Source organism: Engystomops pustulosus, chromosome 1, assembly GCF_040894005.1.
Source record: "Engystomops pustulosus chromosome 1, aEngPut4.maternal, whole genome shotgun sequence".
Lineage (NCBI taxonomy): Eukaryota > Metazoa > Chordata > Amphibia > Anura > Leptodactylidae > Engystomops > Engystomops pustulosus.
The window spans coordinates 52,287,367-52,359,455 of NC_092411.1; the positions used below are offsets into that span (position 1 = coordinate 52,287,367).

General features: G+C 43.0%; 1 protein-coding gene across 3 annotated transcripts; it reads right to left on the reverse strand.

Moving 5' to 3' along the window:
- Window positions 1-30,772: 30,772 nt before the first annotated feature.
- PJA2 (praja ring finger ubiquitin ligase 2) lies at window positions 30,773-58,557 on the reverse strand. 3 transcript variants are annotated; one of them, XM_072140466.1, is made up of 9 exons: window positions 58,399-58,557; window positions 50,425-50,622; window positions 43,750-44,767; window positions 43,005-43,181; window positions 37,562-37,747; window positions 37,062-37,173; window positions 36,243-36,357; window positions 33,342-33,463; window positions 30,773-31,436 (listed from the first exon to the last, which is right to left on the reverse strand). In XM_072140466.1, exons 2-9 carry the CDS (start codon window positions 50,618-50,620, stop codon window positions 31,320-31,322), a joined length of 2,043 nt encoding a protein of 680 aa, XP_071996567.1. In that variant the 5' UTR covers window positions 50,621-50,622; window positions 58,399-58,557; the 3' UTR covers window positions 30,773-31,319. The 3 variants fall into 3 exon arrangements, with proteins under 3 accessions (XP_071996567.1, XP_071996576.1, XP_071996586.1); XM_072140475.1 differs by lacking the exon at window positions 58,399-58,557 and adding an exon at window positions 58,281-58,383; XM_072140485.1 differs by lacking the exon at window positions 50,425-50,622 and having other exon boundaries at window positions 58,399-58,526.
- Between the last annotated feature and the right edge of the window lie 13,532 nt (window positions 58,558-72,089).

The following is a 72,089-nucleotide window of genomic DNA, read 5'->3' on the forward strand; positions in this document are numbered from 1 at the left end:
AAGCAGCCAGCACTGCAGTAAATGTAAATACATTCTAAATCATTGAGCTTACATTCTCGCCTTTTTCCTTCTCTTTCATCATTCAAGCAGTTGTTTGTTTCTTTTTCTGAAGCCAAGAACTGCAGTATAAGAAGGGGGAGTACCTAGCTTAGCTATTTCTACTAAACTCCTTAAGGAAAATATAATAGTGTTTTATTATCCCATCCCTCCCACAGCCAGAACTATGCATAATCCTCGGAAACCTTTCTCTTGCTGAGAAAGCTATAAGACAGAGGCATTAAAGAATTGCTGATATAAAGCAGAACTACAGAGAAGTGGGGAAAAAGAAATCTAAAATGTAAAATAGATACCAAAACTGCAGCTAGAAATAGTTAGAAATGAACTTTCAGTTTTATATAACACATTTGTAGGACAAATACAAGTGAACCTATAACAAACTAGTACGGAATTATCTGGCACTAGATAAAGGAAACAACTAACTATCAGGTAGTATAAGTAATGGGTTTAAATAAGCAGTAAATGAGCAGCACCTCTGGATGTGCTTGGAAGGGGGAAGGCGGGGGGGGGGCTTATTGGTCGCTGTCACGTGACCCGCTACTGCTAATCCATGGTCGCCTTGGACATTGACTGAGTTCAGGTTTCGTAGACCAGAATTACTGGCACAAACTGAGAACCAAAAGCTCTCAGCATTCTTTTCCATGCCTGCCACTCATTAGTTGAACAAACCTAGGGGGAGTCTCACAGCTCAAGCTACAATTACACATTTGTTGGACATTTACCATTTTGGCACCAAAAATCGTGCAATAATAGAATTTGACTTTTTGGGTACAGAAACATACTTTACAGTTTTAACAGACTTGCCATAATAATTCCTTTATTTTATATAGCACAAACATATTTTACAGCGCCACACAGAACTTGCCAAATCATTTGTATAAAAGGTATAACACCAGCATAAACTGTACAATCTAGTGTGAGGATTTAATGGCAAAATCAAAATCAAGCATGATAGATCCAGGTTCTGTGACTGTGGAAATCTTCTTATTTTTGTTATCCATGGCCTCATTCCTCCTAAAATCAACTTTTAAAAGTATAATAAAGAGACAGATGGACTCCGGAGGTGTTACTAGAGCCCTTCTATTCTGCAGCTTCCCAGGCTGTTACACTGTACAGAAGCACTACTCCCTCCCACTGTGCTAAAACTTCCTCTGCTGCAGTGATATTACTTACATCAAGCAGAAGGAGGGGGATAGGAGATAGCAGGGCCGCATCTGCCATGAGGCGAGATGAAAATCTCGCCTCAGGTGGCAGATTGCGGGTCCCTGTAAAGGGCGGCGAAATTCGCCGCTCTAAAGTGCGCGATTCGGGCGCCCGTTAACGCCCGAATCGCTCACCAGCTAAAGCTAAAGCTTTATATGTGGAGCGACGCAGCACCTTTCCGGCTGCTGCGTCGCTCCGTTCTAAGCAGTGACACAGGCGTCATGACGTCACGGCGCCTGTGTCACTGTGCGGAGCTGCGGCTCACAGGAATGCCGCATGAAGACAGGAGCTTCGTGCCGAGGGAGCAGCCGCCTGCAGGTGAGTACCTTATATACTCGAGTATAAGCCTAGTTTTTCAGCACAAAAAATGTGCTGAAAAACCCAAACTCGGCTTATACTCGAGTCAAAAAAATAAATAAATCAAAATTCGCCTTTCTGGCGGCACCTGTATATCTTCTGTGCGATCCATCCGGTATTGTTGTGCTGCACGACGGGGAAGGGGGGGGCTATATACACTGGGGCAGGGGCTGGCAGGCTATATACTCTGGGGCAGGGGCTGGCAGGCTATATACTCTGGGGCAGGGGCTGGCAGGCTATATACACTGGGGCAGGGGCTGGCTGGCTACATACTGGAGAGGCTGTGACCAATGCATTTCCCACCCTCGGCTTATACTCGAGTCAAATAGGTTTTCCCAATTTTTTGTGGTAAAATTAGGGGCCTCGGCTTATACTCGGGTCGGCTTATACTCGAGTATATACGTCGGCTTATACTCGAGTATATATATTATTTTTAATTCACTTTCATTAATTCTATGTGGCTGATAAGGGGGAGTGGGGGCCATAATTGTCATATACTGTGTGTGTGGGGGGATGTATACATTATACGTGGACATACTTGTTTTATACTGTGGGGGGGGGGGTGTATACATTATATGGGGCCATAATTGTCATATACTGGGGGGGTGCTGTATGCATTATATGTGGCCATAATTGTTTTATACTGTGGGGGGGGGGGGTTGATATATTATATGGGGCCATAATTGTTTTATACTGTGGGGGTGTATATATTATATGGGACCATAATTGTTCTATACTGGGGGGGGGGTGTATATATTATATGGGGTCATAATGGTTTTATACTGTGGGGGGTGTATATATTATATGGGACCATAATTGTTCTATACTGGGGAGGGGGTGTATATATTATATGGGGGTATCATTGTTTTATACTGTGGGGGGTGTATATATTATATGGGTCCAGAATTGTTTTATACTGGGGGGTACTGTATATATTATATGGGGCCATAATTGTTTTATACTGTGGGGGGTGTATATATTATATGGGGCCAGAATTGTTTTATGCTAGGGTGGATGCAGTATATACTATATGGGGCCAGAGTCCTTTATACTGGGGTGGGGGGTGCTCTATATATTATATGGGCCAGAATAATTTTATACTGGGGGGGCTGCATATATTATACGAGGCCAGATTCTTCTTTTCCTTGGGGTGTTATATATTTATATGGGGCCAGTTTTCAGCTGGTGGGTAAACAGTATATTACTAAGCTGAGGCTGTATATGATATACAGTATATTACTAAGCTGAGGCTGTATATGGGATACAGTATATTACTAAGCTGGGGGCTGTATATGGGATATAGTATATTACTAAGCTGGGGGCTGTATATGGGATATAGTATATTACTAAGCTGGGGGGCTGTATATGGGGTACAGTATATTACTATGCTGGGGGGCTGTATATGGGGTAAGGTATATTACTAAGCTGGGGGCTGTATATGGGATACAGTATATTACTAAGCTGGGGGGCAGTATATGGGATACATTATATTACTTAGCGGGGGAACTGTATATGGGATACAGTATATTACTAAGCTGGGGGGCTGTATATGGGGTAAGGTATATTACTAAGCTGGGGGGCTGTATATGGGATACAGTATATTACTTAGCGGGGGAACTGTATATGGGATACAGTATATTACTAAGCTGGGGGGCTGTATGTGGGATACAGTATATTACTAAGCTGGGGGGGATGTATATGGGATACAGTATATTACTAAGCTGGGGGGCTGTATATGGGATACAGTATATTACTAAGCTGAGGGTCTGTATATGGGGTAAGGTATATTACTAAGCTGGGGGCGCTGTATATGGGATACAGTATATTACTTAGCTGCAGGGGCTGTATGTGGGATACAGTATATTACTAAGCTGGGGGGGATGTATATGGGGTACAGTATATTACTTAGCGGGGGAACTGTATATGGGATACAGTATATTACTTAGCGGGGGAACTGTATATGGGATACAGTATATTACTTAGCTGCAGGGGCTGTATGTGGGATACAGTATATTACTAAGCTGGGGGGGATGTATATGGGATACAGTATATTACTTAGCGGGAGAACTGTATATGGGATACAGTATATTACTAAGCTGGGAGGCTGTATATGGGATACAGTATATTACTAAGCTGGGGGGCTGAAAATGGGTAAGGTATATTACTAAGCTGGGGGGCTGTATATGGGATACAGTATATTACTAATCTGGGGGCTGTATATGGGATACAGTATATTACTTAGCTGGAGGGGCTGTATATGGGGTACAGTATATTACTAAGCTGGGGGCTATATATGGGATACAGTATATTACTAAGCTGGGAGGCTGTATATGGGATACAGTATATTACTAAGCTGGGGGGCTGTATATGGGATACAGTATATTACTAAGCTGGGAGGGGGCTGTATATGGGGTACAGTATATTACTAAGCTGGGGGGCTGTATATGGGGTACAGTATATTACTAAGCTGGGGGCTGTATATGGGATACAGTATATTACTAAGCTGGGGGGCTGTATATGGGATACAGTATATTACTAAGCTGGGGGGATGTATATGGGGTACAGTATATTACTAAGCTGGGGGCTGTATATGGGATACAGTATATTACTAAGATGGGGGGCTGTATATGGGATACAGTATAGCACTAAGCTGGGGGGATGTATATGGGGTACAGTATATTACTAAGCCTGGAGGCTGTATATGGGGTACAGTATATTACTAAGCTGGAGGGCAGTATATGGGATACAGTATATTACTAAGCTGGGGGGCTGTATATGGGATACAGTATATTACTTAGCGGGGGAACTGTATATGGGATACAGTATATTACTAAGCTGGGGGGCTGTATATTAGGGGGTGCTATATACTTACATTAATCAGGGAAGCACTGAATATAAAATCATATGTAACATAATAACAGGGTGGGATATATTAGTTATAGGATACAATAGATTACTTTGCATCATTTAAACCAAATGTTGGGGCGTCTGTATTAATAAATTCGGGGTGTTGTATATTGATTGGTGCTGTACACGCTATAATTCCAGTAAATATATATATATATATATATATATATATATATATATATATATATAATGAAGGGATGTTTTATATGTGGGGAGAGTGCGGTCAGTTGTGTTGTGAGGGGTATATACTTCATACTGTAAGTGACTGTGGTATTTTTAGGGACGCCGGGTGGAGATGCTGCACGGAGCTGAAGATATCTGGACGTGAATTCAGCCGTGATGCGTCATGGATTGGAGAACCCGGAATAAAGTCCTACTGATGGAAGAGATTGTCATCTATAAGGTACTAGATGCCACTAATGCCTCTCAGATCCTGTAGTCAGTCACACAGTGTCAGGGAGCTGCCTGTGGGGATGTTACTTGTTAGTAAAGTTTTCAGCATTTACTTGACAGGGAGCGGGTCGGGGGGCAGCATTTTAATATCCGCCTCAGGCAGCAAATATGCTAGAATTGGCCCTGGGAGACAGACTAATAGCCTGTTAAGCTGCAGCATGTATGGGCTCATGTAACACCCCCAGAGCCCTTCAAGCTCATAAGTATAATAATAATATCCAATTAATTAATTTACCGTATGTAAATGCAGGGTTGTAACTGGATGAGATGTAAAGGTTGTTGACCCACCTTGGCGTAGCACATATAGAATGTCCATAAGATGTCTAGATTCCCTCATAAGGAGAATAGCACTATAAATAATACATCATAGACAGCGGACCTGGTAGATATTTTGTACTGGGGCCCAGCAGCTTCAAGAAATACATCTGTACATTTTTGTATATGCAACTGTACATAAGTTTATGAATACGTTGGTATCCAGCCAAATGTCAGAAGTTTTGATAATTTAGTCTTAATGGATCCAGTAGCCCATGTAGAATCCGGTTTCAGAATAAAATCATCACATACTGAATATAGAGAGTATGGCTAAAAATACCATACTTCATATAGAAAACTACTGTGAGTGCTGTATGGATCCTGAAACTGTCATCTTCACATTTAATTTTTTAAGAAAAACATTTAAAACCAGTGCGGCAGCTAATAGCGTTAATAAAAAGTATAGTAGAATCTTCACTTGAAAGACATGTATCTGAATCTGTCAGTAATCCTGTACACTACTGACAGCATTTGGTTGCAAAAATGTTACATGTGAATAGGGAATTTATATTGCGCTTTTATGTTAAGGTAATTGGTGCAGATTCTAAAAAATCTACCACAAGTGGAATGGATTTCCTAATGTAGAATTAGGATGTGATCTGAACACATAAACATGTTTATTGGTTTGCACTACTATTATATGTTTGACACTTTTTACATGTAGTGTAGTAATGGGGTGCCATTTAGCCAAAAGTCAGAATGACATATTGAAAAATCTGGCTTAAGATGTTACTTCAAGTCACAAAGTGTGTTAACTTTTTGAAGGGTACAAACATCCAGCATCTGTCTCTGTAAAGCATCACACAAAGACCCAATGGAGCTTAAAGAGGACCTGTCACCCATAAATTTGGCAAAAGGAGCTGCTTACTAACACTGCGGCGGAGTACAATGTAAACGCCGGACCGCTCCCAAAGCTGTCCGGAAGTATTCATGAGGGGGCGTTCCGAGGTGCTGCCTCTTTCCCGGACCGCCCGCTCGCTCCATAGGCAGGCGGTGACTATTGCGCGTCATGCGGCAGTCACCGCCCCCTCATGAATACGTTGGACCGCTTTGAGAGCAGTCCGGCATTTACATTGTACTCCGCCGCAGTGTTAGATAGCTTTAACGGAGGATTCCGATAACGCTATCATTCTAACACTGCAGCGTTATTTCAAGGAGCTGCTTACTTAAGTAAGCTCCTAGTGCCGAATTTATGGGTGACAGGTCCTCTTTTAGGTTCTCTGTAGCCACCTTAACCCCTAGCTGCTGAAGCCACTTTGCACCTTCCTGCCTTCCTGACACCGCCCATTTTTTCAAATGTATTTTTTGGGGAAAATTTTGACATATGCAGCTCCCAGGTGCACATTGCGGAGCCCCAGGGCACTCGATAAGCGTTGCAGGGAGTGGCAGATCCACTTTAGAATCCCCTTACACACCACGGTCATGTGTCACCACAGCGTGTAGGGGGCTAACAACCTTGATTGGAGGAATCTCCGATCACAGGTGTTACAGGAGGGTGTCAGCTGTAATATTTTACCCACAGCTTCTACCATCAGCTTTGTTGCTGGAAGTCCCTGCGACTGTGATATTCTGGTACGTCAACAGTCAGAAAAGGGGTTAAAGGGAACCTACAACCACAATTCTACCTAAATAGGTAGAACGGGTGGTAGGTAGATGTATGGGACATGAGGATAGCCCTTTTTAGAGTTAATCCTCACGTCCCCGCTATAATTTTAAAACTTTAATACCCTAATATGTAAATTTGCTTAAGCGGCTACTGGGGCGTGGAGTAGCCAGGCATGAGGCTACACGTCGCGACTACTCCATGCGGCAGTAGCCTCTTTTCTCCTCCTACCCTGAAATCTTCGGCACACAGATCCTCTGCACACCTTCGTTCTGTGCATTCGAAGATGTAAGGGTAGGAGGAGAAAAGATATACTTTTAAATAACTAGATAAACCTAACCTACTGCTCGAGAAATTTCACAAACTACCATAAAATTACAATAAAAACATACAACAAAGTTGTAAGGACGGCACTGGCAAAAAAGGAGGAGAAAGTCCAAAAACACCACAGTCCAAATACAAAACAAAAAGTTTTCTCGCCGCATCAAAGTCTTTTCCAACTAAATTTTAGAACGTCACAAAGTATGGCAAAAGGTTCTGCCAAAACATTCAAATACCTCTCTCCTTGGCTGTTTCTCTGTTCGTCTTCCCAGGGCTATGTTCTGCTATCCCACAATTGTAAATGGAGCTCTCAGAGCGCAGACGGATTCCGAGTGCACGGGTCCGGTCTTTCGACTGGAACCTCGTGCTTTCCTGCTTTTGGTTCCGTCACACTTTTGGTAGTGCTCACTCCGCTCCCATAGAAGATAAGAAGACGCAATGGTGCAGCAAGTTTTTAAGGTTAAAATTCAATAAAAGTTTAATCGATCTACTCACAAAACATATGGTTAAAAAAGGCCTTCAATACAAAATCGCACGTTCGGTACAGCTTGCCTGACTCCGAGTTTCGCCTCTTCGGCTTCTTCCGGGGAGGAGAAAAGAGGCTAATGGGGCGTGGAGTAGCCATGACGTGTAGCCTCATGTCCGGCTACTCCACGCCCCAGTAGCTGCTTAAGCAAATTTACATATTAGGGTATTAAAGTTTTAAAATTATAGTGGGGATGTGAGTATTAGCTCTAAAAAGGCCTATCCTCACGTCCCATACATCCACCTAACACCTCTTCTACCTTTATAGGAAATCTACCTTCTAAATTGAGCCTGATAAACCAGAGACACTTACTCAAAGATCAAGTTATTCCTTTCCTCCTTCCTTCTCAAACCACCTTTAAAAATTATGCTGAACCAGAAGGTTGCTGCAGATTCACAGATTGTTTCACTGTCTCCCCCTTCCCCTTCACTCCCTCAGTACCTGATGTAATCTCCCCTTTCCCTTTGCCTGATGTAATCTCACTGCAGCAGAAGTTGCTTCAGCACATAGCCCTTCTAGCTAATTTGTATACTTTTAAAAGTTGATTTTAGAAGGAAGGAGGCCATGGATAACAAATATCCAAGACCACAAGAACACTGTGCAAATGCGTTTCTTTCACCAGTTTCACTGCATTTGGAATTTTTCCCCCCCACTTCCTCCCACCCTCATACAGCTCTTTACATGGAAATATAAAAAAGTTATGGATTTTTTAAGATAGGAAGTACTAAAATGGAAACGCAAAAATGAAAAAGGGCCTCAACGTTAAACCACTCCTCACAGAAACAAGCTCTCAACTGAAGCTGAGGGGGTAGCTAACTGTAAGTTTCTGACTAAAACCAGTCAAACCACATTTTGTTACTCCAGGTTGTGAACTCACACCTGTTCAAAGCATATATAACTGGTTTGAATCACCTGACTGGTAACCAGCTTACGATTTTGCTTAAAAATGCTTTGTCACAATTAATTTGCATATATTGTGGGGAATTGTTCTGGTAGATGCCTTGTAGCAGTGGCTGAGGTCAGTTGTACCCAAGTCTCACAGTGTGGACAGTGAAGTTACTTGTGTGCTGGAGAATTGTGCCTGTCTACCCCAGGAGAAGACGATCCCGGACCTAATCCATTACTAATATAATATTTATATATATATATATATATATATATATATATATATATATATATATACTACTCATGTATCATTTTGTGTAATTTAGCAATTGCAGAGAAATACAAATGACTTTGATGCAGTGGGGCACATTTGCTTACCCGGGCCCTGTGCGATCCGGAATGTCCGACGAGGATGAACTCTGCCGTGATTCACAAAGATATCCTGCATGTGTCGTTTCCCCACTCAGGTCTGGCGGAGTTCGCCATCTTCTTCCCATTGCATGTAAGTGCTTGGCTTGCAACACAATTTTAAAGTTAAATCCTGCGGTTTGCCCTAAGCCCCGATTTGTGTCACAAGAAAGTCGGCGCAATTGCGCCAAAATCTGATCGTGTGCGACACAATGCCCTTCTAAATCCCTGTCTCGGCAGCGCGATCCCCAAAAAGTCGGAAAACCCTATGGAAATGGCCCTTAGTAAATAAGCCCCATTATGTTTATGCAGCTGCCTAGTAATGTTATTTACTTCTACATAGGTAAAGATAAGTGGATTTTATTAAAGTGCACTTCCAGGCATACTCTCTTGTACGATGTGACGTTGGACATGGAGAGATGCAATTACATGCAATATGCCCATAGGTACTGTATCTCGCAGACATCCTCTTCTAATTAGTATGATGTGTGAAAGAGATTTCTCAGTTGTTGTATGGTTGTGTTGGCATCTGTAACACCCAGCATGCTTATCAAGCAGAAAATGATGTCCAGAGGAATAAATGACAGATGACAATTCACTGACTACATCATGACTACTAGTTAAAGAGGTATTCCAGGAATATGAACGTCTGATACAAAAATCCATGATGCTAAAATAAATTCATACAACAAAACTCATTGTCGTTAATCTAAATGGAACTTAAATAGTTTGCTTTTATGGTTCACAAAATTTCTAAAGTAGGCGGGGTTATCTCCAAGATGGTTGCCGCAGGATACAAGTCCCATGATCCTGCATTTCTCAGTAACCGCTCTATCCTCTTATGCTCTGCTCCCAGTGATGATGTAACAGACTGTCCTGCTCTGTTACCATAGTAATTATGTTTGTAACTGCCATAGTTGCACATTGCCCCACTGAGAAGGCTTCTCACCACAACACTGGATGTACTGCAACCAACCAACTACAGCCAAACATAATGATGATCACATGACCTGCCCAGGCCACTGCAGGACACGTGATGTGGACATGTGAACAGCAACCATCTTCTGTCCTGTAACTCCTCCACCGGGGCAAAATCAATGGGCCAGTAGCATTTTAATTCTCCATCATAGTGTATATCCACAACATTTTCCCACTAAAAAAAACTAATAACATATTAGCTTATATTTTAATGACCCATTTGAATATGAAATATGCTTATTCCTGGGATACCCCTTTAAGGCTCTTTAGATCTGGCGCTGTTTTTCTAATATGTAATTCTATGATTTTCACTGATACCTTACTGAACCATTTTTTGCCTGTTGCCAGTAAAATAAAATTATGGAACCTGCCCTATTGCTTTCACAGATGCAGATCATGGTAAGGATTAGAATTTTTGCGTCTGCAAAAAAATTAAAAATGCCAAATCCATTTTTTTTCACTGATGAGGCTGGGGAACCAGGTGTTTTATTTTCTAACCAATGTTAAACCTTCAGAGAAAAAAATGAAACAATGAAAGCATAACAGGCATGAAAATAAACAGATGCAGAGACAAAACAGAGAAAAAATTAACAAGCAACGGATGCACAACAGACGCTCAACATTCGCACCAGTAGGAATCCTTAGCCAACAATGGGATACAACATTAGATGATGGGAAAAGTGGGCTTCAGTAATTCAAACTAGTGACCAATCTAACCAATACTTGCTAATTTCTCATACTTCCTCTGTAAGGCTTCCAAAAGTGTCCCAGTATGCTGATAAATTGTAGAAATACCGTGTTTGCTAGGAAAAAATGTAATTGCATTCTTACCTGATGAAGGGGCTGGAGCAAATGCAAATGAGCCTGAGCGTCTCCGGGCTCCATTAAAAACTATGGAGCCTGGAGCCCCTCAGGTTAATTTGCATAATTCCAAAATCCTTCGGAAATTATTATTCCCTGTAAAAACCAGAGCATAAAAAGCTAAAAGAAGAGTAGATACTGACTGAGGGGAACACACCAGGATGTCAGTGTGCTTGGTGTACAATCCTTGACCCGGGTAGTAGATGTTCTTTAAATGCTGCTTAAACCAGGCCTTACAAGGTATGGTAAACAGTGTAAAGATGTGTTGGGTCCACCAAAGAGAGAAGTATCTTTATGGCCACTCACCATGTTGGTTATTAGAAGATGGTTTTGAAAATGGAAACAAAGAATACTTTCATATTCTGAGGCAAAACATGAATATTCTGTTCATTGCTATTATACTTCACTAGCCTGATGCTCCCTCAGTACATAGAACACTGGCCCTAATAATAAAGCTGATGTGTATCATATGTCATCATTATTTTGGAACAAAAGGCTAGTAGGAAATGTATTGAGTGAACATAAAAGGCAACTCATATTGGAAATAAGCTCCTGCCCCCTCAATGACAAGCCAGGGTTGAATATAGGAAAGGTCAGCACGGGAACAGATTGAAGATCAATGCAAGGAGAGTAAGAAATAATTATTCACACTAATCATTTTCATTTCACCTTCTCATGTCTGCAGAATACAAAAACATCTGATACTGTATTATAAGTGTAAATGGAAATATGTTTTGCCTTTAAAGGACACCTGTCATCAGGTCTCTGTCACTAGATCTGTCACTACTACCTGTTGGAGCAGCTCACAAGGATCCCATCCCAGCCTTTATCTAGTCAATTCATACATTAATCATTGCAAAATCATCTTTTCTTTATTATGTAAATGAGGCTGGTCACATGGTCAGAGGCAGTGATGTCACCCCTGTTACCCCTCCCCTCTCCTCCCCCTGCTTATGTCTGTGTGTAATGTATAGTAAAGCATTGCTAGTGTCTATGCTGCATCTGCATCCTCCTAATACACAGAGACACAGGCATCAGCTACACAAGTACCTGACATGTTCTGCTATAACATGGCTGCCTGGAGCTGTTGTATCTCTCCTATACACACAGGCTTCAGGGGGCGTGGCCATCAGCACCAGGAAGCACATGGAGGAGCCATTACACCATTATACCTCACATCATAATACAGGCTGTCAGTCAAGCACTGGGGTGTGTGGCTGTGCCTCCCACTCATGAATAAGCTGGACAGCTTGAATATGCTAATGACTAATTGGACATTTCACAGGTCATTTGCATACAGCTTTGGGAATTCATTGCTTAGGTTTACAGGCATGTAGAGGGACAATGAAGGGATAGAGGCAATGCTTTCTAATGGCAGTTTATGAAAATATATTTAGTTTAGGTGTTATTTTGCCTGACGGGTTCTCTTTAACAGAAGTCACAGTAATATGATTTTAGGCACAAAGCAAAGAAAAGTTTTGGAAAGGATTGGAAAGATATGGCTACTTTCTTCCAGAAACAATAATGCACTGCTCTATAACTTGGATCAGGTACTGTAACTTAGCTCCATTGATGTGAATATGAAAGAGCTGCAATATCACAATAAACCCTGAACACTACATTATAGGTGACTGTAATTGCAGTGTAATGGTGTCCTCTGTGTTGCTTCTTCGGCACAAAAAAGAGTTTTAGTCCCCATCATTATCTTTTTAGAGATCCAGTCAAAGAGATGGTAGAGCTCTTGGATCCAGTCAAGTTCCTCCACCTTAAACAGAAAAATAAAACAAGATTTTGGAAACTAAAGATCAGGCTAGTTGTTCAGAAATGATGGCGCAATGAGAGAAGGGAAGGAATGGGAGTCCAGTATTCCTTATAGTCACAAATTGTCTAAGAAGCTTTTCCCTCTGCATCAACGTCTTTCAGGTATTCAATGTAGATGTGGGACAGTACCTTAAATATACCTTGTTATTACATCGCTTACCAGATTTAAGGTACTGTCCCACATCTACATTGAATACCTGAAAGACGTTGATGCAGAGGGAAAAGCTTCTTAGACAAGTTCCTCCACCTCCTTACAACCAAAATGGTATGGGTGTATAGACTAGCCGCTGCCCGCGCTGCTCGGATCATTCTGTGTCTGGATGCCGCTAGGGAGAGAGCTTCTGCTGGTCAGGGAAAGCGTTAGGGTGTTCTATTAGAATAGTGTTAGGCAGGAGTGATTCAACAAGAACCCAACAGCCCTTCTTAGGGCTACAATAACGTTATACTTTTTTTTTTTTTGTTTGCTTGTGGCTGGGCTTGCTGGCACTAGTAGTGCAGCTAGTACCATATTGTGAGGAATTTGCAGGGGGACTTGCTACCGTTGTGTTTAGCTCTTAGTGACACACATATCCACCTCAAACACCAAAGTGGGAAAATTTATTAGGGGTTTGATTTCAATTAGGCACAGTCTGGCAGTTTCTTTTTATTTTACGTTTATTTTTTCATAACTCAGCGTCATCTCATCAGTGTGCTTTCATACTTGGCTAGAAAATAGCCAAAGGAGAATCCAAACGGCTTACTTACGCCTACAATAGCGTTATATATATTTTATTTCTGGTTGATCTGCTGGTGGCTGTCCTTGCTGCGGTGCATATACTAGCCAATTGTGAGGAATTTGGAGTGAGACTTGCGACCGCTGTGTTTAGCGCTTAGTGACGCACATATCCATCGCAAAGACCGAAGTGGGAAAATTTATTAGGGGTTGGATTTCAATTAGGCACAGTCTGGCAGTTTCTTTTTATTTTACGTTTATTTTTTCATAACTCAGCGTCATCTTATCAGTGTGCTTTCATACTTGGCTAGAAAATAGCCAAACGGCTTACTTACGCCTACAATAGCGTTATATATATTTTATTTCTGGTTGATCTGCTGGTGGCTGTCCTTGCTGCAGTGCATATACTAGCCAATTGTGAGGAATTTGGAGTGAGACTTGCGACCGCTGTGTTTAGCGCATAGTGAAGCACATATCCATCGCAAAGACCGAAGTGGGAAAATTTATTAGGGGTTTGATTTCAATTAGGCACAGTCTGGCAGTTTCTTTTTATTTTACGTTTATTTTTTCATAACTCAGCGTCATCTCATCAGTGTGCTTTCATACTTGGCTAGAAAATAGCCAAAGGAGAATCCAAACGGCTTACTTACGCCTACAATAGCGTTATATATATTTTATTTCTGGTTGATCTGCTGGTGGCTGTCCTTGCTGCAGTGCATATACTAGCCAATTGTGAGGAATTTGGAGTGAGACTTGCGACCGCTGTGTTTAGCGCTTAGTGACGCACATATCCATCGCAAAGACCGAAGTGGGAAAATTTATTAGGGGTTGGATTTCAATTAGGCACAGTCTGGCAGTTTCTTTTTATTTTACGTTTATTTTTTCATAACTCAGCGTCATCTCATCAGTGTGCTTTCATACTTGGCTAGAAAATAGCCAAAGGAGAATCCAAACGGCTTACTTACGCCTACAATAGCGTTATATATATTTTATTTCTGATTGATCTGCTGGTGGCTGTCCTTGCTGCAGTGCATATACTAGCCAATTGTGAGGAATTTGGAGTGAGACTTGCGACCGCTGTGTTTAGCGCTTAGTGACGCACATATCCATCGCAAAGACCGAAGTGGGAAAATTTATTAGGGGTTGGATTTCAATTAGGCACAGTCTGGCAGTTTCTTTTTATTTTACGTTTATTTTTTCATAACTCAGCGTCATCTCATCAGTGTGCTTTCATACTTGGCTAGGAAATAGCCAAAGGAGAATCCAAACGGCTTACTTACGCCTACAATAGCGTTATAAATATTTTATTTCTGGTTGATCTGCTGGTGGCTGTCCTTGCTGCAGTGCATATACTAGCCAATTGTGAGGAATTTGGAGTGAGACTTGCGACCGCTGTGTTTAGCGCTTAGTGACGCACATATCCATCGCAAAGACCGAAGTGGGAAAATTTATTAGGGGTTTGATTTCAATTAGGCACAGTCTGGCAGTTTCTTTTTATTTTACGTTTATTTTTTCATAACTCAGCATCATCTCATCAGTGTGCATTCATACTTGGCTAGAAAATAGCCAAAGGAGAATCCAAACGGCTTACTTACGCCTACAATAGCGTTATATATATTTTATTTCTGGTTGATCTGCTGGTGGCTGTCCATGCTGCAGTGCATATACTAGCCAATTGTGAGGAATTTGGAGTGAGACTTGCGACCGCTGTGTTTAGCGCTTAGTGACGCACATATCCATCGCAAAGACCGAAGTGGGAAAATTTATTAGGGGTTAGATTTCAATTAGGCACAGTCTGCCATTTCCTTTTTATTTTACGTTTATTTTTTCATAACTCAGCGTCATCTCATCTGGCATAGCAGTGTGCTTTCATACTTGGCTAGAAAATAGCCATAGCAATAGGATAGCATTGTTTGGTTTTAAAAACTAAAAAACACAAAAAAACCTAAAAAACACAAAAAAACACAAAAAAAAGTTAAAAAAAAAAATTAAAGTTATATAACTTTCATTTTCAAAATGTTTAACCCAAGGGCTAGGGGTAGAGGACGAGGACGAGGGCGGGGACGTGGGCGTCCAACTACTGCAGGGGTCAGAGGCCGTGGTCCTGGGTGGGGTGAGACACCACCTGCTGATGAGGGAGCAGGGGAACGCCGCAGAGCTACACTCCCTAGGTTCATGTCTGAAGTTACAGGGACTCGTGGTAGAGCACTGTTGAGGCCAGAACAGTGCGAACAGGTGATGTCGTAGATTGCCGACAATGCTTCGAGCAATTTGTCCACCAGTCAGTCTTCCACGCAGTCCACCCATGTCACCGAAATCGGCACTCCTCCAGCTCCTGCACCTCAGCCTCCTCCCCCCCAGTCTGCCCCCTCCCATGAAAATTTGGCATTTGAACCGGCATACTCTGAGGAACTTTTTTCTGGACCCTTCCCACAGTCACAAACCACTTGTCCGGTTGCTGATGAGCAATTTTCCGATGCCCAGGTTTTCCACCAGTCGCAGTCTGTGGGTGATGATGACCTTCTTGACGTAGTGGAAGAAGTGTGTAAAGAGGTGTCCGACGATGAGGAGACACGGTTGTCAGACAGTGGTGAAGTTGTTGTCAGGGCAGGAAGTCCGAGGGGGGAGCAGACTGAGGGATCGGAGGATGATGAGGTGACAGACCCAAGCTGGGTTGAGAGGCCGGGTGAACACAGTGCTTCTGAGACGGAGGAGAGTCCTCGACCAGAACAGGTTGGAAGAGGCAGTGGTGGGGCCAGAAGGAGAGGCAGGGCCAGAGCAGGTGCATCAGCGCCAAATGTGTCACGTAGTGAAGCTCCCGTGGCGAGGGCTCCCGCGGCGAGGGCTAGATTTTCAGAAGTCTGGAGGTTCTTTAAGGAAACACCGGATGACCGACGGACTGTGGTGTGCAACCTTTGCCAAACCAGGATCAGCAGGGGTTCCACCACTACTAGCTTAACTACCACCAGTATGCGCAGGCATATGAATGCTAAACACCCCACTCAGTGGCACCAAGCCCGTTCACCTCCGGCCGTGCACACCACTGCTCCTTCCCCTGTGTCAGCTGATAGTCAGCCCCCTGCCCAGGACCCTGGCACAAAAACCCCATCGTCGCCTCCACGATCCTCCACAGCATCCACCAGCGTTCAGCTCTCCATACCCCAGACGCTGGAGCGGAAACGGAAATATAGTGCAACCCACCCGCACGCCCAAGCCCTTAATGTCCACATCTTCAGATTGCTTAGCCTGGAGATGCTGCCCTATAGGCTAGTAGAGACCGAGGCCTTTCGCAACCTCATGGCGGCGGCCGCCCCTCGGTATTCGGTCCCCAGCTGCCACTACTTTTCCCGATGTGCCGTCCCAGCCCTGCACCAGCACGTGTCAGACAACATCATCCGTGCCCTGACCAACACCGTTTCTGACAAGGTCCACCTGACCACGGACACGTGGACGAGTGCTGCCGGGCAGGGCCACTATATATCGCTGACGGCACATTGGGTAAACTTGGTGGAGGCTGGGACCGAGTCTGACCCTGCGGCTGGTCATATACTGCCGACGCCGAGGATTGCGGGGCCTACCTCGGTCCAGGTCTTTCAGGCCTACTATGCCTCCTCCTCCTCCCACCCCTCCTCCACCTCCTCCTCCGAACTACCATCCGTGGGCATGGCGCCATCAGTCGCTAGCTCTAGGCACAGCAGCAGTGCCGTCGCTAAGCGACAGCAGGCGGTGCTCAAACTGCTGAGCCTAGGTGATAAAAGGCACACCGCCCAAGAGCTATTACAGGGCATCACGGCGCAGACTGATCTGTGGCTGGCACCGCTGAACCTGAAGCCAGGCATGGTTGTGTGTGACAACGGCCGTAACCTGGTGGCGGCTCTGCAACTCGGCAGACTGACACATGTGCCATGCCTGGCCCATGTGTTAAATCTCATAGTTCAGCGTTTCCTCAAGACATACCCCAATCTGTCTGATTTGCTCACGAAGGTGCGCCGCATCTGTACGCATTTCAGGAAGTCCAGCACAGATGCTGCCACTCTCAGGGCAGCGCAGCGCCGCCTCCAACTGCCCGCTCACCGACTGTCGTGCGACGTGCCCACGAGGTGGAATTCAACATTAACCATGTTATCCAGAGTTTACCAGCAGCGTAGAGCGATTGTAGACTGCCAGATGTCAACTTCCACCAGAACTGGTAGTCAGGTCAGTCAGCTTCCTCAAGTCTACAATGAGGAGTGGACGTGGATGTCTGATATCTGTCAGGTGCTGAGTAACTTTGAGGAGTCAACACAGATGGTCAGTGGCGATGCCGCCATCATCAGCCTCACCATTCCGCTGCTTGGCCTGTTGAAAAACTCTCTGATCAGCATGAAGTCGGAAGCTTTGCGCTCGTCACAAGAGACGGGGGAAGAAGATTCCCTTGTTGATAGCCAAAGCACCCTTAGGTCTGTTTCTCAGCGCATATCGGAGGAGGTGGAGGAGGATGAGGAGGAAGAGGAGGAGAATGTTGGCGAGACACAAGAGGGGACCATTGTTGAGTCCTTCACTGTTGAGCGTGTATGGGCAGAAGAAGAGGAGTTGGAGGAGTTGGAGGAGGAGGAAATGGACAGTCAGGCCAGTGAGGGGAGTGAATTCTTACGCGTTGGTACTCTGGCGCATATGGCAGATTTCATGCTAGGCTGCCTATCCCGTGGCCCTCGCGTTCAAAGAATTTATTCCAGCACCGATTACTGGGTATTCACTCTCCTGGACCCACGGTACAAGCAAAATCTTTCCACTCTCATCCCTGGAGAGGAAAGGAGTGTGAGAATGCATGAATACCAGCAGGCCCTGGTGCACAAGCTGAAACACTATTTCCCTTGTGACAGCGCTAGCGGCAGAGTGCGTAGTTCTGCGGGACAAGTAGCGAGGGAGAGTAGGCGAGCAGGCAGCTTGTCCAGCACTGGCAAGGGTACGCTTTACAAGGCTTTTGCCAGCTTTATGTCACCCCAGCAAGACACTGTCACCTGTCCCCAGTCTCGGCAGAGTAGGGCTGATCTTTACAGAAAGATGGTGAGGGAGTACGTAGCTGACCATACCATCGTCCTAAATGATCACACAGCTTCCTACAACTACTGGGTTTCAAAGCTGGACATGTGGCACGAACTGGCGCTGTACGCCTTGGAGGTTCTTGCCTGCCCTGCCGCTAGCGTGTTGTCCGAGCGGGTTTTCAGTGCAGCTGGTGGCATCATCACCGATAAGCGTACACGCCTGTCGACTGACAGCGCTGACAGGCTGACGCTTATTAAGATGAATAAAGCCTGGATTTCTCATAATTTCCGATCTCCACCAGGTGAAGGAAGCTCAACCTGAATAATTTATCCACTCCTCCTCCTCCTCATTTTCTTCCTTCTCCTCCTCTTTGTACACTAAAGCAGAGGAAACTGGCTATTTTTTGACAGGGCCCACTGGCTCTAGCTATAGTACTTTATGCATTTAATTTTTCTGGAGGGCCACCTACCCGGTCCTCTGTTTTAAACAATTTTTGGGAGTGCCACATACAGGCACTCAATCTATTCAATTTTTCTGGAGGGCCACCTACCTGCTCCTCTGGTTTGAAAACTTTTTTGGACTGCCACATACAGGCACTCAATCTATTTCATTTTTCTGGAGGGCCACCTACCTGCTCCTCTGGTTTGAAAACTTTTTTGGACTGCCACATACAGGCACTCAATCTATTCAATTTTTCTGGAGGGCCACCTACCTGCTCCTCTGGTTTGAAAACTTTTTTGGACTGCCACATACAGGCACTATCCAAATTAAATTGTCTCCATAGCAGCCTCCACACGTTGTCTCCATTGCTACCTCCAAAAGTCGTCCATATAGCTGCCTCCCTACATCGTCCCCTTATCAAACGAGGTATGTCAGGCAGAAATTTGGGTTGTTTTCATGGATTCCACATCAAAGTTGTTAACTTTGCCGCCACCCTGCTGTGTTATCCACAAAATATACTGGCAAACTTTTACCATTTACGGATATTATTTCAGCGCTTCTTGCGCATCTGTTTACATTCCCCTCACCCGCCATATCCCAAACTTATAAGAAAGCTACTACACTTAACTTGGTGCAGGCTGGGACCGAGTCTGACCCTGGGGCTGGTCATATACTGCCGACGCAGAGGATTGCGGGGCCTACCTCGGTCCAGGTCTCAAAGGCCTACTATACCTCCTCCTCCTCCCACCCCTCCTCCACCTCCTCCTCCTCCGAATTACCATCCGTGGCCATGGCGCCATCAGTCGGTAGCTCTAGGCACAGCAGCAGTGCCGTCGCTAAGCGACAGCAGGCGGTGCTCAAACTGCTGAGCCTAGGCGATAAAAGGCACACCGCCCAAGAGCTATTACAGGCCATTCCACATCAAACTTGTTAACTTTGTGGCCACCCTGCTGTGTAATCCACAAAATATACTGGCAAACTTTGATCATTTACCGATATTATTTCAGCGCTTCTTGCGCATCTGTTTACATTCCCCTCACCCGCCATATCCCAAACTTATAAGAACGCTACTACACTTGATCTTATACAAAAGGTTCTGAGAAGTGCTGTTTGGGGAGTAGCCTAGAGACAGGGGCTTGGATTGGCGAAAGCTCGCCTGGAAGCGGAGCGCCAGCTCCATGCCAAGATCCAACTAACATAGTTTTAACTGCAGCACCTTTAATCTATTACTAGTTCACTGCCTCCATACATGGTCCCCTTATCAAACGAGCTGTGTCAGGCAGAATTTTGGGTTGTTTTCATGGCTTCCACAACAAACTTGTTAACTTTGTCGCCACCCTGCTGTGTAATCCACAAAATATACTGGCAAACTTTTATCATGTACCGATATTATTTGAGCGCTTCTTGCTCACCTCCTTTGGTTCCTCTCTGCCACCCATTGGTTTGAAGCCTGAGTCCATTTAGGGTATGTCGCCATGCCACTCTCTAGCCTGCCGCTGCTGCCTCTGCATGCCGTCCCCTATAGTGTCAGGGTCAATTATTGGATGTTTTAGATGCTATCTAGCTTCATTCTGTCACTCTGTCATGGCCATGCTGTTGCCCATAATTTTGGCATAATGGTGCGATTAAGCAGCCTCAGAGGCATCCATGCATGCTGCCCCTGCTGTTTCCTGTCCATTTCCGTGGTGTTTCCATCCTTTTCTGAGGTTCCCAGGTGTTTGGCCAAGCTTCCCTGTGCAGAGCCTTGGTCCCCTTGAAAAATGCTCGAGTCTCCCATTGACTTCAATGGGGCTCGTTATTCGAGACGAGCACTCGAGCATAGGGAAAAGTTCGTCTCGAATAACGAGTACCCGAGCATTTTAGTGCTCGCTCATCTCTAGTGTATATGCATAAGAAGAAAGTTTTTAATATGAAGAAGTTTTTATCTACATAATGTGTTTAGACAGAAGTAGAAAGTTTCATGATTAAAGTAATGAAAAGAATTGGTGGAATGCTCAAATAAAACCCTACGTATGAAAGATAACTCCCAAAGGTGTAAGAGGTAATTCCCAAATTTAGCAAACTGTCAAACTATTACCAAAACTTGAGGTAGCTGTTCTAAATCTCTTGTCCTGAAACAAAGCACACTGAGTTTAGTTATGTCCAACAGGTGGCCTTAGCAAGTCATCTAATATATACAGGCGGTCCCCTACTTAAGAACAATCGACTTACATACGACCCCTAGTTACCACTGTTCACTGTAATGAAGCTTTATTGTTAATCCTGGTTCTTATGACAACCAAACATTTTTAAAATCCAATTGTCACAGAGACCAAAAAAATTCTGTCTGGGATTACAATGATAAAATATACAGTTCCGACTTACATACAAATTCAACTTAAGAACAAACCTACAGACCCTATCTTGTATGTAACCCGGGGACTGCCTGTATACCTTTTGACATGGGGTATTACCAATATGACTCTGAACACAGCTAGAATATTTTAATGTGAATCACTACCCCCCAACTACCTTCCCCAGAAGATTTGTCTAAACCTGTAACTGTACATGAGGTTTTATATTCACTACTATATGCTTAAATATGTTGCATTAGTAATTCATGTGTTTCATGAATTGAAAAAAGACATTCCCCCTAAATTATTAGAAATGTGGGACCTTGTTGGTAGGTGTAATGGGAGTGGTTTCAGTGTTTAAGTCTTCTGTATAATATGTATTATGAGGATGAGTAAATACCACAAATTACTTAGAAATAAAATATAAGCATTTATTGAGAAATCAAACATGAGATAATTTCTTTAAATCAAGATATTCAAGATGTTTGTTAGTTTTTTCCCAAATGTTGGTGATAACGCTGCAGGGACACTGCCTGCCTTCCCCTATTAGACTTTGTTGCATCTGCCTTCTTTTGTATAGAAGTAATATGCATTTGGGATTGTGGTATTATTCTTGCCTCCTGGAAGTTTAATGCTCATAGCCTGAGGCTAAAGGAAAAGAAGTTGAAAGATTATGTACTGCATAAAACGGCTTTGGAAGTAACTCGTTTTTGTTGATATTGGCAGATTTTGTCATAGGAATCACAATCAATTGAGTGAATAATAATAAAGATCTTTATAGTCAGCATTTGACACATTCATATTTTGCTAACAGACATTTTAGAAGGTTTTTTAGTAAATAGATCTTGATTTTACAACAAAATTTGAAAGGTGAAGACCATTTCTCAAATTCACATTCTGTAATATTAACAAAAACACATAGACATTGCTTCCAATTATTGAGTTTGGGTATTTCAGTAATATCCAAAGGCAGCTAATGAAACATATAGCCATCCTCATGGATACAAAATTGGTTGCCACCAATATGTTTGTGAATTTCTTATCTTCTATTGAATATATGTGAACAGTGGGAATTAGAAGGGAGCATCTAGAAGTAAGAGTTACTTAGCCGTAAAGCCATCGTAGAGTGTGAATAGCTAAAGCAATTTGCATGTAGTAATGTCTGTCCTTTTACATCACTCACTACAAAGTTCCATGTTGCTTATGAAAGTAACATAAGAAACAACAACTCTGCAGATCATTCAAAATGACAAGAGCCAGTGAAGTACTGTAAAGTACCACATCCACTGAACTATGGAGCAATGTACAAAAGCATTTTATTCATTTGTGGTCTTTTCTTGTAAAATCCATAAAAACATGGATCGATGAGCTTTAAGTGCATAGGCCTTGACTTCAACCCTATTGATCAAGTGTAGGATAAATTGGAATTCCAATCGTAAGCCATGATATTTTGATCATCAGTGTTAGACTTTACAGGTGCTTTATTGAATTTGAACAAATTCTTGTAGAACGACTTCACAGAAAAAATTATATCAAAGCCACAAAAAATCTAACGTCCTTTAAGCTTCCATAAGAGATGTCCAACAAGATGATGAAGATATTCCAACATTTAGAGAATAACAGTGGCTAAATTAATAAGTACAAACTTGAGGTTCATAGTTAAATTTTGATCAAATTGCAAAAGCCCACCTCACATTACCTATAAGTGAGGTGGCTACATACTGTGTATATATCTCATGTAGGATATAGGGTATTATACATATTTTTTCAAACTCTGGAAAAAACTGTTACGGAAGAAAATGTGGAGCTTCTAGCATTGGCTCAATATATTGCTTGTAGATGTTGGTGAATAAAGTTCTAAATTCTTTATTTCATCATATTAAAATCTTCAATAAACAATATACTCCATCATGATGGAAAAAGATTGCAGGTTACACGTTACTAACTTAAATATGAGGATGTGAGGTGTTTCAGTGGGTGTGTCTAAAGGGCACTCCTTTGGCGCCGGGCTGTATTAATGTGTTCGTAGTGTTCACCTGGGCAAAAACAACATTACGGTAAATAATATGCAGAAAGCGGGAGTAGTATGGATGTATATGCAAAATACGTTATATGTTAAAATAAGGTATGATTTATGCAGAAAAAAGCTTGGCAAAATATGAAAAAGGAGGGCAATGTTATTAGGTAAATGTAGCCGATGTTACAACACCCTTCCACATTTTGGGTAAAAAAAAGTAATTTAGCACCTTTTATAAACTCTGTTTTGTTATTCTGTTATTCATCCTAGATATTTCTGAATAAAACATAATTACCCTTTTGTGTGTCAATGTAGTGTTCCCTTCCTTCCACACAATTAACAAGGTAATAATAATAATGATAATTCCATTATTTATATAGAGCCAACATATTCTGCGGCGCTACGCAGAGCTTGCCAAATAAGTCCCTGTCCCCATGGGGCTCACAATCTAATCAACCTACCTACCAGTATGTGGGAGGAAACAATGGAAAACCATGCAAACAGGGAGAGAAAATACAAACTCTTTGCAGATGTTGACATGAACCCAAGACCCCAGCGCTGCAAGGCTGTAGTTCTAACCACTGTGCTACATCAGCACATATTAGGTCATGGCTGATTGAGGGGCATCATACTCCTCACTGATAACAACCCCTTGTCAACAGAAATGGTACAACAAAGTTATAAGAAAAGATATTCCAAAATTGTTATTTTCATGGAAAATACAATTGTTTACTAAAACTGATATGTCGGGTACGGAAACCCATTCACGCTTAAGTACAATCGAGACTTTCTTTAAAGAATCCATTCAAAGTCATTTATTATATGTATTTTTTCATGGAGTGGTTTACATAGATGCAGTAATCATGACATTTTATAAATAAAAGGGCGGCACGGTGGCTGAGTGAGTAGCACTTCTGCCTTGCAGCGCTGGGGTCCTGGGTTCGATTCCCACCCGGGTCAACATCTGCAAAGAGTTTGTATGTTCTCTCCGTGTTTGCATGGGTTTCCTCTGGGTCCTCCAGTTTCTTCCCACACTCCAAAACATACTGTTAGGTTGATTAGATTGTGAGCCCCATGGGGACAGGGACCAATTTCACAAGCTTTGTGCAGCGCTGCGTAATCTGTGTGCGCTATATATATAAAGAATTATTATTATCTGTGTATATGTGGAGTTTCCCTCTCCTCATTTGGGCAGGCCTTCCATTCCTTCAAGCTTGTTATTAGTTAGTGAGAAGGAAGCAATACATCGAAGAAAAGTTAGAAGATCAGTCATTTGGAAATGATCACTAGAAAAAAATAGTATCACATAAAACACCTAGTTCTCAGATAGCACAGCTTTGCTTGTCATTCTCCATTGAGCTGTGAAGGCTAAAACACCACTCCTATAGACAGCTGGGAGTTGTAGGAGACTGCCTAAGCCCTGGAACAAATAAAATTTGACACATCCAATGTATTTGCATTTTCTTACATGTTAGAATTAGTTGAGTGAAGATGGTAATCTTCAGACAAGAAGTGATTGGCAGGCAGGTAATAAATATCTGCTTACATTTCTAAAACTTCATTACATTTCGCCGCTTATTAATCTTCAGAAAGTAGAACATTAATGTGTGTTGTATTTAGATTTAGTTTTAGAATGGAAGATTTTACCTCCGCTCCATAAAACTTATCTGTGTTTTTGTAAAGGTCATCTTCCAGATTAGCTGGTCACCGCAGAATGCTGTTAACCAATTTACAAGACAAAATACTCCATTTATTGTCATTTTTTCTACTCTGCAGGTTTCCCGTTTCATAGACGCTAAGCAATCATATGCTCCTTGTGGTTATTAATCAGACTTGGCATCTGTTTCCAGCTAACAATTTCATAGGTACCTGTGTTTTCATAAGATCCACAATATCCATTATGAGGAAAAACCAATTCAAAAGGCTTTTATTTCATCTGTAATACCCAGACCTTAATCTACTTGAAGGAACATGAAATTACAAAATGCATTAATATTAGCTATAGCATTAATTCTAAGACTTTTATAAAAAGGAAATCCCGCTAACTGTAATTTGCATCTAAGGAAAATAAGATTTACAAGATGCGCTGAGCAAGTGGGGGCTGCAATGTTCTAACCAGGTACAGGATGTGATTAATGGGAAACACAATACATGATTTACCACTATATATTTGTCTATACTGAATACAGATAAAGATTCCTGGAACTTTCCTATTACAGGCAGTCCCCGGGTTACATACAAGATAGGGTCTTTAGGTTTGTTCTTAAGTTGAGTTTGTATGTAAGTCGGAACTGTATATTTTATAATTGTAACCCCAGCCAGAACTATTTTGGTCTCTGTGACAATTGGATTTTAAAAATGTTGGGTTGTCATAAGAATCAATATTAACACTAAAGCTTCATTACAGACACATTTGATAACTGTTACAGCTGTTTATTGTAGCCTAGGACTAAAGTACAATAAATTACCAATATCCAGTGGTCCGTTTGTAACTAGGGGTTGTATGTAAGTCGAGTGTTCTTAAGTAGGGGACCACCTGTATTTATGACCACATTACAACGTTACTAAAATTCTATGCTAAGTAGTCAAATTGTAGCGGAGATAAAAATACACTGGGTGAGATTTATCAGAAGTGTCTGAGGTAAAACTGTTCTAGTTGTCCATGCAAACCAATCAAAGTTTAGCTTTAATTGTTCATTCAGCTGTGGGAAAATGATAGCTGAGCTCTGATTGGTTGCCATGGGCAACTAGAACAGTTCTGCTCTCAGGCACTTCTGCTAAATCTCCCCCACTGACTTAATGCAAAAACACCAGAGAACTGGTTAATGTGAGTTCATATAAGAACCAAAAAACCAGTATGTTGTTTATATTCAGATTTTGTTGTGAATATTGTTATGACTATTGATTTCAATAAAATTTGGGTGAAGGCCCAGGACCTAACCCATGCCTGTTTTGGTGAAAATTATAGTGCAATTCTTTGTCAGCACAAGTGGCTGGGGGATATATCAGATGGCCGGAGCCTCCTTTAATATTCGCCACAGCAAGAGGCGTGGGGTTTACATAATACACTGGGTTTTCTTATTATCAGCTAATATCCTCGTAGGTACACACAAGAACCCAGTTTTCCAAGCCCAACCATTGCTACATTCACTTCAGTGAGACTGAAGGAGATGTCAATTACAGGGCATCTCCACAGAAGTCATTGAAATGTTATGGATGCATACTTAGATTGATCGGGCATTTTCTGATGCGGCGATACCTAACACCTAATTCTAGGGAAAGGGGCGTGATTAGAATTTTTAGGATTTTTTATTATCATTTTTTTTCTTTAAACTTTTTTTGATTTTTATTTTTAATATTTTTTTACTATTTTCCAGATGCCCATCATTTTTAAGCTGCCAGCAACGATGCGATCGACAACATAGCAACCACACATAGAAAGCACCGATATGCAGCAAAGACTTACCGGCTATGGAGAGGGCCCAGACGTGAGCACTCTCCATGCCCCGACCCCCCAGTAAGGGGTTAAAGAGATATATACAATTTTTTTAATATGCATCCACCAGTTGGGTGAAACTTGTGCGGGCATTAGAATTGTATGTTGGGAAAGATATGTATAATATTAGGTAAAGCTGCCTTAGCATTTATATATAAATGTCTATTTTTCCTTTTACAGAATATCTTTATGAATCACGGCATCTTTTCAAATAACGTAGTGAACAAAGAAAGTGCGGTAACAGGGATCGGTATCAATGATTAAAAAGCCTCCACATTTCGAGTAGGCGACTGTCTAACAGAGAGCTGGACGGTATCGCTGCCCCAATCTTCTGAAGCTGTTCTTGCAGAATACTTGAAAGCATCAGGTTGTTATTACGGTCTATGTGTTGCTTTCACAATGGTGTTTGTCAGCACGTATTCAAAGTGATTCAATGTGCAGCTGGGTTATACAAGACGGAATAATTTACCTAAGCAGAAAAAGCAATATTTTATTCTTTGTCTCGTGTTCCCAGTAGTTTTCTTATCATCATGTTCTTTCATGTGATACTTTAGAAAATATCCCTTCCATACTCAGATTCCATTGAGTGGAGCGATAATTACTACTAAAAGAAAGCGGAGCGAATTAAAAAGGTCCCATAAACGTGTATTTGTTCTACATGACACCATCAAGTAAAACAGCGGCTGACAAGTTCTTTAAAAAAAAAAAAAAAAAAAATGCATTTAATGAAGATTTCTATTATGTTAGAAGTACAGGTATATGAATCGTAGAAATTTCAAAGGCAAAGTCATTGAATGCTGCAAGATCGCTCTCCAAGTTTCTCCATACTCTGTCAGTCATGTCTGTCACTTATGCTCAGTGTGACCCTGCTTTCATCTGTGAACAGCACAGGGCGCCATCGGTGGACGCTGGGCCCTCATTTCCTTATGAAGTCGGTTTCTAACCGTTTGTGCAGACACATGCACATTTGTGGCTGCTCGAGGTCACTTTGCAGGACTCTGGCACTGCTCCTCCTGTTCCACTTTGCACAGAGATGGAGGTAGCGGTCCTACTGCTGGGTTGTTGCCCACCAACGAATCCCTTCACGTCTCCTGGTGTACTTGCCTGCATCCTGGTAGTGTCTCCAGCCTCTGGACACTTCCAGCCAGGAAGCATATGTACTGAGATGAGGTCTGTGGTCCCCACTTTTATAACCACTCCTTTATTGTGTTATATTGTGTTGTTTGAGTGTTGCCTTTATTTTATTGAGCAGTGCATAAAGAGCATAGGGGGCGGTGACAAAAGCCTCTTTTGGCAACCCCCTCAATGTGACCACACAGGAGGCTTAACAAGAGACTACCAGGTTTACCCAATGATTGTCTTACGACCAGTTACAGTGCCTTGCAAAAGTATTCGGCCCTCTTGAAGTTTTCTTTCTTTTGCCACATCTCAGGCTTCAAACAAAGAAATAAAATTGAATTTTTTTGGTGAAGAATCGAAGTGGGACACAATTGTGAAGTGGAACTAAATTTATTGGATATTTTAAACTTTTGTAAAAAATAATAAACTGAAAAGTGGGCCAATATTATTTGGCCCCCTTAAGTTAATACTTTGTAGAGCCACCTTTTGCTGCGATTACAGCTGGAAGTCACTTGAGGTGCCAGGTCTCTATCAGATTTGCACATCAAGAGACTGAAATTCTTTCCCATTCTTCCTTGGAAAACAACCCGAGCTCAGTGAGGTTGGATGGAGAGCACTTGTGAACATCAGTTTTTAGCTCTTTCCACAGATTCGAGCACAAAAAACCTGGATACATTTATTTGTGAACCATTCTATTGTAGATTTTGCTTTATGTTTGGGATAAATGTCTTGTTGGAAGCTAAATCTCCATCCCAGTCTCCGGTCCTTTGCAGACTCCAACAGGACCATTCTTGAAGAAAACCTATCAAATTTAACCATTGTCCGGGCCATGCTGATGAAAAGCAGGCCCAAACCATGATGCTGTCACCACGTTGGACGGTGGGGATGGTGTGTTCAGGGTGATGAGCTGTGTTGCTTTTACACCCAACATATCGTTTAGCATTGCGGCCAAAAAGTTTGATTTTGGTTTCATCTGACCAGAGCATCTTCTTCCACATGTTTGGCGACTCCCAGGTGGCTTGTTGCAAACTTTAAACACGACTTTATATGGATATCTTTGGGAAATGGCTTTCTTCTTGCCACTATTCAATGAAGGACAGATTTGTGCAGTGTACAACTGATTGTTGCCCTAAGGACATACTCTCTCATTTTAGCTGTAGATCTCTGCGGTTCATCTAGAGGTATCATGGGCCTCTTGGCTGCACCTCTGATCAGTCTTTTTCTTGTCCAAGATGAAAGTTTAGAGTGACACCCAGGTCTTGGTAGATTTGCAGTGGTCTGATATTCCTTCCATCTCAATCCTCCTTGCTCCTTGGGATGTTTAGTTTGTGATATCTTTTTCTAACCAAATCCGGCTTTTAACTTCTCCAGAACAGCATCATGGACCTGCCTGGTGTGTTCCATGATCTTCATGATGCAGAATCCTGAGACTATCACAGAGCAGGTGTATTTATACCGAGACTTGATTACACACAGATGTATATATTCATCATCATCAGTCATTAGGACAATATTGAGTCATTCAGAGATCCTCACCGAACTTCTGGAGCGAGTTTGCTGCACTGAAAGTAAAGGGGTCAAATAATATTGTATGCCCCACTTTACAGTTTATTATTTTTCTTTCAAAAGTTTAAAATATCCAATAAATTTAGTCCACTTCACAATTCTCCCACTTGATTCTTCACAAAATTACAATTTTATATCTTTATGTTTGAAGCCTGAAATATGGCAAAAGGTAGGAAAGTTCAAGGTACTGTAATGTGGGCTCTACAGCAGGAAAGTCAATCATAGATCAAAATAAATCAGGAGGTGGTCAAGGTATGATGGCCAGAAGAATTTGCTTTTACTTTACCAGGTATAGGCATTCAACAAACATGATCAATAGGCCACAATAGTAGAAATTTGAACTCTTTACGTAACACAATATATACATCTGTTTCTTGGGGTTTTCTTTATGTTGGCTTAAGCAACCTTGAGATCGCTCACATTTGGAGTAGCTGTTGGCAGAAGTGGTAGGGACAAATTCGGCAGCCATGGATCCCTTTTGGGCCAAATTGGATTACAAAGACCTATTCGAATAGACCTTGAGGCAGTGGAGAGGAGGAAAAAAAAAAAAAAAAATTCCCTTTATTCTTCCATACCGCCCTTTATACCCCATCCTGTGCCTTATCAGTGTCTCTCTCCCTCTATTCCTGCTCTTATTTCTCCACCCTTGACCACCTGCCCCTGCATCCTTCATGTGGGGTAATGCCTTGTACCAACCTTTCTCATTTTTTGAGGCTTTACTTATGTAGCATGATTTAGCACACATGAAAACCACCCTTCAAACCACTTTGCTCAACTGCAGTAGATGTGCTAAAAGTAATGAAACAATGTACAGTTGAACAACTTGCTGTTCTCTAAATGGAGCCAAATAGAAAAATAAAAACTATGGGTATTTGATCCACTATTTTCACAATACATTTCCTGGTTCAATTAGGATTGGTATTTAAACAGTCCTCCTCTTCATGCTGCTCATAACCATGTACCACAAAACCAAGAAGAGTGAGTCAATGGATCACTAGACAATTAGTCAACTTGACACAATGTGTCACAAGTGTCTCATGGCCACATAAGTTATGGAGCCATTGACATTTTTGTGGGGGCATACAAACTCTGTTGTTCGACTGTTTCAATAAACTGTGGAGACCTATGAAGGTCTACCATTTTCTGAGAAGCATTAACAAGTAAGGCTCAGTTCACATTTTTGTTAGGTCTTCAACCACTCCTTGTTTTGGCTCACAATTTTTAACAGAGTTTTGAACTGATATATTTGGCCTAAAATTACTTCTAGCTGAAAACATATAAAAAGACCCCCCAAACACCGACTTCATGTTCATCAAGTTGTTGTCACATAATTGATACCAATTTATAGGCAATAAATTACACTTCCAAAATGTTTCAATATGCCTTTTATTTTGAGTGGAACCAATTGTTATTATCACAGAACGTCTTCACATTTGATGCAAACATGAGAGATCAGTTACAATAGTGGCACAGCTGCAACCCTTTCACTACTAGAGGGTGCAGAGGACAAGATGCTTTGCAAAGAGTCTGTGGCCTCTCGTGTAGAAAGGATGTAAACAGAACATAAATTTTAAGATTTAGTAGCTTCATTCGGTAATGCTCTAACTGCACTGCAGTTGTGAAAACACAAAAATTGTGTTGTGCCACAAAAACAAAAAACCTAAAACGTGCGGAACAAAAACTTACATAGCATTTGATAAGATCTTTGCTTGCAATCTTTGCAATATAACTCAACAATCTTGCAGAACTAAAGCCATATATAGAAATATTGCTTACAAAGTCTTCTAATTCATCTAAACTAATAAATATTAGGATTTTTGTGTATAACCTGCCATGTTTTAGCGGGTTAGTGTGTATATAAACCAGCATCTTCTTACAGAAAAACAAATGAGAGCATTTGGTTAGTATATGACTTTTATCGGGTTCCTGCTGCATTATGAATTGATGGGGGGCTGTCATGGTCCGACAGGAAGGAAGTGGCTTCAGGAAGTAGAGATGTCAGCACGTGACGGCACACAGGACAGGTTCCAGACTGGAAAGTGGAAGGAAATATGTAGTTATTTTTAATCTTTCCTTCATTTATTTAAACCTCTGAAAATTGAGAGATACTTTAATGTTTCAATATACACTTATTTTGGCTAAAACTAAAAAATCTATATGTACTTTTAAGGATATGTGAAAATTACATTGTTGACATGTAAAATTAAATCTCAACAATGTAAAAATCAAGGTTTTATTGAACAGAGCAACCTAAAAGCATTTACAAAACTTCATGGTTAAGATAAACGTAATCCCACTGCAAGGAAGGGATGAGAACAGTAAGACAGTCTATCATCTAGGAGGAGCAACCGAGTAAGTGACAGAAGAAATATTTTAGTCCTAAATCATTGGTGTACATTATTTTGATAATCAGCACTGACACCAGGATCTCAACCTTTGTTTTTTACATTTTTTCTTAGTTTGATGTTATAATAGAAACTACTCATACATGGGTCAGCTTGTTTCCTATCTGGATACACCTTGGGAACTAGTCATCAGGAGCCCTTTTTCTGGCTCCCCCATGTCCCCGTAGAGAATAGTCCACACATTGCCAGCGTGCCTTATAATAAAACTGTCTTTTCATGATCGAAAGAAAAGTTAGACGAAAGTTTACCTTTCTCTCTGCAGAGCAGTGTCCCATGGGAGTGGCCGGTGAGGAGTGGTCCCCCCCCACCACCCTTGGGAAAGCCATGTGTTTATTTCAAATAGGAGGGAAATGGGCGTTTTTAAAATTTGCATGATGAAGCATTTTCCTGAGAGTGGGGGGACAACACTCCTCTCTGGCCACTCCTATGGGACACTGCTCTGCAGGGAGAAAGGTAAACTTTCATCTAACTTAGGCAATTTGCACACTATGCTCTATAGCAGTGATGGCGAACCTTTAAGAGACCGAGTGCCCAAACAACAACGAGAACTTATTTATTGCCAACATGGCAATTTAAGCAGTAACTTATGGCTCTCTGTTCTGTCAGAGCTTTCAATTGTATCAGTGTCCTGATGACACAGATACAGTAGATGGAAATTGGAGTAATTCTCTGTATCATTGTAGCTTTCCTAAAGGGTCCCCTGGCTAATAAGAATCACAGGGCCTGGATTTGTAGCACTAATGGTCATGCAGCTGTGTCCACACCTTTTCTCTCCTCCAGTAGTCTCAAGCAGTTCAGGGTGTGTGTTTAATAACAGAAGCAGAAAACAAAACGACAACGAAAGAGGGCGTCGCCTCGCGTGATAACGTCAGGACAATTGGTTTCAGGTAAATATTGAAATTAAAAAGTCCAATGGTAACGTGTTTCGGGAAAAACCCTTCGTCAGACCATAAATAAAGCTGAAGGACAGCCACCAGCTCCTGTCTTTTATCTTATCCTTTATCAGCTTTATCTATGGTCTAACGAAGGGTTTTTCCCAAAACGTGTTACCATTGGACTTTTTAATCCTTATGCTGTTGAAATAAACTTCAAGCCTAGATCTATACTTTCGCCTCTGGATTTGGTTACAAGCGCACCCGTTCACAGCTCCAACCCTTTTTTCCTTCTTATACCTTTAATAATAGAACACAGAACGTCCTGGATTTCCCTGGACTGCAGGAGGAGACCTCGAGTCATGCCTGGGCTAGGGTGACAGCCTGGGTGCCCGCAGAGATTGCTCAGAGTGCCACCACTGGCATCTGTACTGTAGAATTGCCACCACTGCTCTATAGGGACATGAGTGAGCCAGAAAAAGGGCACTTTAATATTATAGATAAATGTCAACATATCAATATTATCATCTGTGCTTCAATACATCAACTGAACAAAGGTATAAATGCGACATTCATCTACTTCTGTGTTGAGGAGTCCCCTCACATATCCACTTCATTTCTGACTTGCTGCATCTACATTTTTAATTAGAAGAAACTTACTTTTTGTAACCACAGTGTGACACAAAGCTTATGGAAGAGGTGGTGACAAGGGAGCTCTGTTAATACTTCATCTTTGATATACTCGCTACAGCATATGGCACAGCACTGCTCTTGACCTACAACTGAGACAAAATGAAAAACAAGACTTAATACATTTCTTCCAAAACAGGAGCGTTCTGTGCCAAGTCTGCCTACATTCATAACCACTTCTCAGTTTGATCTTAAGAGAGAAACAGCTGAATGTATGACAAAAAACTAATAGGACACATAAAACGGTCCATTTTCTTTTTGATTTTACACTTATAACTAGGTTATTTTTAACCATGTGAAGTCTGAAAACAGAAGAAAAACTGTAAAAGTGTTGGACTTTCATACTTTTCACAGGCTCCTGTCACACAGTAGCAGGAGATCTCAGTTTATCTTTACTAACAAAATATGTAAAGCAAGTTAGCTTACTAAGATTTCACATACCGTATTTTCTGGACTATAAGACGCACTTTTTTTCCCCAGAAAATGGGGAAAAAACAGTAGTGCGTCTTATAGTCCGGATGTAGCCTGCAGGAGGGGATGGAGCTGCGCTCTGCCAGCTGATGCTGGTAGTAATCGCAGCCCTTCACAGTGGAGCGCAGCGGCTGTGCTAAGTGCCGCTGCGCTCCTCTCCTCCTCTCAGCCCTCCACTGCTGGAGGGAATGGAGGGCAGCTAAAGCTTGCAGAGCGCAGCGCTTTGTAACTCATATATATATCGATGTCCTCCAGCTTTGTGGCAGAGCAGCAGCAGTGGAGAGAGAGGGGGAGGAGAAAGGCACTGGCTCTGGCCAATACCCGCTCGGCTTGTAAGTAGCCCGGGAGGTTCAGAGTGAAGAAGAAGAAGAAGGCTGCCGGCAGTGTGTGCAGAGGAGCCTGTACATGGCTGCAGTGTCTGACCTGAAACTTCTCTCTGGAGCACAGGATCAGATAAGCGATTAGTGCTCCCTTCCCCCGGTCTCTGCTCTCACACTCTTAACCCCTTGTTGCCTGGTATGTAGTGGCTGCTGTCTTTTGAAGGTACCTTACCCCACAGACCAAGCTCTTGTGGCCATCGTACAAGGACTGTCACCTCCTGTGTCCCCTCCCCATAGATTGTAAGCTCTTGTGGCCATTGTACAAGGACTGTCACCTCCTGTGTCCCCTCCCCATAGATTGTAAGCTCTTGTGGCCATTGTACAAGGACTGTCACCTCCTGTGTCCCCTCCCCATAGATTGTAAGCTCTTGTGGCCAGTATACAAGGACTGTCACCTCCTGTGTCCCCTCCTCATAGATTGTAAGCTCTTGTGGCCAGTGTACAAGTACTATCACCTCCTGTGTCCTCCTCCTCCCCATAGATTGTAAGCTCTTGTGGCCATTGTACAAGGATTGTCACCTCCTGTGTCCCCTCCCCATAGATTGTAAGCTCTTGTGACCATTGTACAAGGACTGTCACCTCCTGTGTCCCCTCATCCTCCTCATAGATTGTAAGCTCTTGTGACCATTGTACAAGCACTGTCATCTCCTGTGTCCCCCTCCTCATAGATTGTAAGCTCTTGTGGCCATTGTACAAGCACTGTCACCTCCTCATAGATTGTAAGCTCTTGTGGCCATTGTACAAGCACTGTCACCTCCTCTGCCCCCTTATACTACTCATAGATTGTAAGCTCTTGTGGCCATTGTACAAGGACTGTCACCTCCTCTGCCCCCTTATCCTACTCATAGATTGTAAGCTCTTGTGGCCATTGTACAAGCACTGTCACCTCCTGTGTCCCCTCTTCTTCATAGATTGTAAGCTCTTGTGACCATTGTACAAGCACTGTCACCTCCTCTGCCCCTCTCCTTCTCATAGATTGTAAGCTCTTGTGACTATTGTACAAGCACTGTCATCTCATGTGTCCTCCTCCTCCTCATAGATTGTAAGCTCTTGTGACCATTGTCACATATGCGCATACCTATACAGCCCTGGTAACTCTTGAGACCCCCTGACTACATGCCAGCATAATTCTATCTAATGATAGACGGCAGTGTCCGGGAGAGGAGGAGGGGGTGACCGCTGCTCGCCCCTGCCCCTCTCCAAAGAGGAACATGGCTGCACCGCACCGTCCAGTTACTTTATTAAAAATTTTAGCATACTATTTGGGGGAAAAAACATTTTTTCTTATTTTTCCTCCTCTAAAACCTAGGTGCGTCTTATGGTCCAGTGCGTCTTATAGTCAGAAAAATACGGTACCTAATTCTCTTTGCCCTGAAACAAGAGAGTTGGGAAAACACTTACACACAGTTCATGGTATGCTGGATCTGCCCAAATTGTTTAGCCATACAGATTAGCTAAAAGAAGACTGTTCCACTCAAAACACCAGCCAAGTCAAAGAATGGTGGTAGAATACGACCACAGTGAAAAGGGCTGGATTCAATTTAGCAGGCCGGTGGCATACGGACCTCGCTGGCAGGATTTTAATAGACTGACCACAGTGCAGATGAAATAAGGAGACTCAAGTGCCTCATGGTGATATATGATGCATGGCATCCCCTATCCTTCCCAAAACAGCAGCACCAAAATATAATCCTGATTATAGTACGGGCACCGATGTTTGATGGGAAGAATGGACTTTTAGTAACATACATCACTATGATTTATGGAGTCCTGGAAAATATAACACTGGCCTTACTCTGAATGACCAGGTGCATGGAGTCTAGTCCTCTGCACTGTGGTCGGTCTGGAATCCAACCAGCGTCCAGTCCATTTATACAGATCAACCACAGTCCCCTAACGCTGGCCTATGGGTGTATACAAGGACGTCTGTTTTGATAAAATTCTTGAATATATTAAGGCTGCTCCAAAACTTCTCTTTCCAGGCATTTCCTAAATAATAATTCCATGCATGATGTCTTACTGTTGTGTTCATCTGTGACAATGATCTGTGGAAGACACTCAATGCTTTCCTTAGTGGCAGGAGGATGGGCCTGTTCAACATCTACGGCCAGAGACTCCAAATGTGCCAAAGCAGTCTATAGAGGTAAATCAAGAAATATAACCAAACGGGGGTCAGAGGAACAGGTAAAGCTCGGATTCTCATAACAATCATTTGAATATATTGATGGTAAAATAAACTAATTATGACAAATAGTGACAAGCCTAAATATTATTTTGGGATAAAAAGGCATCACTGCTCACAGCGATATTCTTTTGGGAAAAAGTTAGTAAAAACTATTGAAAACAAAAAAGGAATGTCTGGAGTTTAAAATAAATAAATAAAATGTCCTCTATTTATGATCTGGGATTACAGGGCTGCATTTAGAAATACGCTGTACAGCAGCCCTTGAAAAAAGTGTCAGATTGCAGACAACTCAATGATGTCCATGGAGAGGTTTATAGGCATACTCCATGCAGTGGATAAGCTGTGACCTCATCACCAATGGATTCAAAAGAGTTTGTATTGTAATCTTTTCCATATTTCCTGTGATATACAATAAATGAGGTGACTGAAAAAAAAAATTTCACGTGTCATTGTTTTATTAGGCTTGAATGAAATGGAGGAAACATGACATGAGGTTTTACTGTAGAAAAAGAAAAACCCTATTGTGACCCTATTGGATTAGAACTACAAATCACGTATACTTAAGCTTAGAACTAAATTGCAAAACAAAAGTTTGTTGCAAGCAACATTTACAAGATAATTCTTGGTATATGTCAGAGTTAAACAGGAAAATACCTCCATAGCCTGCGCAAGCCTTTCTTCCAGAGCCATATACGTGAGAAATTGAGAATCCATGTAGGACATAGCTTGTGCTACACCAATACCATCCCCAAAGTCATCCAGCAACCTAAGGAGTTAATACACAAGAGATCCTTACTTTCCCTAGGACTGTCTTTCCATGCATCTGAGGACTTGTTTGAACAAATCAAAAGGGCATTCCTTGGGAAAAGCCAACTCAGAAAGGGTTAAAAACAAGAAGCAGGACTCCCTAATACCATACCTTGCCATCCCAGGTCTCTGCTCATCTAGTCTGGACACATGGCATGTGACGTACCCCAGACCGAGAGTTACAGAGTAGCATTACTCATCCAGATCAGCTAAGAACTTTAGATGTGTATTAGATATGGTACGGCTAATATTGCTTATTTTCCCTTTTAACCCTTTATGATCTGGTTTAAAATTCCACATTTACAGATCAGACACCGTATAGGTTAATCTATTACGCATTTTCCTACCTCCATTCAACTTCCAAGTCTTCACTCATACTTGAATCGTCCTCCAAATTATTATTCCCATCCAAAATAAAAAAGCCTGGAGGCAAATAATGGGTTCCAATCTCATTTTCCTCATCTGTGCTGCTTTCAATGTCCTCTCGATACTGTAACCAAGGGATTTCACCATCTTCCAAAGAGTTTTGCTCTCTGAAAAGTAAAAAATTTTGAATAGTAGAAATGCAATGAAAGTCAAAGCTTTGCATTTAGATGTTAACATGTTATGGTTCCAATTTAAAAAGCTTAAAAGAAAAAAAAAAAAAAAAAAAAAAAAAAAAAAAAAAAAAAAACATGGCGCCTTCCACACTTAAGCCCTTCCCGACATTTGACATAATAGTACTGCATTGCGGGAGGTGCATTCCCGCGATATGCAGTACTATTACATCATGCTTCTGGCACCGGCTCCTGAACGAAGCCGGCACCAGAAGCTGAGGGTGTCAGCTTTATATTATAGCCGACACCTGCCTCTAACACCCGCGATCGGAGATTTCTCCGATCGTGGGTGTTAACCCCCGACATGCCGCGGTCACGCTGACCGTGGCGTGCAAGGGGCATTTGAGAAGAATCGGACCCCCTGCGACGCTCCGATCGCATCCCCGGGACTGCCAGTGCCCGGGGCTGCGCAATCCTCCTCCGTGTATCCTCCGTGCGCAGCATGCTCAGTGTGTTACATTACACAGTGTAATACATCTGTATTACACTGTGTAATGTGAAGAGCTTGAACAAGCGATCAGTGGATCGCTTGTTCAAGCTAACCTGTAAAAGTTAATAAAAAAAAGTTAAAAACATTAAATAAAATCATTTTTTAATAAAAAGAATTAAATAAAGTTAAAGTCCCCATAACACAAATATTCCCTATACACATGCAATAAAGTGAAAAAACCCCACAAAAATCGCCAAAAATCCCCACATATTTGGTATCGCCGCGTCCGTAAAAATCCGTACAATAAGTCAGAACCACTATTAGACCCGCTTGGGGAACGCCGTAAAAACAAAACCGAAAAAAACACCAAAATTGTACATTTTTCATAAAATCTCTACACAAAAATGTTCTAAAAAGTGATCAAAAAAAGTTATGTGCGCAAAAATGGTACTACTGAAAAGAACAACTCAACACGTAAAAAATAAGCCCTAAACTAGCTCTGTCAACCAAAAAATATTAAAGTTACGTCTCCGAAAAGTTGGCGATGCAAAAACAAATGAGATTTCCTCTATATTAGTTTTTATCCAGTAAAATTGTAAAAATAAATGAAAAACTTTATAAATGAGGTATCACCGTAATCGTAGTGATCTGTAGAATAAAGATAATATAGTATTCTTAGTGTACGGTGTACGACCCCCAAAAAATACGAAAAGAAAGTAAACCAAAATTGACAATTTTCTTTTCACCCATACATTCAAGAATTAATAAAATCTCATCAATAAGCTAATGACCCACTAAAATGAAGTATTTGTATAGTGCATCTCATGTTGCAGAAAATAAGCCCTTATATGTCCAAATTGCCAAAAAAATAAAGATTGTATAGCCAATAAAAAGTGACAATCATAATCTGCTCTGAATGGCGCAGCCATATTGTTATACGCGGGAGGGATTGGGTATAAAATTTTGTGGAGCTTTTTGGTATTTTATCCACTGAGAATTTGTACATTTTTTGAAAAACACATTCATTTAGCCAAAAAAATACGATCCGCATCAGATTTTGTTTTAACCCCTGTAAAACAATTAAAGGGTTAACAAACTTCATAAAAGTGGTTTCGCGTACGTTGAGGGGTGTAGTTTCTATGGGGTTTTACTTTTATTTAGGCCTCTCAAAGTGATTTGAAACCTGAGCAGGGCCCTCAATAGCAGATTTTGCGGTTTTTATGAAAATGTGAAAAATCGCACCTAACGTTCAAAGCCCCAGAACATCCTACAAAAATAAGACTATGCATAAAAAACCATGCCCACATAAAGAAGACATTCGGTGAATGTTAGTTATTAAGTATTTTTGTGGTTATGACTATGTATGGAAAAAGTAGAACATTTTGAAGTTCGAAAATCAAGAATTTTTCCAAATTTTCACCAAATATCTGAATTTCTCATAAATAAATGCAAAACATACCACCAAAATTTTTCAACTAACATGAAGTACAAAGTGTCACGAGAAAACAATTTTAAAATCACTTGGATATGTTAAAGTATTCCGAAGTTATAACCACTTGCAGATTTGAAAAAATGGGCCGTGTCAGGAAGGTGAAAAGTGGCTTCGGCGTTAAGGGGTTAATATGCATTTTATATTTTTATATAGTACAGCATAATTATTATCTTTTTAACACTGTCCTCCGTAGCCCACTTCTAGAGTTTTTGAGAAAGTCAGACAACCCCATTAATTTTCAGATCATATATATTTTTAATCATTACAAATAAAATTTTGTTGAGCATTAAACACATTTTAAAACCATAAAACCACCTGCACGTAACACTTCAGGTGACTGCATAAGCGGTTTGTGTATAGGAGGTAACACTGAGGATTATTATATATCTATCCTGTATTAATAACCAATCTCTAAAGAGATAATTTCTGATTGTCAAGTAGTTGCAAGCTCAGCTTCAGAATAGGTGCAAATAAGCTGCCATGACTATACACACACGGAGATGCATCACACCAAAGGGGCATTTCAGAAAAATGTGTACAGTCTTGGAAACACGGCTCATATGGTGGGAAAACTTTTCACACAGAATACGGATCTGCTGAACAGAACACACTACATTATCGTGTTCTATTAGAAGCAGCAGCATGGAGGACATCACGCAACAGTAAAGAGCAGCGGCTAGAACCCGAGCATCAGCAGCTGCTGTAGCCGGTGTCTCTTCCTCTGTACACCATCATAAAATTCTCCTTTCTCCTGCCTACTTCCTCTCCATAGACTTTTATGGGTGGCATGTTACCTGATCCCTCAGTGAGCTTAAATACGGTTTCCTCTATCAACATGAATTATGAGTAAATGGTTTAATTAGGAGGTAAGAGGAAACAAGCAGAGAAGGAACCTTCACTTCGGCACTACATGATACAAAACAATACCTGAAATCTCTTATAAGTAGACTATGTACTGTACAGGGGGATATGTTGGGCCTGTATATAGATGATAATCTATACGTACATGGCATAGGGTGCAGACAACTTTCTTAGCTGTACAGACCCGCGTGAATAATCAATGTCTGTACTAAACTACACTGAAAAGTTGGGGCTGGAAATGAGCCGGCGGAGATTCACTTACAAGCTCATTGTGTGACAAAGAAAATTGTAAATTAGCTTTAAAATGTTCCCGGCTCTTTGCTGATTGCAGTTCTGAGTCATTGCAGGGAGGAATCCCATCAATCTAATGCTAGTACATGAGGGTATTAAACCTGAAATAAAACATCCTTTCTTCCAATGATAATACAACGATCCATCTTCAACAGCGCCACTTGATAATCAGTCACGGCAACAAACAACACAACCATCAAGATTTACTAATGTTTTTGTGTCTCTTAGGATAGGACCAGGAGAAACTGTTGCTATATTTAACTGTGTAGGTCTTGGCAAAATACAATGTGTGTCTCAGTCCATCTTTTCTTTCTTTATCTTTCAGCAAAATAAGACAATTTGTACAAACGCCTCACCAACTTCTGTATTCAGCAAGTACCCGTATTCGGGAGCAAGGTTGATGTACGCTGGTAATAGATGGGGGAGGGCATCACACAAACATTCACCCCTAGAGCCCAACGTGCGGGGCTCTTTCCCCGTCTTGTACCATCCTTGCTTGGATATTCTGATGCATACACTTCATTAGTTTCCCTGGATCTTTTGGGTTAGTAGTGAGGATTGTTTAGGTTTTTTTCATATGCATCCCCTTTTATTCAGGATTAGTTAAGAGGCCAACTTTATAACTTGCCATCAGGATTTGTATATAACTTACATATTTGGCATAGGGTTAGGTCTTGACAACAATAAACAATAACGCTTCTATTACGATAGGTAGAAAAAAGTGAGGGGAAAAAAAGCCAGCTCACCCAACCTTAAGATCAATCTAGGCTGTACACTGTCCGGACTTCTCCTGGTGCACGAAAAAGACTCCATCCATAGCCGTCTGGTACATGTATAAAACAAAGACCGGACCGGCCCAGCACGAAGAATGTCCACGGCTGTACTATGCCAAAATATGCCTTCTTTATTAAAAGCTTAAAACATACGCAAGGAAAAAAACTTGTTAACGTTTTTCGACGACAAGCGTCTTAATCATAACCTACCATCTAGGTTATGATTAAGATGCTTGTCGTCGAAACGAGTTTTTCCTCGTGTTCGTTTGAGCCTTTATTCAATAAAGAAGGCATATGTTGGCATGGTACAGCCGTGGACACTCTTCGTTTGGGACGGTCCGATCTTTGTTTTAGGGTTAGGTCTTGTTGTAATGTGCACATTCCCATTGTCGAAATTAGTGTAAAGGAAATGCCTGTTTGACAAGGCAACACCCAGTAATCAATTTATACAAAAATAGTTAGGCCTCATGCACATTGCCGGGTGGAGATGGGGAAGGGCGAGGGGTGCTTGATGGGAAATGAGAGGCTGCAGGGTTCACCACACTCTAGCCATACATTAGACCTCAATCGGGGCATTTTTACTGCAATATCAAGGCCCTTATTTATACCCGTGTGCATGAAGCCTTAGGGGAAGACAAAAAAGCTCCCAAAGTACAGTAATTCATGGGGAAAGTAGAAGAAAAACGGTTTCTTTGAAGAAATTCTACCACCAGGATGAAGGTTTGTAAACCAAGCACACTGACATGCTGGTATGTTCCCCTTCACGCAGGATCCACTCTTATTTCGGCTTCCTATGTGCTTGTTTTTATTAAAAATAAAAGTCTTTAAAAGTTGTGCAAATGATCCTGAGGGACTCTACATATGTCAATTGAGCTTGAAACCCCTCAAGCTTATTTTCATAAAATTTATTGGTGAGCATACTGGGGGCAAAAACAAATTGTGAGGAATGTTTATTAATGGTGGGGGTTACAGAGGAAAAATGTAATGAGGAGTTAATAATTTTAGTTACAGACAGAATACTGATCACCGGTAAACCAACAGGGAATGGAAACTGCTACAAAACAGATTATATATAACAACTTATTTGATACCAGTAACAAAACCAAAATCATCAATTTGTGTGTCTGCTGCAGTTTCTGGTAGACCATAGCCACGCCTTCCCCATCATAAAAAGCCCTCAATAGTAAGAACAGTAATAAAACTATGATTTCCCAATTTCCAACTGTATAAAAATCTCTTTGTGTGATCCAACAGAGAATTACTACGGTAGTTATTCCACAAACATCCACCATAAACCACAGGGAAATGATCAGTAGAGCTCCTCTAATAAGAGAAGGAAACACTTACTCAACCTGGAAGCAGAACTCAGAGTTTTCATCTTCTAGGCTGCTGCTATTGCTCAGAACCTCGTGCTCTTCTTTTCCCGGCAAAGTCTCCCAGCTCTCATCACTAGAAGAATGCTCTTTATCTCGAGAGAAATACGACGGTAAACATGTTGACCATTCTCCATCACTGCAATAAGAGCTGAAAAAAAATATTTGGTCACTTATTGACATTTATTAAAAACTTAATCAAATATACAGGATGACCTGGGGTGTGAAATAAGGTGCCGGTCATTATGATGAGCTGATCATCCTAATGAGTGTGAAGCACTTAAAGGGATTGGCCACTCTTTTAAATAAATTGTGCTTGTGCCTTTACCGGCTTTATAAACCCTGAATATATAGTTTTATTAGTGAAAATCTGTTGACAGTAAATGAGAGACTTCCTTTATTCACCAATATGCGCACCATTTTGTCTTTATCAAGCAAAAGGAAGTCTCTGAAAACTGCATTTTTCTCTATTCTATGACTTCAACTGTAATTATTTTACTGTAGTATTCTAAAAAGGCCCACAAACAAATATCTATCAATATCAAGAAGAAAGGTGTATAGTTATTTATAATTTTGGCTTATACTATATCTGTGCCATTCTTGTCTTGTCAGATAATCCCATTCATGCAATATTCATGGCAAATGTGAGCCTATTTCATCATGGTAAGGGGTTTAGCCGCTATATTTTATATATAGTAAACAAGGAGTAGAATACATACCTGTCATCATCCTTTGGGCAGTCCGGAAGCTTCATCCCACTGACTTCAAAGTCATCCCAGAATATATCGTCCACTACAGGAGTCTCCTCTTGTAGAGTTATAAAATCCTTACTACTAGCTTTCTTCCAGGGATCTTCCAGGCTTGTGGAGGTTGATTCCTTAACACGAGGCTTCCGATCCTTTCTGTTCTTTTCTAATTTGACTTGTGTTTCACGGATTCCTCTTCTGGAGCTTTTGGCCTCCTTTCTAGTTTCTTCTGCAATTAATTGGTCTTTCTTTGAAGAGCTTGCAGGAACCGGTTTCCGTATTTTAGGCCTGACAACAGGTTCATTTGTGTGGTCAGATTTATTGCGGTCTGTATTGGCGTCATTGCGATCAGCCATACTGCTCTTATCGGCCAGCTCAGGGCCGTCTTGTATTCGCTGCACATCACACAGACTGACACCGTTAATCCCTGTGGCTTCATCCTCTGACACAGAGCTTGCTGACAAACTCCATGGTGTCGTACACATGTCTATATTGGCATATTTGGCTAAGGAAGCAGACTTTACCTGAGATAAGTTGTCTTTTGGGCATTTAGGACTGAGGCTAGAAATGTCTAACAGTTCTTTTTGGAGTTCGGGGAGTAAGCAATTTACTGATTTTCTGCATTTTCCAGTTTCCCGATCTGAAAATTCATCACTATGTAAGCCAACACCATCCTCCCCCTCACTGCTGTCTGGCTCGAAAGAGTCAATATTCACAAATGAAATAGCATTTTTGGGAGAGTGGTGGGGATGATCCACTGAAGCGTGATTGACGACAGATCTTCTGCTTTTCACGCAGTCAGTGGGATTATTTAAAGTCTGACATCTGAGTCCACGCTCTGTCATTGGAAAAGGGGAAACAGCGTTTTGCTCAGCTTCAGTAAACACGGGCAAACTATCATTAGCATCCAATGTTCTGCTATCTTCCTTCAAATCAGCGGTTACAACAGGACCAATGCTAAAGAGGGACGAATCACAGCTTTCCTTGGAAACTGAACAGAAAATGATTGAAATCAGAATGGAAAATTTACATAAATGACATAAGCTTCTATACAGACAATCGCCACACTAGAAGATCTAGCATAACCTGCCATCTACTTACTAAAACCCCAGCTTGTCAGGGTCCAGGGGGTGGTCTCACTGAGCAATGAAAACAGGAGGTGGCAGTCAGGACCACCCACTGGACCCAAAGCACAGAAAGGGCTCTTCTTGCTCTATGACACATTGCAATTGCAATTTTACTTCAAAAGAAACCTACCACCATGAAAATGTAGCCTGGTCTATTGGCAAAATAAAATCTTTGTACATCAAATAGACTAAAGTAAACCTTAAAACAAACTAAAAGGCTCTTTTATTATGGTTCAGCATCAAATATCCTTATTAAGGCTACGTAGCACGGCGGGCACACGGCAGCACGGGGAGAGGAGGAGGAGGTGAACTGCTGGGACTCTCACGATCCTGAGAACGGACGCCAAGCAATGAATGGGTGTAGTGGCAAGATTAGCAGATGTCCTGACACTCCATTCAATATTATGGGGTGTCGGAAATTGCAAAGCTGTTTTTTGAGGGAGTAAAGCCACTGTAGTCTCTAGTAGATTTATAAAAAAATGGCTGGGATATATCTATGCCAATTTATAATTCTAAGCAAAGCGCTTCCACTGGGAACAAATCAATCATAGATCTGTATTACTAAAGTGACTAAACCTCTGCTATACAGACATCTTCCTACGTGGCCTGTGACATTCTGCACAAGGCAGAGCATTCTAGTCGGGCGGACCTTTCACATACTGAAATGAAAAATATTCTGTGACAGATGTTAGAGAGATATTACCAAATCTGCCCCATGACAGAACAAAATTGTCCATATCTGAGTCTTATCAATCAGATGAGAAAAATAGCACACAATTCGTGCTTATAATAGTGAGATATGTTTATTAAACACGCAGAATGAGTCAGTTGCTAGGTAGGTAGCTAGATATTACATATACATGCAGTCCCCGGGTTACATACAAGATAGGGTCTGTAGGTTTGTTCTCAAGTTGAATTTGTATGTAAGTCGGAACTGTATATTTTATCATTGTAATCCCAGACAGAACTTTTTTGGTTTCTGGGACAATTGGATTTTAAAAATGTTGGGTTGTCATAAGAACCAGGATTAACAATAAAGCTTCATTACAGACACCTGTGATAACTGTTACAGCTGATCATTGCAGCCTAGGACTAAAGTACAATAAATTACCAATATCCAGAGGTCCGTTTGTAACTAGGGGTCGTATGCAAGTCAAGTGTTCTTAAGTAGGGGCCGTCTGTATAAATGGATGTAATCCAGAAAAACACATTTTTTGATCAAGTGACAATTGGATTTATTTTTTTGGATTACAGACACCTTACAGATGATTGGAACTAAAGTAAAGAGTCCAGAGATCTTCACCAGAGTTCACAGTCAGAGAGGTCCATCTTTAACTAGGGGTTGTCTGTAAGTCTGGTGTCCTTAAGTAGGGGACCGTCTGTATACAGCATAATATGTACTATATTTATAAAGCTGCAATGCAAGCAGAGTCATAGAGAAGTTACATATTTTCATGTTAACCCCTAGGGGACTCGGCCTCTTTTGGCCTTATGGATGCGGCCCTATTTTTCAAATCTGACCTGTGTCACTATAAGTGCTTATAGCTTTGGAACGCTATGAGATATCCAGGGGATTTTGAGATTGTTTTCTCGTGGCACATTGTACTTCAAATTAGTTTAAAAATTTGGATGAAATCTTTTGCGTTTACTTATGGAAAAAAAAAAAATTGGCAAAAATTTGGAAAAATTATGTATTTTTCATTCTAAATTCTCTACTTTTGATGCAGATAGTCATAGCTCCCAAATAAATTCATAACTTACATTTCCCAAAATGTCTGCTTTAAGTTGGTTTTTTTTAAGATTCCACATATTTTACTAGAATGTTAAGAGGCTCAGAATTTAGGTATCATTTTTCATATTTTTTTGTAAAATCACCAAAACCCGTATTTAGATGGGCCTGCTCAACTTCTAATTGACACTGAGAGGCCTAAATAATAGTGAGACTCTTAAATTACCCCATTGTGGAAACTACACCCCTCAACGTATGAAAAACCACTTTTAAGAAGTTTGTCAACCCTTTAGGTGTTTTATAGGGGTTTGAAACAAAATGGAGGTGCAGTCTGCAAATTGTAATATTTTTTCACAATACACTAATTATGGATGGAAAATTAAACATTTACAATGGATTAAATGAAAAAAGGCTCCACATAGTTTGATACCCAATTTCTCCCGAGTACACGGATACTCTATATGTGGTGGTGACCTGCTGTATGGGCGCACGGCCGGGCACAGAAGGGAAGGAGGCGCCATGCAGAGCAGATTTGCTATGTCACATTGCACAGGCTATAATTTTTTTTGTCTTTTTATTGTGGACCTATAGGGGCTTATTTCTTTTAGTACATGAGATGCACTTTTCTGGTATGTAATATTGGGGCATCTATAGCTAATTAGTGAGATTTTATTAACTCTTTGTTGGTGGTAGAAATGAAAATCATATATTTTTAGGGAAATTTTTGTGTTTTTTTTGGCCGTTAACCATACCATAAAAATAGTATATTATTTTTATTCTATGGGTTGCCACGATTACGAAAAGATCTAAATTTACATAGATTTTTTTATTTTTTCCCATTTTTACTGAATAAAAAGTAATTTGGCAAAAATTTTGTTAATTTTAGCATCACCACCTTTCATATGCATAACTTTTTTATTTTACGAGAAGGATTGTTCTTTTTAGAGTGCATACAATTTTTTAAATCGCTTTTTAAAGCATTTTTTATAGGGTATTAATTAAAAATTCTTTTTTAGGAGCTTTTTCACTTTGCGGATCTAATAACGATTCTGTTTTTTTATGCAGATTGTTACGGACGCAGAGATACCAAATATGTTGGGGTTTTGTGTATTTTATTAAATTGTACTGAATAAAAACAAATTTGGAGAAAATCTTGTTCATTTTAGCATCACCATCTTTTCATATGCATAACTTTTTTATTTTTCGGCTGACAAATTTGGTTAGGGACTTATTTTTTACGAGAACAGTTGTCCTTTTTAGTGGGCTTATTTTAGAGTGCATAACATTTTTTTAAATCACTTTTTATAGGGTATGAAAAAATTGTCTTTTTTGGAATGTTTCGGAATGTTAGCATTTTTTTTCCTCCGGCGTTTACCGTGCGGGTTCAGTAACGATTCTGTTTTATTATACAAATTGTTATGGATGCGGCAATACCAAATATGCAGGGTTGTTTTGTGTTTTTTTTTATACTTTATTAAGTGATTTTATGGAAAAGTGACATTTTAGGGGCTTATATTTTTATGCATTTATTGTTTGATTTATTCTAATGTGTAGTGTTAAGTGTTTTTACATGTTTTTACTTACTTACTGCTCTGATCGCTGGTTCAAGTTCAACACACTGCTCTACAATACTATTTTATTGTAGAGCAGTGTAAACTGATCAGGGAGGGATCCGACTGCCTCGGACATCGGGCAGCTCTGGGGCACATGGCAGTCCTTGGAGCTGCCCGGAAGTGGATCGGATCCCCTGGTAAGCGGAGCAGGGGATCCGATCCATAGCGGAAACACCGTTTCACGCCGCGGTCATGCTTGTAAGGGGTTAACACCCGCGATCGGAGTCAGTTCCGATCGCGGGTGTTACAGCGCCGTGTCAGCTGTGATAGACAGCTGACAGCCGCTGCTTCTGGTGCTGGCTCCGTTTGTGAGCCGGTGCCAGAAGCAGGACGTTATAGTGCGTCCTGGTGCGCTAAGTACTATAACGTCCTGGTGCGCCTAGGGGGTTAAAACTATAAAATTTGCTGTGTTTCTATACATAAAAATATTTGTGTGTCAGACGGAAGGGAAGAAGTTAACACTATTCACATGGGCTTATAAAAAGTTTCATGCTCTTGCGGCCTTTGGTAAGCTCCGATTCCTAGGCGAGTCAGTATCAGCGGAGGTAAGTAGTTCTCGTCAGAACATTTACAATCCTGTCCCTATCAGCAATTCTCAGGGGCAGAACTAAATCTAATATTTAAACAAAAGCTTCTTTCCTTCCTCTTTGAAATGTATCAGATAATAAAAGCAGAGCACTGTTCTTTTTTTTGGAAAACTATACATGGCATGCAATGGACTGACAATACTTATGAGCTTTCACTCTGAAGAGTACTAATACAATCTGGTTGATGGCAGAGAGCAGGGAGTTGTGCAGCTATTGAGGACTCTCGGGGAGAAATCATCTAAGCCACTAGTCTTTCATCTGAATAGAAACATGAATTTAATCTCCTACATGTTCACTTTCATCATAAACCAGCTGCAAAAAAAATTATTAAATGAAAAAATATTGAGCTCCAGTAACTAAGAGATCTTAAAAAACCACAACCTGGAAGTACATGTGCAGCAAGGTTAGCCCTTAAAGAGGACCTGTCAGGGGAATTTCCATTTCGGCATATTCATGTTAATATTTTTATGATAAAAAGTTATACAAATTCCCAATACACGGACCGCCTGTATACTTTCTGTGTCAGTTCCTCACAGCTTTCTAGATCTCTGCTTGCTGTCATTCTATAGAAAGCATCTATGTTTACTTCCAGTGGACAGAAATCAGACCATGGTCACACAGGTGCACTGCTCGTTATATCCCACAGCTGTGATTACTCTCTGTGATACTAACGAGCCGTGCACCTGTGTGACCATGGTCAGATTTCTGTCCACTGGAAGTAAACACCGAAGCATTCTATAGAAGGACAGCAAGCAGAGATCTAAACCCTGAGGAATTGATACAGAAAGTATATAGGAAACTTGTTTAACTTTATAATACAAAGAATAACATTCATTTGCTGAAATGGAAACAACCCTTTAACCATCCACAGGTGGGAACAAAAAACCAAAACATTCATTTAAGGTGAAAAAAAAATTAATAAAAAATAAAGGGCCAGTGATCCATCAGTGAAAATGAACTGTAAAAGCTACAAGTTCAATTCCAGCTCTAAAGAGTAACCGTCACCTCTGCTTATGTGTCTATATTTAGTAAATACAGTATTAATATTTCACATAATATAACAATTCTAGATCATCTTTTCTTACATCTCTTTGGGTAATGCCAGACATGGCATTTTTGGTCCATTTTTAAGCATGCGTTTTCAGGCCGTTTAAAAACGCATGCACTTTTTTCTGCTTACCATGCATTTGGCTGCTTTGAACCTGTTTATCTATGGCATCACCCTTTCTGGTATGTAGTTAGTCAAGTGGGTGTTACCATTAGTGGATTTGTAACTGCACAGTCAATCAGTGCTATCAAAGTGATCTGTGCATTTTTCCCAGTCTTAGAACAACACTGATAACACTCAATTGGAAATTTACTGACACACATTTTTAGGAGTAACAATGATGGTACGGCACAAAATAGTGGAGTTATAAGAAAGGATTTGGAATTGTTATTTCATGAGGAATACAAGTAGACATGCAGGAGAGGTCCAGGACATGTCCTCTTTAACATGAAACATCACCCTGATAAATCTATATCATTAAAACTTAATTTGAAGTCAAATATATGATACACATAAAAGAATCAAAGAATAACATATCACACACTTAAATCCTTCTCCATGTGTACACTGTCCAACTCCAGCCCTTCACTTTCTCTCCTCTGAGCTGGAGTTCGGTGTGGACTTTCCAGAGTGGGCCGAAAGCTGATATACGCGTGTCTTCTTCCGTATCTCCTCCCTGTGATAGTCTGATAGCCTCCTGATGGTTTAGGCCAGGCAGGTTTACAAGATTCCTGACCCATTCCTGCAAAGACATCACTCAGTTATCCAGCAGGTCATATAAATACAATATAAACTTTTTGTATTTAAAGGGGTTGTCCACTTTCAACTAATAAATGATAAGGTTTGTGTAAGGAAAAGTTATTACATTTTCCATTATAATTTCTGTATCAATTTCTCGCTGTCAGTCTATAGAAAACCTCTATGTTTATTTGCGGTGCCTAGAAATCTGTCCATGTTCTTGATGGAGATGCAGGAGCCATTAGTATCACACGGCTCTTATTACCCTCTGTTATAACGGCTCATGTGTGACCATGGATAGATTTCTATCCACTGGAAGTAAACATAGCAGATTTCTATAGAATGACAGCAAGCAGAGATCTAGAGATGCAGTAATAAATTGATACAGAAAGTATATTGGAAAATTGTACAAAAACAATATCAATTATTTGCTGAAAGTGGACAACCCCTTTAACAAATCTGTAGCTTTTAAATTTTTAGGGAACAGGAAGGGAATATTCACATTGTGGGGAGTTTTCTCCAGACACCTACACAGTATCCGTATGGTTTAGGTTATACAGAGAAAACAATGCAATGTTTCTTATACATGTACAACAGAAAAGGCATGCAGCACATCATATACCGTATATGCCGGCGTATAAGACGACTGGGCGTATAAGACGACCTCCAACTTCTGCCCTAAAAATATAGAATTTGGTATATACTCACTGTATAAGACTACCCCTCTCCCAAATGAAAAAAAGTCTGCTTAAAACTTTGCAAAACAAACAAGAGAGCAAGTGCCTGGTGATCATAACTGTAAGCTGCGATATTAATGAAGATCCGACATGCTTCTGTAAGTGCCGCCTGTGACCCCCAGCTCTGTGACGCCGACTGCTGTGACAGGGTGGCTGCATTAGCATACAGCGCGCCGCCCCGTCAGCGCGTACTAAGCCTCTTCTAATGACTGTGAGAGGCGGACTGCCGCGCATGCGCGGCGGTCCCAGGAAGCGGCTCTCTGCGCGCTCACGGGGAAAAAAAAAACACCTCACACAGTGCGGCCCCCGTATATCCGGCGTATAAGACGACCCCCCACTGTAGCCATTATTTTAAGGGGTTAAAAAGTAGTCTTATACGCCAGTATATACAGTACTTCAATGGAAAGCAATCTCTTTTAGCAACATGTTGGAGAACCACCCATACCAAAATCTTTATCTTTAAGTTTCACAACTGGGAAAAATAAATAAATAAATCAATATAAGGCTCCATGCTCATGTCCACAAATGGGGAACGTGAGCTAGCCGCAAAAACGGCAGCTAGAGATACATTGTGCATGACCCTCACACTGCATAAGATAGATCAGGTCCTATGACTGGGGGGCTTTGTGGCCCGGCCTCTAAGCTGCCTATGGAGAGGGATAAGCCACGCTCACCCCCTCCTTCCCCACCCGAATTGCGGATCATGGCACACGTCCACTCACATGGATGTGTGTATGGAACCTAAGGTTGGCAGCAACAGGCTGTGGTTTCTCTGTTTATCATGGAGCATGCGCTAGTCAGATTTCACAGGCTGACCACAGTACAGAGGAGGGGACTCCTTGTTTCATGTACCATAATGATACAAGGAGTCCCTGCTTTCCTGAAAAACAGCTACACTGAACCTTATAATAAAATACGAGACTACTTGAATAATAAAATCACTAGAATGCAATGCATTGTGGTCTGTTTATGGCCGAAGACTGAAGCAGAGAGCAGATTCATCTCTTTACAAGGAGGCCAAATCTCCTCCCATGGCAGACATCAGAGGAGATAAGCATCGGTAACACTGCATTTATGTTCTCCACAGATGAGCTGCTACCATTAAAGTGGTATATTGTGTGTATGGAGGCTTTTAGAGACACTAAAACACTGGTAAATTAGTTATATGAGTGGATTAGAATCCAAAAAAAATGTATAAAAAGTGCATCTTTCTGAAATGTACGATTCCTCCTAAACGTGTATTAAGAAATTTTGAGTTATTATTGATTGTGTTCCTACAAAATCTGACATCATCCAATCGGTGTCAACGCTTTCAGGCACGTGGCAGTGGTAACGCCTGGTTGTCACTTTTGCTTTAGAAAAGTTTTGGTTCATTGTAATTACACGAGTTTAATACACTTGTCATGAATGGATTTTGGAATAGAGGTGTGTGTAAACTAGTTCTCAATTTCATCAATGTGAACACAAACCAAGGGTATGCAACATTCAGAGACTTACTTGGACAAACTGGATGAGGAAAAGGTCATAACGACATGGCTGTTTTGTTTCATAAAATGTACCGGCCCCGAGCATGTGCTGCCTGTGACACATCAGTGATAGTGCAGTAAATGGAGTGAGCTTAGCTAAAAATATCCTACAGAAAATGTGGAAGATCCCCTGTGGTTTAGGTCCCTGGGTTCTGTACAAGAAAGGTTCTTTAGGTTTGTTCTTAAGTTGAATTTGTTTGCAAGTCGGAACTGTACATTTTATAATTCTAGCTCCAGACAAAAAAAAAAATAAAAAAATTTGTCCATGTGTCAATAAGATTTTCAAACATTTTTTCTGTAATGGGAAGACGGATTATCAATAAAGTTTCATTACAGACACTTTAAAGCTGACCATTGCAGTCTGGGACTAAAGTAAAGCATCCAGAGAGTTTCACCGGAGGTTACAACGGGCAGAGAAGTCCTTCTGTAACTAGGGGTTGTCTGTAAGTAAGGTGTCCTTAAGTAGGGGACCGCCTGTCTATTAATAAAGGGGTTGGTCACTCTTTTACAGAAATTGTCCATGTGCCTTTAGTGCCTTAATGCGAATACCATCATTAAGTGATTCAGCAGCCCCAATGTCATAAGGATGGCCTAGAGCAGTGAGAGAGGAAGCAGAGTTTATATGCAGAGCAGCATGATGAGAACAAGGAAAGAGGCATGGCTGAAGGAAGAGATTTATTAAAAAGTAACCAACCCCTTTAATAACTGAGTATTTAATGAACAGTATTTGTAGTTTCTGGCTTTTCCCCAGAATTTATCCAAATACTTTGTATTTTGCTGCATCTTCTACAACAGAGTATTCTTAAATATACTCAGCATAACAAAATAACACATTCTCTACAGCATTTCACAGTTATAATTCCAATCTGTCAGTCCTGGTGTACACAATTTTGGCTGCCCCAGGATCTGACCATAAATCTTCTGACTAGGGTTGGGCAGGGCAGATTCTTCTCCTGAATAGCTTCTCTTGTCTGCACACTGCAGTGACTGCCTCCTGCCCCCTCCCCATGCATTCCAAGACCAGCGTCCTGTCCGTAAGCAGCAGCGAGGAGACTTGCTGTACGAGCTACAGATAAGATCTTTATAGCAGGGGAAGGAGGCATAGCAGAGCTGACTGTGTGTGTTAGAGCTGAGATTTAGCAGAGATGTAGCAGAGTTACAGTGTGTCATTGTGTTTTATATCCATCTCCTGGATCTCATCATCTTTCTTTTTCTGTGTCAGATACTAGTAGAATATTCAGAAGCTAAGTGAAAGTGTATATAAACCTTTTACCCTGATAATATAGGCACATTGTCAGCACACAGCATCTCACAGCTGTGGAATCATGAAGTGTCCTCTTAAGAGAGTTCCCATCCACACTCTGGAATTTTACACTGACCATCACCGAGTGATAGCAGCTAAAACAGCAATAAAACTGATTAAAAGTTTAAAGTGAAGGGTTAAAAATGATCTTTATTGTGCAAACATCACTAGGATTAAAATTTGAGGGAAAACCCCTTTATTGAACATGAGTCCCCCTGTTGTTTCCTGAACAAGTACTCAAGAGAAAAGAAGGACATTTTACAGCCCTAAACAAACTTGTCATAAAAATCAGCAACTTGGTAAATTCCTCCATCACAACCATTTCAAGCATCTACCTTGTCAGCTCCACATGTGATGTCCTGAAACATCTTCTGTGGCTGTGCCGTAGTACGGCGGCCATACATCGACACCGGGGAGACATCGGCCATGGAACGGCACGGTGCGGCACTGTACCGCTCCCGTAGGGTGCCGTGAGCCCATTGCCACGTATGGGGGACGTATATATACGCCGTATGAAGGGGGGGCGTGTATACGCCCCCCCCATACGTTCGTGTGAATGTAGCCTAACAATGCAGGTGAACATATAATTTGCCTTACTGCTGTTTTTAAGTTGTTTAACCTGGAAATGTATAGTTTATTTATTTTGGGAGGAGTTAAATGCATTGACTAAAACAGAAGTATATCAGGAAGGTTGGGAGGTCCTCTTCGCAGCCGTTAAGGGTCTGACATGATGTGCAGCTGACTAAAGGAAATAGACTAATATAAAAAAAGGAATAATGGAGATTCAGGAGGCAGAGGAGACTTTCGTGGACAGCTGGATTTCATTTCACATCTCTGAAAATAGCAGAAGGTAACATGAAGCATTGACTCTCTGAACCATGTACTGGTACTGGTTCAGGGCGGGTCCTCTTCTTTCCATCAATGCTCCTGCTCCAGGTCCCCCGCTCGCTGACATCATAGCATGTGCTGATGGTGGCGCACACACTAGAATGTCAGGAAGCAACTGATGTCATGACAAAAGCGCCTGCACCGCATGGGGAGGGAGCCAAAGCATCGATGGAAGGGGGGGGAGGGGTCATCGGAAGGAGATTACACTTTTTTTTTTTTTAATCAAGTACATGCAGAGTTAGGTTTTTTTCAACCCGGCTTATACGCAGTATATGTGGTAATTTAGTTGTTGGGGAATTATTACAGTATTATGATAACTATTGGTTTTTTGGCTTTTTTTTTACTGGAAAAATATCCAGTATGTGGGTTCCTGTCCAGCTGCTGATTGGTAATAACAAGTTTGTGGTTGGGCAGCGGGTGTTAAGAGCCATTTTTGGTGACAATGCAACCATTCACCTTTTTCATGGCATCCAAACATAACAGTCATAGCAATATATACTTCATCTGTTCTCTCTAGCTGATACTATTCAGGGAACAGAAGCTTCCAGCAACATTCTGATATTCCATTGACAGATTCATCACTTCCCCAGTTTTACATATTCCGTTCTTATGACAGAGGTATTAAGTAGATTTACCCTTTATGCACATCACAGTGAAAAACTGCCACATGCTTAGTTTTTATTTCATGGACTGGACACGGCGGCACTAAACGCAATACTTTTAAATTGATCAGTTCTCTGAGACATTATAGACATGCACCGGACAATGGATCCTTTACAAAGTAGAAACATGCCCTAGTCAGAAACGTTCTTTATGATCCTTATAGTTCTAGATTGGTTGTCAAACTAATGCAAAATGGTGGTGAAAAACTAAATAAAACACCCTTTTTTTTCCTTTTATACATTTGGCATTTAGGTGCATTCGCACATGAGGGGACATTTATTGAGTATGAGAAAATCTCACCCCTCCGGATACACCAAGAGGCTTAGGCCTCCTGCTATATCCGGCAGGGTGTCCACACAACTTATATACACCGCAGCCTGGGAACTTTCACTTGTGAAAGATCGATAGTTATAGCATGTGTGCAAGCGTGGGCAACAACACTCTGCGTCGGACCACTCCACTGTCTACCGCAATGCCCCCTTTTATCCACAACCCGTCACATGGAGCTGGTGTACAGGGGATTGTAATCACTGGCTGAGCTCTCGCTGTATAAAGTGGGCGTCAGCTATATTAAACAGCTGACACCCATTTATAATCGGTGCTGGCACCAATTGCGGCAGTTAACCTGCTAAGTGCTGCAGGTTAAGGGTGAAGACACACATGGCGCTTTTGGGCCGTTTTTGGGCCGTTTTTACTAAGTGCGTTTTCAGATTGTTAAAAACGCAAGCGTTAAAATACGTATCCGTTTTTTAAAAACGCATGCGTTTTTTGAAAACGCATGCGTTTTTGTCCGTTTTTCATTGCGCAATTTCGGTAAAACGGACAAAAACGCATGCGTTTTCAAAAACGCACGCGGTTTTTAAAAACGGATGCGTTTTTTAACGATCTGAAAACGCACTCAGTAAAAACGGCCCAAAAACGCCATGTGTGTCTTCACCCTAACAGAGCTGCTAGTGGGCTCTGCCACCTTGGATGGCCGATCACCGTTCCCCATAAAGAATTCCGCCGCATTCATATGTCTTTTGTGGGGGACGTATAACTGGCCGCATTATACATCCCCCTAGACGGATATGGTGACCCGACGGCGTTACGGTGCCACACACAGAGAAAAGATAGAGCAAGCTCCTTCTTTCCCCGCGTTTGTGACCATGTGGCGCGGTTTCCTATGGAGAGGGGAGGGTAGAGCAGCACACGTTCGTGTAAATGTACCCTCTTAGAAACTCGTAGGCCTGCCATGGATACTCATTTGGCAAACTCTGTATAGCGCGGCGTAATCTGTGTGAGCTATATAAATAAAGGATCAATTATTATTATTAGCCTGTTGATCGCAGCTTTTTAGAAATCAGTAGTAAAGTTACTATATACTAATACTGCAATACTACTGTATTACTATTATATTGTATGAGAATACAGACCCTCCTGGGTTAAAGTACCCTAGGGGACCTGAAATAATAATTAAAAAAAAAAAAAGGGAAAAGTAAATCATCCCCCTTTCCCTGGAACACATAAAAAATAAACAGTAAACATCATAAACATGTTAGGTCTTGCCATGTCCCAAAATGCCCACTAAAAGATTTTAATTGTTTTTAAATCTACTAAAACATTATAAAACCTATATAAAATTAGCAAATATCCCAATCGTACCAAAATTTGTCTCCTACTAAACATGCTCCAATCATCACAGAGATGTCCTTCTGGCCCAAATATTGGTGGAAACTGTGTTTATTGACAGTAACTTTGTATCTCTCTGGTCTGTGAGGGGATACACATAATATAAATATCATCACACTGTAATACATAGGGATCATGGGAGATACACAGTATACAGATGCCCCTATGCTGTAATACACAGGGATCATGGGGGATACAGAGTATGCAGATGATGCTAAGCTGTAATACAAAGGGGTCATGGGGGATACACCGTATACAGAAGCCCCTATGCTGTAATACACAAAGACCATGGGGGATACACCATATACAGATGATGCTATGCTGTAATACACTATGTAAGGACACAGTATACAGATGCCACTGAGATGTAATACACAGGAGTCATGGGGGATACACAGTATACAGATGCCACTGAGATGTAATACACAGGAGTCATGGGGGATACACAGTATACAGATGCCACTGAGATGTAATACACAGGAGTCATGGGGGATACACAGTATACAGATGCCACTGAGATGTAATACACAGGAGTCATGGGGGATACACAGTATACAGATGCCACTGAGATGTAATACACAGGAGTCATGGGGGATACACAGTATACAGATGCCACTGAGATGTAATACACAGGAGTCATGGGGGATACACAGTATACAGATGCCACTGAGATGTAATACACAGGAGTCATGGGGGATACACAGTATAGTAGCTCTGCTACAGCTGCAGGCACCATCCAGCTGGTCTGGGCCTAGACGACTACAAGTCCCAGCATGCCCCTCGGGGGGCTGCCTCCCACACTTGATGCATCTCCAGCAGCCGGAGCCCCTCATGCAGTGTTTATATATCGTCAGCGGAGAGGCCCCGCCCCCACCTGTACAGGCCGCTGCGGCTTTCCTCCACACTCTCCGGTCCTCTCCTACATACAAGACATCACAACAGCCCCGCTGCTGCTCGTCCTCCCGCCCTGCCTGTGCACAGCTCCCCCGTACCTGCGGCTCGAGAACCCGGCCCAGCCCGGAGCCTCCGCCACCGCTGACTATACGGCTCCGTCCCTCACACAGCGCGGCGTCACCGGACAGCCAGCGTCAACGTGACAACCAATCACCTTGCAAAGCCCTCATACTGCTGGCCAATGGGTAAGTAATGAGAGGCGGGGTCTAGCAGCGTCTAAGCCAATCAGAACTTCTGCGCCCACAGGTAAAGGCATAACACTGCGTGAATGGTAACTGTGTCAACAAATCCCTAAAGCAGCGGCCTGAGAGCACATCGCGGGGGCTCCAATACCGCATAATGTGATCTATGCCATATACAGGCCCACACACCCAGGATCAAATCGTGGGAGCTTTATCAGTTCGCTCCAATTTCAGTCCTAAGGACTTTCATGCATGAAGCATAATCTGTTTTTCTGAAATGACAACTGAATTTTATCTTGCTAGAAAGATGGCTGGAAGCTCTCTGAGGTTTCCAATTATGTAGAAGTACCCAACCCGGATGTATTGCAGGATTTGTGGCTGAGCAGCGAATCCGGTAAACTCACGCCACTAGCCATGGCTCTGACTGGCCACCTCAGGCCTGAGCAATCGCAGGTTATACGCCACTAGCTACTAGCCATGGCTCTGACTGGCCACCTCAGGCCTGAGCAATCGCAGGTTATACGCCACTAGCTACTAGCCACGGCTCTGACTGGCCACCTCAGGCCTGAGCAATCGCAGGTTATACGCCACTAGCTACTAGCCATGGCTCTGACTGGCCACCTCAGGCCTGAGCAGTCACAGGTTATACGCCACTAGCTACTAGCCATGGCTCTGACTGGCCACCTCAGGCCTGAGCAATCGCAGGTTATATGCCACTAGCTACTAGCCATGGCTCTGACTGGCCACCTCAGGCCTGAGCAGTCACAGGTTATACGCCACTAGCTACTAGCCATGGCTCTGACTGGCCACCTCAGGCCTGAGCAATCGTAGGTTATACACCACTAGCTACTAGCCATGGCTCTGACTGGCCACCTCAGGCCTGAGCAATCGTAGGTTATACGCCACTAGCTACTAGCCATGGCTCTGACTGGCCACCTCAGGCCTGAGCAATCGCAGGTTATACGCCACTAGCTACTAGCCATGGCTCTGACTGGCCACCTCAGCCCTGAGCAGTCGCAGGTTATGGAGGAATTTTAAAGGTATTCCTCCCATGAAGACAAGTTTCTTATATGTACTCAGGATAACAAAATAACACATTCTCTAATCCACTCTTATTAACCAAAATACAACATTGACAACAAAATACAACTGACTTAGGGTTCATTCACATGGCCGTCTGTGGGGACGTACATGTGGTCGCATGTATGTCCCCATCGACGGCAATAGTGGCATGGCGCAGATACTCTATCTTTCGGCGTGTGTGCTGCCGTGCACCGCTATTCTCTATGGAGGGGTCACCTCCTCTACAGCACAGGTCGGTATGCCCGCACGGCGGGCATATCGCGTGTGAATGTACCCTTAGAAGCTGCGCTGCTGAGTTTCTGTGTCTTTCTGCTCTGAGCCTTTAGTCACGCCCCCTGGCAGTCCTAGCAAATAGCTCACACTGTTGCTCAGAATATTGATGGAAATTCCGGCTCTTCTTAGTGAGCTGGCTCATTAGGCTCCGCTCGCTAAGAAGAGCCAGCTCTTCTGGCTCCTGAACAGCTCCCTATTAAAAATATAATAGGGAGCCGCAGGCCAGTCAGTCACACCACTCCACTTTTAACCCAATTGTATCGGGTTAAAAGGGGCGTGGTGAGCCGCTAGGGGCGGGGTTAAGTGAGCCAACGGCTTACTGGGGGGAGCCGGCTCCCGTCATTCACAGAGCCGGCTGTTTGTGCTGGCTCGTTCGTGAATGACACATCACTAACAGACATTCCCTCACATCCTGCCTGCAAACACATGGTGAGAAGAGAGAAGCTACAAACTACAAGGGGATAAGTGATCCAGGGAAAGGGGGAGACAGGCACATATATCATCTCTCTTTCTATATGTCAGTGTGTTAGTAAAATATCAGAAGTCAGATGAAAGTGTATATACACCTGTGCCCTGATAATGTAACCACATTGTCACCCCACAAAACTAGATGGATAATACACTGTGTCTATTTAGAGAGGCCCCGCCCACAACCGGGATTTTGCACTGAGCAGCCTAGGGAGTGATATATACTATGACTTTCCTTTAGTTCATAACATGGCTAACCTATGTCTGCAGTCTGGTATATTATGGCAGTGTTAAATCATTTTTATTAAACATGAAAAAATAAACATTCCTGCTCCTGAGGATGTCCCCTTTGTAGCTGAAGGCCTTCAAGTGCCTAATGGCAAAGAGAAAAACTGTTCTAGCTGCGCACGGCAACCAATCAAAACTCAGCTTTAATTTCCCCGCAGCAGTTGATAAAATTAAAGCAGAGCCAGGGGCGCACCAGCCATGAGGCGAGTTGAGACTTTCGTCTCAGGGCGGCACGCCTCCTGCTGGTGGAGGGGCGGCATTTTGCTATGCTGCTCCACTACTACTAACAATAGTACTTGCATCATTCAGATGCGAGTACTATTGCTGACAGCACCGCGCAGGACGTCCTGTGCGGAGCTGCTGTGACACAGGAAGCACTTGCTAGCGCTTCCTATGTCACTAGCACAGAGGCAGCCTGGAGGAGGAGGAGGAGCGGGAGCGCCACATTCAAACATGTGGCTGCTCTCCCTGAAGTTCAGGCCCGGGCAGAGCTGACAGGGGAAGCCCCACCCACCAGCCCGGGCCTGCAGCTCAGAGGAGACATCTCCATCCACTGCCATGATGTATCCCCTGCCAGACCTGGACCTGCTGCTGTATACCAGGTAAGTGGCAAGTGTATATGTGTGTGTCTTCCCTGTGTATATATATGTGTGTGTGTCTTGTCATGTGTATATATGTGTGTGTGTGTGTGCCTTGTCATGTGTGTATATATATTTGTGTGTGCCTTGTCATGTGTGTATATATATGTGTGTGTGCCTTGTCATGTGTGTATATATATGTGTGTGTGTCTTGTCATGTGTATATATATGTGTGTGTGTCTTGTGATGTGTATATATGTGTGTGTGTCTTGTCATGTGTATATATGTGTGTAAAACATGTCATGTGTGTGTATATAGAGGTATAACATGTAATAGCTGTATATATAGGTGTAATGTGTGTGTGTGTGTGTATAGAGGTATGACATGTAATAGCTGAATGTATAGGTGTAATGTATTATATATGTGTGTTTATAGTGGTATAACATGTAATAGGTGTGTATATATAAGTCCCATGTATGTGTATATGCAGGTATACCATGTAAAGGGTGTAGATATAGGTATAATGTGTGTATACTGTATATACAGGTATAACATGAAATAGGTATATATATATATGTATATATATGTGTAATTTGTGATGTGTGTGTGTGTGATATATATGTATACAGTCATTGCTGGCTTGGGGGGAGCTGTATACAGTCATTGCTGGCTTGGGGGGAGCTGTATACAGTCATTGCTGGCTTGGGGGGTATATTGCTGTTCCCTGTCTGGACTACATTCAATGGGGGCCCTGGCTGTATCTGTTTTCTAGTACATGACGGTACTGTATGAATTTTATACTACATGGCTGTACACTGTATCTATCTTATATTACATAGTGGTACGCTGTATGCATTTTATACTACATGGCGGTACTCTGTATGCATTTAGCATTGATTTATTTTCACACCAAACCAATATGATGAATCTGGTCCTGACACTCCCTTATATATTACATAAATTGGGGGGGGGCGTCTCTCTACGGCTCGCCTCAGGCAGCAGACAGGCTTGGTACACCCCTGAGCAGAGCTCTGATTGGTTGCCATGAGTAACTAAAACAGTTTTGCTTACAGATTTGATAAATGAGCCCGATAGAATCTGGACTGGACTGTACAGACCTTAGAAGTAATTATATAACAGTAAAAGGTAGTGATGTCTCTGATTTCATCCCGCCTGTGCCACCATCACTGTCAGGATCAGTGGATCCTCTGGACCACCGCGGGAGATGTAACTAGCCAACACCTGGAACCGGAGCCTAGCGGCACCTGGTATTCACCAGAGCCCGCCGCAAAGCGGGTTGGACTTGCTGCGGCAGGATACCACTAGGTCGTTCCCAGGTGTGACTAGCCCACGGTGGCAGCCGAGGTCGAGGTACCTTAGCGGATGACAATCTCGTAGACAGGTCCAGGCACAGGGTCAGGGCAGGCGGCAGAGATGCAACGTCAGGTCCAAGTCCGGGGTCAGCAACAGGAGGTCCAGGCAGAAGGGGACGGGAACACAGGCACAGGAACACAGCAACACAGAGGAACACGGGAAACACAGGACTTGGGAGCGGAGACACACAGGAACGCAGGAATGCAGGGAAACACAGGAACGCAGGAATACACAGGAACGCAGGAATACTCGCTTGGAAGCTTTCTCTAAGGCTATGAGGCACAAAGATCCGGCAAGGGTCACAAGAAGGGGAAGAAACTTATAGCAGACCAGCGCCCATTATTGGCGCGCTGGCCCTTTAAATCTAAGAGTGACGGCGCGCGCGCGCCCTAGGAGACGGGGACGCGCGCGCCGAGCTGCGGGAGCCAGGGAGGACATCGCGGGAGCCAGGGAAGGTGAGCGGGACCCGGGACCGGGGGCAGCAGCAGGAACACGGGTGCGCCCGCGATCCGAGACAGCGATCGCGGGAGCACCCGTGACAGTACCCCCCCCCTTCGGCCTCCCCCTCTTCTTCTTGCGGCCAATAAACCTCTGGAGGAGAGTCCGATCCAAAATGTTCTCTTCGGGCTCCCAGGATCTCTCCTCAGGCCCGAACCCCCTCCAGTCTACAAGAAAGAACCGCTTACCCCTCACGAACTTCATGTCCAGAACTTCCTTAACCTCATAGACGTCTGGGGAATCCGCCTCAGGAGCAGGAGGAGGGGATTGTTGGGAGAAACGGTTCAGGATGACAGGTTTCAGGAGGGAGACATGGAAGGAGTTCGGAATGCGCATAGAAGGAGGAAGGCGGAGTTTGTAGGCCACTTGATTGATGCGCTTGATTACCTCGAAAGGACCAAGGAACCGGGGGCCGAGCTTGTAGCTAGGTATCTTGAGTCGGACGTATCTGGAAGATAACCATACTTTTTCACCAGGAGAAAAGACAGGAGGAGCCCGACGCCTCTTATCAGCCTGGGTCTTGATACGGTCTGTAGCTCGCAGAAGAGACTGGCGGGTCTGGTTCCAAATAGAGTTGAGGTCCAACAGCAGATCCTCGACCGCAGGGACATCAGAGGGAGTAGACAGCGGAAGAGGAGGGCGAGGAATACGTCCATAGACCACGAAGAATGGAGACAAGCCAGTAGACCCAGAGTCCAGGGAATTATATGAGAACTCAGCCCAGGGTAGGAGGTCAGCCCAGTTGTCCTGACGGGCTGAGACGAAGTGACGGAGATAGCAGCCCAAAGTCTGGTTCACCCTCTCCACTTGACCATTAGACTGAGGGTGGTAGGCAGAAGAAAAGTAAAGGTTGACCTGCAGTTGGTTACACAAGGAACGCCAGAATTTTGACACAAACTGGACTCCACGATCGGACACGATGTGCAGCGGAAGACCATGCAGCCGGAAGATATGTCTGAAGAAAAGGCTGGCAAGCTGTGGAGAAGACGGAAGACCTGGAAGAGGAACAAAATGTGACATCTTCGAAAACCGGTCCGTCACCACCCAGATGACAGTACAGCCCGAGGAGACAGGCAGATCAGTGATAAAATCCATTGCCACGTGGGACCACGGGCGACTGGGTATCGGTAACGGTAATAACAGTCCAGCTGGCTTGAGACGAGAGGCTTTGTTGCGGGCACAGGAGGAGCAGGATCCCACAAACTCCCGAACATCTTTGACCAAGTCAGGCCACCAGTAGTAGCGGGAGATGAGGGCCACGGTGCGTTGCACCCCAGGGTGCCCAGCCACACGGGAAGAATGTCCCCAAGACAAAATCCTCTTCCGAAGAGCAGGTCTAACATATGTCTTGCCAGGAGGTAGCTGCCGAAGATCAACAGGAGCTGCAACAACAAGCTGGTCCGGAGAGATTATATGCCGAGGAGCTGGTTCCTCTCCAGTCACATCAGAGGCACGGGATAGAGCATCAGCCTTGACGTTCTTGTCAGCAGGACGAAAATGAATTAGCAGGTTGAAACGGGAAAAGAACAATGACCACCGGGCTTGCCTGGGATTCAGGCGCTGGGCTGACTGGAGGTATAACAAGTTCTTGTGGTCAGTGTACACACATACAGGGTGAAGAGCACCCTCCAGAAGATACCGCCATTCCTCCAGAGCAAGTTTAATGGCCAAGAGCTCTCGGTCACCAATCGAATAATTTCTTTCAGCTGGGGAAAATGTTTTTGAAAAGAAGCCGCAAGTGGAAGTTCGGCCCCTGGGCCCTTTTTGGGTGAGGACCGCTCCAGCTCCCACGGAGGACGCATCCACCTCAAGAAAGAAAGGTTTGTCGGTATCAGGCCTAGAGAGTACTGGAGCTGAGGCAAAAGCGGACTTTAACTTGGAGAAGGCCTCTTCAGCTGTAGGAGACCAGGAACGTGGATTGGCACCCTTCTTAGTGAGGGCCACGATGGGAGACACCACAGTGGAAAAATGGGGAATAAACTGTCGATAATAATTTGCAAACCCCAGGAACCTCTGTATGGCTCGGAGGCCCTCTGGGCGAGGCCACTGAAGAACTGCAGACAGTTTTGCGGGATCCATCTGGAGGCCTTTGTCGGAAATTATATAACCAAGAAATGGAAGACTGTGCTGGTGAAACTGGCATTTCTCCAGTTTGGCGTAGAGATGGTTGGCACGAAGTCGATCCAGAACTTGGCGTACGTGTCTCTGGTGGGATTCAAGGTCCGGAGAGTACACCAGGATGTCATCCAGGTAGACCACGACACATGTATAGAGGAGGTCCCGGAAAATGTCATTAACAAATTCTTGAAAGACAGCAGGGGCATTACACAGTCCAAAGGGCATTACCAAATATTCAAAATGCCCATCCCGGGTATTAAATGCCGTCTTCCACTCGTCACCTTTGCGGATCCGGATGAGATTGTAAGCACCCCGAAGATCCAGTTTGGAGAACACCTTGGCGCCGCGCAGGCGATCAAAGAGTTCTGTGATCAACGGCAAGGGGTATCGGTTTTTAACCGTGATCTTATTAAGCCCACGATAGTCTATACAGGGACGTAAGGAGCCGTCTTTCTTGGTGACAAAGAAGAATCCTGCACCAGCCGGAGAGGAGGACTTGCGTATGAAACCCCTCTTAAGATTCTCCTTGATGTATTCAGACATAGCAGCCATCTCAGGAACAGAAAGCGGATAGACCCTACCTCTGGGAAGAGTAGCACCCGGAAGGAGATCCACAGGGCAATCATAGGAACGATGTGGAGGTAGTGTCTCAGCTTGTCTCTTGGAAAACACATCTGCGAAGTCCATATATGGATCGGGAAGTCTCTGCAGGGATTTGTGAGACAACGTAGAAGTCCTGACAGGCAGTGGATGAAGAACCCGCATGCAATGTGAGGAACAATCCGGACCCCAACGGAGAATCTCTCCAGAAGACCAGTCCAGAACAGGGGCATGAAGCTGCAGCCAGGGGAGACCCAGCAGTAGAGCAGATGTGCTTTGGGGCAGCACAAAAAAAGAAAGTCTCTCTTGATGTAGGGCACCAACTTGCAGAAGCAGGGGCTCCGTGCGAAACCAGATGGGCACGGAGAGAATCTGACCATTGACCGAGGCAATGGACAATGGCTTCTCGAGACGAACCACCGGGAAGTGATGCTGAGAGACCAAGGCTGCATCCACAAAGTTCGCTGTAGAGCCTGAATCCAGGAAGGCAGAAACCTGGATCTGGGTACCGGTGCCAGCGCTGAGGAGCACGGGAAGAGTCAGACGTGGAGAAGCTGTACTTACACCTAGGGACGCTTCTCCCAAGAAGCCTAGGTGCTGGCGTTTCCCGGACGTTGAGGACGGACAGGAACTGATGAAGTGCTCTGGGCTGGCACAGTACAGACAGAGGTTCTCCTGTCGTCGTCTTGAACGCTCCTGTAGCGAGAGACGAATTCTGTCCACCTGCATAGGTTCCTCAGCAGACAATTCAGGCGAAGGCTGGAGAGGTCTTTGAAAGGCAGGAGCCAGGCGAGGAAAACGTCTTACCCGGGCTAGAGGGTGCTCGGTGCGGAGTTCCTCGGCGCGTTCCTTGAACCGAACATCAATCCGAGTGGCCAGAGTGATAAGACCACTCAGAGTTGACGGCAGGTCCCGAGCAGCCAGAGCGTCCTTAACCTGCGCAGAGAGTCCCTTCTTAAAGGTAGCGATGAGGGCTGCATCGTTCCAGGCAAGTTCAGAGGCCAGGGTGCGGAACTGAACCGCATACTCTCCCACAGACGAGCTGCCTTGGCGCAGGTTCAGTAAAGCAGTCTCGGCAGAAGAGGCCCGTGCAGGTTCCTCAAATACGGCCCGGAACTCTGCCAGAAAAGCCGTGAGAGTAGTCGTGACTGGGTCGCCTCTATCCCAAAGAGGGGTAGCCCAGGCCAGAGCTTTCCCGGAGAGGAGACTGACGAAGAATGCCACCTTAGACCGCTCCGAGACAAATTGCGAAGGCATGAGCTCTATTTGCAGAGAGCACTGAGTTATAAAGCCCCGGCAATCCTTGGGGTCTCCGTCAAACTTGCTGGGCATAGACAGCCGAAGTCGGGGTTCAGCGGCAGGAGGACAGACCGGAACGGCAGGGGTCGCTGGAGCGGGCACAGGAGCCTGTTGCTGTTGCTGGGTGGCTAGCAGCTGTTGCAGCATGGTGGTGACTTGATCCAGCTGTTCACGCTGAGCGGCAATCTCCCGGGATTGCTGGACCACAATGGCGGCAAAGTTGGGACGAGTAGGAAGCGGAACCTCGGCGGGATCCATGGCCGGATCTTACTGTCAGGATCAGTGGATCCTCTGGACCACCGCGGGAGATGTAACTAGCCAACACCCGGAACCGGAGCCTAGCGGCACCTGGTATTCACCAGAGCCCGCCGCAAAGCGGGTTGGAGTTGCTGCGGCAGGATACCACTAGGTCGTTCCCAGGTGTGACTAGCCCACGGTGGCAGCCGAGGTCGAGGTACCTTAGCGGATGACAATCTCGTAGACAGGTCCAGGCACAGGGTCAGGGCAGGCGGCAGAGATGCAACGTCAGGTCCAAGTCCGGGGTCAGCAACAGGAGGTCCAGGCAGAAGGGGACGGGAACACAGGCACAGGAACACAGCAACACAGAGGAACACGGGAAACACAGGACTTGGGAGCGGAGACACACAGGAACGCAGGAATGCAGGGAAACACAGGAACGCAGGAATACACAGGAACGCAGGAATACTCGCTTGGAAGCTTTCTCTAAGGCTATGAGGCACAAAGATCCGGCAAGGGTCACAGGAAGGGGAAGAAACTTATAGCAGACCAGCGCCCATTATTGGCGCGCTGGCCCTTTAAATCTAAGAGTGACGGCGCGCGCGCGCCCTAGGAGACGGGGACGCGCGCGCCGAGCTGCGGGAGCCAGGGAGGACATCGCGGGAGCCAGGGAAGGTGAGCGGGACCCGGGACCGGGGGCAGCAGCAGGAACACGGGTGCGCCCGCGATCCGAGACAGCGATCGCGGGAGCACCCGTGACAATCACCACTACGAATAATTGTACTGTGCCCATATAAACAGAGTAGGAATTCTAACACTTATATATGCAGGATAAGATTAGTAGTACTTTTCTGTGAACATTCACATTGTATAGGAGTAGTAGTACTGTGCATATCTGTAGTAGTATTCTATGCAGAATTTGCATTATCAGATTTAAAGTACAGAATAGGAGATGTAGTGTTGCAACTATATACAGTACAGTCTTGTACGTAACCCGTACTACCTGTATATACGGTGCGGTTCTGATATACACAGGATAAGAATAGCAACACTTTATTGTTTTAATGTATGCAGGATAGAAGTAGTAGTACTACAGTGCTGTGCTCATATATAAAGGAGTCATTTAGTAGACACAAATACAGCAACTACCTGATTAGGGGACTCTCCCTATTGTGACTTGTATTGTACAATACAATCCTGGAGCGCAAGTACAAATATACTGAAGATGACATGCCTGATTCAAGCCCCTGCACTCCAGAAATAATAATCGGCAGCCTTCAGTTAGCCCGACCTTTATTATTGCATGTTGTGTGTGGGCTCACAGACCAACCCAGCCTGGCAGTGTCTCATGGATGCCTGTATTTTTGCTATTATATTCTGATTAATCACTCTAGCTGAACTATCTGACTGTGTGTATGTTCCATTTCTCATCTTAAATAGCCTAAGTCTGTCATACTGGCACCATTGTGGCCAGAGCTGAATTGTATTGTACTAGCTGTGTACAACTGCATCAACTTAGTATGGGTCAGCAGCTTTCTCTGTTGTGGTCCAGGCTCATTTAGTGAGACCTGTTCTGGGTGTTTGACCACACCTGGTTTTTGCCCACCAATAAGGCCTCATGCACATGATCGTGCTTTGCCAATGAGTTAGCTTCACAAACAGCGGATAGTTCATGGCCCGATTGATTTCTATTGGGCGCATCACCACATGAGCATGCAGATAGGACAGGTCCTATTTCTGACTATTTTGTGGTCATGGTAGTCACTTTTTGTGAACATTTGCCGGGTGAGTGGCACTCATCTGCTGATGTTAGACAGGCTGCAAGCAATGGCCCATATCCCATTGATTATGGCCTGCAAACATGTGCATGCGGCATAACTGAAGGAAATGACTTCAGTTATTGAACTCGGCCTTACTTAAGTGAAGAAAAGAAGTTGCAGTGGATGAGGAGGAGGTCTTCTGGAACGATAATATTATCCCTTTTCCAAAAATGTTCCACCGCAACATGTGTGGTACCGTATATATACTGAAAACAAAACAACAGGAGAATCAGGAAGGGAGAGAGAAGGGAGGTGAAGGTATCAAACCTATATACCAAGTAAGTCCAGATCCATGTGGTACGTAATAGTGTGTGGGTTGGACCGGTATGGTAAGTAACACACCAAAGAGAGGCTTCCCATGAGCATACACAAAAACAAAAGGTACCCCTTTAAGGAGGGACAGGGAAAAAGGGGTAAAAGGAAGCACTATGAAAGACCAAATTGTATTCTGAATAATTGTAGTAAAAAATACTTTATTAATGACTATTTAAGACATAATGATAAAAGCAGGATGAAAATCCTCAGACAATGCTGAGGGGGAATGACAGTGCAAGGCGGCGACATTAAATGAGAAATTCGTCACCCCGGGCAGACATAGGAGGAATTACACATGGACAAAGCATGCACATGTAATAGGTAAGGACAGATGGTACATATAATGAAGGCAACAGGTATAAGTGGCACACAGTTGCTAACATGGCGATATCGCCATCCCGGACAGTGGAGGTCCACTTCATCTCACCTTTTGTTCATTGGTAAGGTATTATCTCTACCTGTTTGTGCGCATTACCTATGTTTATGCATGTTAAGCAACTGTGTGCCACTTTATCCTGATTTTCATCCTGCTTTTATCATTATGTCTTACATTAATAAAGTATTTTTTACTACAGTTATTCAGAATCAATTTGGTCTTTCATAGTGCTTCCTTTTACCCCTTTTTCCCTGTCCCTTTTCGTATATATACTGAGTATAAGATGACCGGAATATAAGCCAAGGCCCCTCATATTACCACAAATAAATATGAAAACTTATTGACTCGAGTATAAGCCGAGGGTATGAAATGCATTAGGGTCCCTGAGTAATTAAATGCATTAGTTAATGCAGAATTGATGGTAGTAATACTATATTGCTCACAATACAGGCGGTCCCCTACTTAAGGACACCCGACTTACAGACAACCCATAGTTACAGACTGACCCCTCTGCCCCATGTGACCTCTGGTGAAGCTCTCTGGATGCTTTACTATAGTCCCAGACTGCAATGATCAGCTGTAAGATGTCTGTAATGAAGCTTTATTGATAATTCTTGGTCCAATTACACCAAAAATTTTGAAACTCCAATTGTCACTGGGGCAAAAGAAAAAAAATTGTCTAAAACTTCCATTATAAAATATACAGTTTCGACTTACATACAAATTCAACTTAAGAACAAACCTCCAGACCCTATCTTGTATGTAACCCGGGGACTGCCTGTACCTTAAAAGCAGAATCCTATTACCAGCTTCTATACACTTCCATGTAGGCTTTACTACACCACTTTAAAGGGAACCTGTCAGCAGGGACCTCACTTTTCACTAAAGACAGGTTGCAGAAGCTTATTACACGTGCAGTACAAATCTGCCTTTCTGCCTTTTTTATGCATTTGTATTACAATATAATTGTGTGTTACTTACTCTTGCATCCTGACAAAATCCTGGGGTAGTCACTGGGGCTGGACTTTGGTTTGGATGCATTTAAAAAAACAACATGTGACTTGTCTGTGTTACCCACTCCTCAGAGCTTGGCCCCCACCTTTGTGCCCCTGTCTAGCTCCTCCTCCTGCTTCTTCTCAGAGGCCAGAGCCTGGTCAGCCTGACATCAGTGGGGGAGGGACAAGCTGTACAGGAGCACAAAGATGGAGACAGTCTGCAGCTCAGACAAGTCACATGTTGTTTTTTGAAATGCATCCAAACCACAGTCCAGCCCCTGTGACTACCCCAGGATTTTGTCAGGATGCAAGAGTAAGTTATAACACAAAATTATATTGTAATACAAATCTTTAGAAAAGACAGAGAGGCATTTTTGCACTGCAGGTGTCATGGGCTTTTAGAATCTGTGTTTAGTGAAAAATGAGGTCCCTGGTGACAGGTTCCCTTTAAGCCACAGTTCTGTTTGTTTAGATGTTAATGTCCAGATGTAACAGTCCTTGTATGCACACATGTTAGGAGCACAGACAGACAGATTTAGTGTCAGGACTACACTTGTTCCACTAGAGCACAGTCAGTTTATTATGTCCTGCAGATAGTGAGCAGTCTAGTTGCTCAGCAGGGAGTAGTGTAAGAGTTAGAAGTTGAAGTGCAGCTAAAACACACTTCAGGTACCTGCTGTAGCTCGGACTGCTCTTCCCCTCTGCAGACACAGTCTCCTGTGTTTACACTGCTGACCTTCCTGTCTGCTTGATCCTCTGCAGAGGTGCTGTATCTCCCCTGTTTGCAGGCTCACCATTGCACGTGCTTGAGCTCCGTTCTTGTGATCAGCAGCTCGTCCCTCCCTCCCCTCTGCCTCTCAGCCAGCAATCTATCCCGGGTGATTTAGCTTCCAGCACCCTGCTCACCTAGCTGCCCGGCTCCCTCACACATGCTGTATCAGGTGTGCTTTTTAAACTAACTTGAGTATAAGCCGAGTAAGGCCCGTTCCACACTTGCGAATGTGATGTGATAAACTCGCATCACACTCACAACGCATGCTTCCCGGATCGCACGGCCCCAACACTGCAAACCGGGAGTGAACTGACATGCTGAGTTCAGTTCCGATTTGCAGTATTCGGGCCGTGCGATTCGGGCAGCATGCATTGCTAGTCTGACGTGAGTTCATTGTAACACATTGGCAAGTGTGGAACGGGCCTAAGGCTTTTTCAGCACATAAACTGTGCC

Excerpts from the sequence above, each read along its gene's own strand:
- PJA2 (XM_072140466.1), bottom strand. The coding sequence starts at position 50,620 with ATGGGTCAGGAATCTTGTAAACCTGCCTGGCCTAAACCATCAGGAGGC. Across the intron at positions 43,182-43,749 it reads TGCCCAAAGGATGATGACAG|CTCTTATTGCAGTGATGGAG; the intron begins GTATGTATTCTA and ends ATTTTTTTTCAG. Across the intron at positions 37,748-43,004 it reads GAGTTCTGCTTCCAGGTTGA|AGAGCAAAACTCTTTGGAAG; the intron begins GTAAGTGTTTCC and ends TTTACTTTTCAG.